This window comes from Cornus florida, unplaced genomic scaffold (assembly GCF_030987335.1).
Source record: "Cornus florida cultivar Cherokee Brave unplaced genomic scaffold, ASM3098733v1 CherokeeBrave_3.0.0_Hap2_Chr05, whole genome shotgun sequence".
Lineage (NCBI taxonomy): Eukaryota > Viridiplantae > Streptophyta > Magnoliopsida > Cornales > Cornaceae > Cornus > Cornus florida.
In genome coordinates, this window is record NW_026775575.1 from 95,414,325 (window position 1) to 95,486,413 (window position 72,089).

The 72,089-nt window shown below is 37.7% G+C and overlaps 1 protein-coding gene and 1 pseudogene across 1 annotated transcript; both read right to left on the minus strand.

The window, feature by feature from the left end:
• Positions 1-40,338: 40,338 nt before the first annotated feature.
• On the minus strand, positions 40,339-46,994 carry LOC132307757 (G-type lectin S-receptor-like serine/threonine-protein kinase At4g27290; annotated as a pseudogene).
• Positions 40,732-41,536, minus strand: LOC132309770 (receptor-like serine/threonine-protein kinase SD1-6). The gene is made up of 2 exons (XM_059808052.1): positions 41,363-41,536; positions 40,732-41,037 (listed from the first exon to the last, which is right to left on the minus strand). Exons 1-2 carry the CDS (start codon positions 41,534-41,536, stop codon positions 40,732-40,734), a joined length of 480 nt encoding a protein of 159 aa, XP_059664035.1.
• Positions 46,995-72,089: the final 25,095 nt, after the last annotated feature.

Here is a 72,089-nt window from a genome sequence, read left to right on the forward strand (position 1 = left end):
TACACAACGCGGAAGTATAGTAATCACAGATCCCTAAGACACTCGAACCTGGAATGCTCTGATACCAACTGTGACACCCCCAACATTTTCCACGCATAAGTTGATCAGGCTTATACACGAAAAATGAGGGATATCAAAAACAATTGGCAATATACAAGCATGGAATACAAAATGATGATAATAAAAGAATTTAGACAGGAAAGGAACACTAAATAATACAACATCCATCCATCCTTTATTTAATACAGTACTCCATTACAACTTGGAAATCCTATGTCAAGGATCCCTAAATATAAACCTAAGAGTTCAACGTCAAAAGTAAATAAAAACTGAAACTGAAGTAATACATAAAACTTCTACCCTGAACTGGATCATAAGAGTAGATGAGTTCGGATGGTGGTCCCACACTGCTAACCTCAACCTTGGAACGGGTACTGACCGTATCCTGCAATAACAACAATGGTGGGTCAACCCCACGAGCAAGTCCTCTCTACTATGACCCAAATCAGAGAATCAAATAAATTAATCATTATGAATCGGATGAGTACTATATTTGTATACATCCTAAGGGAACTATCCAACTTATAACATGACCTCAACCAGAATAGACGGTGATCACTTAGACTCACACTAGGTGGTTAAGTGTCGCCTTTCCCTACTCGGGAAATCAGCTATTATACATGGTGCACGATACTGACAACACAGACTATAACGAGCTACACAGTGATAACACCTCTCAATGTACTAATGAATATACTGAGCATATCAATTAGGCAACACATGCCAATAATATTAAACCACATACCCCGACAGCCACACATCTGTCTATCGCAACGAATGCATAAGGTATAAATGAGTCTAAACTTATTAGCCAGCTCACATGATTCTATATGGCAACACATACATTTAATATAAATGTGACATAATTTAAACAGTCCATTTATTTTCCGGAAATGCACACAGCATAATAATAATGATTTGTATATCATTAACAACATAAATAATCCTGTAATGTATAACGGACAATTTATTTGAATTAAAACCATGTAATCATTTAATTTTAACATTAATGATTAATACCGTTTAATAAAATAATAACACAATTAATAATTAACAATGTCATTAAATTAACTACATTCGTTTAATGGTGATCTGTATTGAAAACGATACAATTAATATTTAAAATATTAATCGGACATAATAATAACTAACGGGTAATAAAATAATAATTTAATGTCCCGTTAAACCCGTAAGTACCAACCATAGGCCCAAAAATGCAAGTTTAAGGTTCTGGAAATTACAAAACAGTCCCTAGGGGTATTTTGGACTTTTCCAGTAGCTGTAGGGGTCCCTCACGCGCCCCCACGCGCCTCCCAGAGCTTCCCACACGCGTCTCCACTATTCCCACACGCGCACTCGTTTGCACGCGCCCCCACGCGCGTCTGGAATCAGTCACGCGCGCGCACGCGCTACCACGCGCGCATTAATTGTTCCTGCTGACGTGGCGTGTGCTGGTTGGTCGGTTGTACCATTTCTATGTGGGCGCGCTACACTGGATTGATCTCAATGATCGTCCTTTAATCCAATGGTCCTTGAATTGGGCGCATCCTATTATTGTATACTATGCTACATAGAATCAATCTATTGGTCAAAAGCTAATCCAACGGCTGCTGATGTAAGTGCATGGGAACCCTTGTGCGCTGCCTCACACCGGATTACTCCGGTTGTCTTCCCCACTGCCGGTGACCGGAATCTGGCCGGAAAATTCGCCGAAAATTACAGAAAAATCCCGGAAAATTCCAGAAATTTCTAGAAAAATCCCTAAAGCCTTATATAATTATTTTCAGCCATTATTAATTTCATAGGATAATAAATAAATATATCCCATCCTATAATTAAAATTTCATTAATTTAATAAGATAAAAATTAATAATTTCTTAACCTCCTAACCTTGGCTCTATGCATAAAAATAAACTAAACAATTAATTTATTAATTCAAAGGGAAAAAATAGATAATAACTTGCCTTTTTGGATTTAAAATAAATCCGCCGGTTGTGCGTAGTCGGGAAAATTTTTCCTATACCGGTCCAAGCTCCTTTCTTTCTCTCTCTTCCTTTCCACACTTTTACAATGGCTCACTAGAATTTATAATTTGTTTCTAACTCCCTTCCTTTCCTTCTAAGGTAGGCTAGCTAATTTATATACAATTTATATAATATAAATATTACTAATATCTATTTTTGCATTTAATTAACCACATTCCCAACCATATGGCTTTAAGGCAAGCAAGCCAAGTCAAGCAAGATGTCCTAAGGTTCAACTATGGGAATGAAATCCTATCCTAAGATTTAATTTCTTCATCATTACATTGATTTAATACTATTATAATAATAATAATAATAATTATTATTATTATTATTATTCATAAACTATTATAATTAATATTATTATATTATTATTATTATTAATAAACTATTATAATTATTATTATTATTATTACATAAGAATACATTATATCATCATAATACTTTATAACATAAATATAATACTTTAATTAACTAATATTGCTTAATTAAACATAATCAACAAATAAAATTAATTATAATAATACATGCACAATTAAATGAATAAATTTACTATTTTAACATATACAATTAATTTACATGCACCATTAAATGAACTTAATATAACAATGTAGCATGCACAATAATAGGTAAAGAAATCCACACATAAATGAATTTAAATAAACTAAACTCTTTAATAAAATACGGGGTATTACATTTTCCCCCCTAATAACGGAATTTCGTCCCCAAAATTCACTACATACCTGTATTAAAGAGCTCTGGATACTTGGCACGGATAATATCTTCCCGTTCCCAAGTAGACTCTGTAGCACTATGATGACTCCATTGTACACGTACTAGTGGAATAGTCTTCGTGCGCAGTATCTGATTCCTACGATCGAGAATATAGTAAGGTTGTTCTAAATAGGTTGCATCGGGTTGCAACTCAATCTCACCCACATCAATGTTGATATCGATCTTCTTCCCGTAGAAATTTCCGCAGCATGGATACATGAAAGACATTATGTACCCTATGAAGATTATCTGGTAGAGCCAGACGATAAGCTACTACCCCAATCCGATCTATAATCATAAAAGGACCCACAAACCGAGGCAATAACTTACCCTTTGACCCAAACCGCATTACTCCCTTCATAGGAGAAACCTTAAGCAAAACCTGATCACCAACCTTAAACTCCAAAGCACGAGTTCGACGGTCAGCATAACTTTTCTGTCTGCTTTGAGCTGTACGCATCCGATCCCTAATGATAGCGATCTTTTCTGACGTGTCCTTAATAAATTCAGGACCCAGAAAGCTGTTCTCACCAACTCCATGCCAACAGATAGGAGACCTACATGGTCTACCATACAAAGCCTCAAATGGTGCCATACCAATAGTTTTCTGATAACTATTGTTATAAGCAAACTCTGAAAGCGGCAAATATTCCTCCCAATTGCCCTTAAAATCAAGAACACATGCCCGCAACATGTCTTCTAAAATCTGATTAACTCGCTCAGTCTGTCCATCTGTTTGAGGATGATAGGCAGTGCTAAGATAAAGTTCTGTACCCAAAGCCTGCTGAAAGCTCCTCCAAAATCCTGATACAAACTTCGGATCTCTATCTGATACGATAGACAATGGTACGCCATGAAGTTTCACCATTTCTGCAATATACAGCTTAGCATACTGTTCTGACGTAAAGTTTGAACGAACAGGCAGAAAATGAGCGGACTTGGTCAATCTATCAACAATGACCCAAATTGAGTTATGATTATGATGTGAAGTAGGTAATCCCTCTATAAAGTCCATAGAAATACTCTCCCATTTCCACTCTGGTATAGGAAGTGGCTGTAACGATCCTGGCGGTCTCTGATGATCAATCTTAATCATTTGACAGGTGCTACATTTAGAGACAAAGATAGATATATCTCTTTTCATGCCGGCCCACCAAAACTGGCGTTTCATGTCCTGATACATCTTGTCTCCCCCTGGATGTACAGAGAACTGAGAAGTGTGTGTCTCTCTCATCACAACATTTCTCAAATTATCAGCTGAAGGCACAATTAAACGTCCCTTGTACCTCAATCCTCCATCAGTCCCTATAGAATAAAAAGGAACATCTCCGGAGGCTAACTCCGAAACCCGATCAATACACTGTTGATCTGAGAGTTGCGCTTGAATGACCTGATGAATGATAGAAGGAGTTACTACCACACATGCCATAAGAGCGTCTGCTAACTCATCAACAGTCTTCAAAGCATCCCACTCTGTTGCAAACAAAGCTGAAAGGCTGACATAGGGTCGACGGCTGAGTGCGTCTGCTACAACATTCGCTTTCCCTGGATGATACTGAATGGAGAAGTGACAGTCTTTCACGAACTCCATCCATCTGCGCTGTCTCATATTCAGTTCCCTCTGTGTGAACAAATACTGTAGACTTTTATGATCGCTAAACAATCGAAAAGTCTCCCCCAAAAGATAATGCCTCCAAATACGCAAGGCAAAAACCACTGCTGCGAGCTCTAGATCGTGAGTCGGGTAATTAAGCTCATGAGGCTTAAGCTTCCTGGACCCATAAGAAACTGGTCGCTCTTCTTGCATCAACACACAACCCAAACCCTTCAGAGAAGCGTCGGTAAATACTAAATACTCGATTCCACTCTGAGGTGTGGCTAAGACAGGTGCAGAAGTTAACTTACTCTTCAATTTAGCAAAAGCAGTCTGACAAGAATCATCCCATACAAATGGTACATTCTTCTTAGTCAGATGAGTAAGTGGACCCGCAATTTTGGAAAACCCCTGGATGAACCTGCGATAATACCCCGCCAATCCCAGAAAACTGCGAATCTCTGTCGGTGAGGTAGGCTGTCCCCACTCCATAACGGCCGCAACCTTGGCTGGATCTACTGCTAACCCTTCTTCTGACACTACATGACCCAGAAATTTGACCTCTTTCTGCCAAAATTCACACTTCTCAAACTTCGCAAACAACTGATGTTCTCGAAGTGTCTGCAATACTGTGCGTAAATGTCTGGCATGGTCCTTCTCTGACTTAGAGTAAACCAGAATATCATCAATGAAAACAATGATAAACTGATCTAAGTATTCTTTGAATACTCTATTCATCAAGTCCATAAAGACAGCTGGAGCGTTCGTTAAACCGAAAGGCATAACACGAAACTCATAAGATCCGTACCTTGTGAGAAATGCTGTCTTTGGAACATCTTGTTCTCTGACTCGTAGCTGATGATAACCAGACCTCAAATCGATCTTTGAGAAGTAAGTAGCTCCCTTCAACTGATCAAACAGATCATCAATTCTAGGCAACGGATACTTGTTGCGAATAGTGACCTTGTTCAGTTCTCTGTAATCAATACAAAGACGAAGAGATCCATCCTTCTTCTTGACAAACAGTACTGGTGCTCCCCATGGTGAAGTACTCCTGCGAATAAATCCCTAGCTGAGCAACTGCTGAATTTGATCTTTCAACTCTCGCTTCTCCACTGGTGCCATTCTGTACGGCGCCTTAGCAATAGGCATAGTGCCTGGGGCTAAATCAATGACGAAGTCTATCTCTCGACTTGGTGGCACGCCTGGAATTTCCTGGAATACATCCTGGAATTCCTGTACTACCGGAATACTGTCAAGAGATACCGCAGTCACTTCCTGTGAGTCCTCCTCAAGAACGAATAAATAAGTGCTAGGCCCTCTATCAGGTTGTGGTACAACAAGAAGATACATCTCTTGTCCTGATATAGCAAATACAATAGACTTTTCGTAACAGTTAACCTGAGCATGGTACTGAGATAACCAGTCCATCCCAAGTATAACATCATACGAATGCATATCTAACACTAACAAATTTGCAAGAAATCGAAGCCGGCCCATATCTATAAGGATATCACCGCTACACTCTCGTAAAATTGCGCCAACTCCCAATGGTGTATAAATATTAAGAGGTTGGTCACATAACTGAGTCGACATACCAGATAAGATAACAAAAGATCTAGACACAAAAGAATGTGATGCACCAGTGTCAAACAGTATACGAGCAGTTCTACCATGTATAGAAAACATACCCTCAATAGACTGAGGAGCCTGCGCATTATGTGGCATGAAGTTATAAACTCTGCCATGATGCAACTGCTGTGGAGGTTTTCCTGGAGGAAATGGTGGTGCTGGAAGTGCCAGAAAATTCTAAACTTGCCCACGTGGCATCGGTGGGGCCGGTAGAGGTAACGGCTGATTAGGTCTCGGCTGCCCATACTGTCCCTGCTTAGCTTTGGGACACATCTTGGCTGGATGCCCAATCTCTCTACAGTGATAACAACATCCCGTAAAAGGACCTGCCTGCCTTCTCTGTTGATTTCCCGACCACTGTTCCTGTCCGGTCTGAGGTACCCCACCTTGTCTACCCTGATTAGGGACTCCATCCCTCTGCACATCTGGGTTTCCTTTGTTTTTCTTCCAAGGTTGATGTCCTTGAAATCTGCCTCGATCATTGGACTTGGTACCACTGCTGCTTCCTTTCTCCACTGTCTGGTAGTCTCGGTTAGCCCGCTTATCTCCCTTGGACTTCCGATAATCGCTCCTCATCTGGCAGTGCTGTAAAGCGGCATTAACCACCTGGATATAAGTAGTATATGCAGGACTACCTATAATCACCACTTTAATCGGCCATATCAAACCCTTCACAAAGCGGTCTCTCTTCTTTTCTTCCGTATTGACCTCCTCTAGTGCAAATAATGACAAATTAATGAACTTCTGTTCATACTCAGCCACAGTCATATCCTCTTGTTGCAGATCCAGAAATTCAGTCTTCATCGCTGATCTTACTGACATAGGAAAATACTTGTCATCAAAGCGAGTCTGAAATTCAGCATAAGTCAATCTGGTCCTTTCTTTGACAGTAGTAATAGACTCCCACCACTGCAATGCATTGCCTATCAGCATAAACGTAGCTAGCATCTGTTTCTGCACTTCGGTACAGATTACCATCCGAAGATGACGCTCACTCTCCTGTTTCCACTGATATGCTAACAAGACATCTGTGGACCCCGCAAATGTCGGTGGATTCCCTCTGATAAATGAGTGACGAGTTTTGTCCCATGACATTGGCTGCGCCACTGGTTCAGGAACAGGTACTATCAGAGGAGGTTGCTGGTTTCGTAGAGCAGATGCTACTCCTGCTGCTACAGCTCGTGCAATGATATCAGCAACTTGAGGGGAAAATTCCTGATTCTCATTTTGAGTTGGGGAAATACTGCGATGACGGTTCGCATTCCTTGTCCCACGCCGAGACATCCTTCTTTTGAATTCAGAAAAATCTAACGTCAGTACATTATAATGGACCGACTAAAAGAATACAAAGAACCCTAATACTTAGGCTCTAATTATCAGAATACACAACGCGGAAGTATAGTAATCACAGATCCCTAAGACACTCGAACCTGGAATGCTCTGATACCAACTGTGACACCCCCAACATTTTCCACGCATAAGTTGATCAGGCTTATACACGAAAAATGAGGGATATCAAAAACAATTGGCAATATACAAGCATGGAATACAAAATGATGATAATAAAAGAATTTAGACAGGAAAGGAACACTAAATAATACAACATCCATCCATCCTTTATTTAATACAGTACTCCATTACAACTTGGAAATCCTATGTCAAGGATCCCTAAATATAAACCTAAGAGTTCAACGTCAAAAGTAAATAAAAACTGAAACTGAAGTAATACATAAAACTTCTACCCTGAACTGGATCGTAAGAGTAGATGAGTTCGGATGGTGGTCCCACACTGCTAACCTCAACCTTGGAACGGGTACTGACCGTATCCTGAAATAACAACAATGGTGGGTCAACCCCACGAGCAAGTCCTCTCTACTATGACCCAAATCAGAGAATCAAATAAATTAATCATTATGAATCGGATGAGTACTATATTTGTATACATCCTAAGGGAACTATCCAACGTATAACATGACCTCAACCAGAATAGACGGTGATCACGTAGACTCACACTAGGTGGTTAAGTGTCGCTTTTCCCTACCCGGGAAATCAGCTATTATACATGGTGCACGATACTGACAACATAGACTATAACGAACTACACAGTGATAACACCTCTCAATGTACTAATGAATATACTGAGCATATCAATTAGGCAACACATGCCAATAATATTAAACCACATACCCCGACAGCCACACATCTGTCTATCGCAACGAATGCATAAGGTATAAATGAGTCTAAACTTATTAGCCAGCTCACATGCTTCTATAGGGCAACACATCCATTTAATATAAATGTGACATAATTTAAACAGTCCATTTATTTTCCAGAAATGCATACAACATAATAATAATGATTTGTATATCATTAACAACATAAATAATCCTGTAATGTATAACGGACAATTTATTTGAATTAAAACCATGTAATCATTTAATTTTAACATTAATGATTAATACCGTTTAATAAAATAATAACACAATTAATAATTAACAATGTCATTAAATTAACTACATTCGTTTAATGGTTATCTGTATTGAAAACGATACAATTAATATTTAAAATATTAATCGGACATAATAATAACTAACGGGTAATAAAATAATAATTTAATGTCCCGTTAAACCCGTAAGTACCAACTATAGGCCCAAAAATGCAAGTTTAAGGTTCTGGAAATTACAAAACAGTCCCTAGGGGTATTCTGGACTTTTCCAGTAGCTGTAGGGGTCCCTCACGCGCCCCCACGCGCCTCACAGAGCTTCCCACACGCGCCTCCACTATTCCCACACGCGCACGCGTTTGCACGCGCCCCCACGCGCGTCTGGAATCAGTCATGCGCGCGCACGCGCTGCCACGCGCGTATTAATGGTTCCTGCTGACGTGGCGTGTGCTGGTTGGTCGGTTGTACCGTTTCTATGTGGGCGCGCTACACTGGATTGATCTCAATGATCATCCTTTAATCCAATGGTCCTTGAATTGCGCACATCCTATTATTGTATACTATGCTGCATAGAATCAATCTAGTGGTCAAAAGCTAATCCAACGGCTGCTGATGTAAGTGCATGGGAACCCTTGTGCGCTGCCTCACACCGGATTACTTCGGTTGTCTTCCCCACTGCCGGTGACCGGAATCTGGCCGGAAAATTCGCTGAAAATTACAGAAAAATCCCGAAAAATTCCAGAAATTTCTAGAAAAATCCCTAAAGCCTTATATAATTATTTTCAGCCATTATTAATTTCATAGGATAATAAATAAATATATCCCATCCTATAATTAAAATTGCATTAATTTAATAAGATAAAAATTAATAATTTATTAACCTCCTAACCTTGGCTCTATGCATAAAAATAAACTAAACAATTAATTTATTAATTCAAAGGGGAAAAATAGATAATAACTTGCCTTTTTGGATTTAAAATAAATCCGCCGGTTGTGCGTAGTCGGGTAAATTTTTCCTAGACCGGTCCAAACTCCTTTCTTTCTCTCTCTTCCTTTCCACACTTTTACAATGGCTCACTAGAATTTATAATTTGTTTCTAACTCCCTTCCTTTCCTTCTAAGGTAGGCTAGCTAATTTATATACAATTTATATAATATAAATATTACAAATATCTATTTTTGCATTTAATTAACCACATTCCCAACCATATGGCTTTAAGGCAAGCAAGCCAAGTCAAGCAAGATGTCCTAAGGTTCAACTATGGGAATGAAATCCTATCCTAAGATTTAATTTCTTCATCATTACATTGATTTAATACTATTATTATTATAATAATAATAATTATTATTATTATTATTATTATTCATAAACTATTATAATTATTATTATTATATTATTATTATTATTCATAAACTATTATAATTATTATTATTATTATTACATAAGAATACATTATATCATCATAATACTTTATAACATAAATATAATACTTTAATTAACTAATATTGCTTAATTAAACATAATCAACAAATAAAATTAATTATAATAATACATGCACAATTAAATGAATAAATTTACTATTTTAACATATACAATTAATTTACATGCACCATTAAATGAACTTAATATAACAATGTAGCATGCACAATAATAGGTAAAGAAATCCACCCATAAATGAATTTAAATAAACTAAACTCTTTAATAAAATACGGGGTATTACAGTGATCCCAAGAGTATGGTTTTAATCCGGGCGATATCCAAGTTCCACATTATTTGATTTCACTCTTTAAATTTCAAGTTGCTATTCCTCGAAGATTTAAACTTTTCGTGTTAATTGGAATGCTCTAATCATGCCAATTGCATTTATAATGTAATTCTTGCTAACTTATATCCGAATATACTTCTTGTCATGTTAAATAGTATGTTCCAATCATGTAAAGTGCCTTGACAATGTGAAATTGTATTCTAGTAACTCCTTGTCGTGTTGTATGGATTATTCCAAACTTTGCCTAATTGCATTGATAATGTAATTCTTGTTAACTTGTATTCAAGCATCTTTCTTGTTATGTTCTTTGAATTATCCAAATCTTGATTCGTTTCATACGTGCTTAAGTATCATAATTCTTGTTGATTATTACTCTAGGGTAGCTTAGGATGCTTCCTGAGTCTCATTGTGACATAGACGTTAGGTGGCATGAGCCCCTCTGACATGTTTCACCTTAAGGTGATAAATTTGTGAAATGTTAGGTTGATGCATGCTCATCTCCTACGAGTAGCTTTATGTTGCTCACCCCTACGTTACTGGGGCATATTTCAGGTACATGACTTAAGACTTGAAGGTTTCATTGCCTTGGATGATTTGTAGTTTCTCATGACAAAACTAGTATTCTTTGATTCTATGTATGTAAAGTGTGCATAAGTATACTCTTTTCATTGTATTCAACATGTATAAGATGAGGTCGGAGGCCAATAACATGTATTATGTATTCTATGCACTTTACTTTCAAAGTTATTATGAAAACATTGAAAATTCACAAGTCTTTTCTTCATAACTCTTGCATTGGGTATGGGAATTCCACTCTTTCTTTTTCATAGGGATTCTATAATCATGTATGAGGTGTGGCCAAGGGCAAAACACCATTTAGTGTTCATTTTTTTGCATTTTAGTTCACATATTGCATTTTGGGCTAAAATAGTAGAATCCGAGCCTTTAAGGGTTCATTTTCAAATCGGGTGGTGCAAAGTGTGTTCCGGCACCTCCAATAGGTCTCATATATCTTGTATGAAGTGTGGCCAAGGGCCAAACGGTCATTTGAAACCATTTCCTAATTTTGGTTTCCATATTTTCCATTTCAAGTCAATTTTCGCCTTTTTGGCCGTTAGGGGGTCAGATTTTGCATCGGCGGTATTTGTAAGCCATGGACACCATTGTAGCGCGTCCAAATAAGTAAGTTATGTTTGCGTGCATGGTCGTTTCCGAGCAAACCCTCTTCTTTGGTGAAATGAGCCTCATATGGACTCATTTTGCATTATTGTTGCATAATTTGTTCTAGGGGCATTCTAGACCTTTCGCATCAGTTTTATTTTATTCTTTCGACATGGTCGCTTAGAAAACATGATTCTAGGGGGGTTTCTTTTTCATGTTTTTCTAGAAAATCTCTTCTTGATGCCGGAAATCGATCATAAAGTTCAGCTTTCTGTTTTTTTTAGCAGCTTTTTGGACCTCCATGACCAGATTTCATGGAGGGGCATTTCGGGCATTCTATATTGCATTTTTTTTTAATTCTCTCACGAGTCATGTAGAAAATTCAATTTTGAGGGGGGTTTCTTCTTTGTGTTTTTGCAAAAAAAATTATCTAGGCCTTCAAATTCAGCCTCTGTTCTGGATTTTTTTTGAAAAAAACCTCACAGCAGCTTTATGGGCTGCTGTTAGCCATGTGTGCACCCAACGCGTGCGCAGTGTGCATGGGCGCGCGCATGGGCGTGCGTATGGGGCTATCATGGCCCCTTGTTAAGCCGCCGCAACATCAATTCTTCTTTTGGGCTTTTATCCTTCGTCCGGACTCCGATTCAAGTGAATTTTTTTTTAACTTAATTAATTTTTCGTCGTCTTTCCAACGGTGTGCTCGGTTGCACCCGGATCTTCCTGGATAATTACTTGTTTAGCCTTTTAGCCTTAAGTGCTCGTTTTTCTTCGTCAGGCCGTTTCTCCTTCGTCCGGACTCCGAATCATGCAATTTTTGAGTCCATCCTGATTATTTTTTTGTTGTCTTTCCAGCGGTGTGCTCGGTGGCACTCGAATCCACATTTTTAGAAATGACTATTTTGCCCCTAGGGGCTTATTTGTCATATTTTTTTTATCTTTCGCTCCCGCATCAGTTCTCATTGAGTTTCACGACCTCATAGAAGGTCACTTTGACTTCTTAGAGTCTTTTTTCTTGCTTCCGCATCTGGATCTGTTATCGGGTCAATCTTCGATTCATCACAAGATACACTGGCCTAAAAACCAGGGTCATCACAGACACTGTGGAGTTTGCTAGTTATGTTAAAGAGTTGTTTGGGGCATTTCATTGAGTCCAGAATTTTTTGAAATTCAAGGGTTGTCATTTTGGCATTTTTTAGTTTTTCGGGCAGGATGGTTTTGTGTGGGACCCTCTACCGGAATTGTTGTGTACGGGGATTTTAGTTAGGTCCATTTGCATCGCATGCATTTTATTTAATGTGTTATATGTGGTGGTGATTTAGTATGTTGGTATATATATATATATATGTGTGTGTGTGTATTTGTGATTTAAATTAATATAGAAAACGAACAAAAATAAAGTATTTTAAATTATGTGGGGCCCACCCTCACTTGAGATATTTAGATGGCCAAGAGGCCATTTCTTGGCCTCAATTTCATACTTCTCTCTCTCTCCACGTTTTTCTCTGCTTCCCTTTTTTTTTTTTTTTTTTTTTCTTTTTTTAAATCATACAAAACTTAAGGCTTGATTTCTCTTAAATCTTTGGGAATTTTGTTGTGCCATTTTTGGCAAATTGAAGAGCACGACGAGATCTACATTTTGATCAAAGCCAACCTTCATTTGGCCATTATTTTGGGGATATCAAAATTCTAGGGCTTAAGGTGAATTTGGGGCTTTTCTTCAATTAGAGGTAGGGGTCTCTACTACATGGTTCTTCTTTTACTCTTGTGAATTTAATTCTTATAATTTGTTGAATTGCATATTTAATTAGTATGAGTTCTTGGAAATTATTTAAATGCCATGTATAAAATTGTGACAAGGTGTTGTTTGATATATTGTGTTTAAGCTAGCTTATGTGAAATGATATTTTGTGATTTATATGCTTAGTATGTTAGAAAAATGTGAAATGGAAACATGAGTTGTGTATCTTAGTGATTTAATTATAAAAGCATATGCAAACTCTTGTAGTTGAATTGATGAATGAAGCATGAAGCATTCATGCATCCATTGGGAAAGAAAAAGTGGGAAAAATATTTTAAAACAAATGAAATTGTTTTGGGAAAATATTTTTCAAAGGCGTTTGCGAAAACAGGACGCCTAGGAGGCGCCTAGTGGTCCGTGTTGTTAGTGTAGTCTAGAAGGGAGTATGGTTGAGCTAACTAGGCTAGATGCGACGCCTTAGAGGTGCCTTGTGGTCATGGATAGTTAGTCAACCCTCCATTCATGACGCCTTGGAGGTGTCTTGTGTCGGATTACACTAACGGTTTGAAAGTTGAAATGGAAATGTTTCAGATATGGGGAACGATATTTGCATGACATTACACTTCATTAGACTATATGGTGTGTATGTGTTTGGATGATAATTGTTATATACTTGTTGATGTAGTTGTTACTATGTATCCCCCCTATGTCATGATCCTGTTTTCTCTCTTACCTATTTTTTATGTGGATTCACGGGGTCATAAGAAGTGTGTCTTAGGCACCACTTTCTGAGCTTAGGCTCACTCCATTGTTATTTAACATTTTTCAGGGCTTGGTAAAGAAGTGGCGGATGACGGTCCGCCACAAGTCTAGTTCGAGGACTTAAAGTTTATTTTTGCTGCCTTTTGTGCACTTGTACCCATTCTTTTGTAGACCTTCATTTCGAGAATGTATTCATTTTGTAAAGCATGGTCGTGTGTTGTAAATATATTACTTAATGATAGTTGACTTAAACTTGAAACCATATCGGTATATTATAATGAATGGGAAGTGATAACATATGTTATACATGATATTGATGTCTTTAGCTGTATAATCTTATGCATTGTTGCTGTGAATTCGGGATTGAATGAATATCAGGTTTGGCTCACAAAGAGGTTAGGATTTCTGAACTTTTAAACTGCACTTAGCAGCATTCCAGGGCTCATCAGCTGGCTGACAAGGCATGTCAGCCGGCTGACAAACCATTTTGTAACACTCTAGAGAGTTGGAACTTGGGAAAACTTGTTTCGGCTGGCTGAACCTTTTCATCAACGGACTGACCCTCCTTCATTAGCCGGCCAAAACTCAATATCAGTTTGCCAATGAGCAATTATAGTAAAGTCCCGAGAGCTTACAATTTTGAGAATCGTTTCGGCCGACTGACCATCTCAGTCTGCTGGCCGAGTTTCAGTCGACCGACCCTCTTTCATCAGTCGGCTGACCCTTCTCCTTTGACCAGTGTTTTGATCCTCACTTGTTGGACTGTGATTCTGGGGTGCTTTAGGCCATGTAATGAATTAAATATTAATCATGAGCACGGGAAATGATCATTATTCTCTTGTAATCTCAGGTTCAGGTAAGGGACCCGGTTAACGGTTCATGATAAGCCCCGAATATTGCATATTTAAGCGCCCTTATTTACATTAGTAAATTCCATTAGTTGATCATATTGTATATATTAGCTTCATTTGCATATTTTTGTTTATTTTCAGGTTGGTTCCCCAAAGATAGTTAAAAGTGAGGTTTTGTTGAGTTCGTGAAGAATTAAAGCATGCCGTTGTCAGGGACCTTCATTTTGCCCAAGCTAGTGACCCATTGAACTCATGGTTTTCTCTGCAAAAAGTGCTAAGAAAGATGATCACGTCATAGGGCCGAGCCAAGTTCATCTCAAGGAGCAAATGTAGTGCTCAGAGGCATTGCGGGCGCCCGCCAATTAAGGCAGAAACTTTGCAAATTCGCGGGCCCCCGCCGTGCCTCGCGGGCCCCAGCCATGTGCCAGCGTCGCACCTCTATGAGACCATACGGGCGCCTGCTCTGCGTTGTGGGTGCCCGCCAACCTGCAGAGTGTAGGCCACCAACTCCATGATTTTGCTCAAGTTGTCCCCTTTGACCTAATATGTGGTTCTGTAATCTTCTAGGGATGGTGAGCCACGAAATTAGAGTGGTTGGGAGGATATCTTTGATATATAGAAGGCTTGTAAGGTTGGGAGAAGATATCTCACATTGTAAGGATATTTCTAGTGAGAGAAATATTTGTTCTTGAGAGCTTGGGTTGTGGGTGGTCTCTAGGTGCGAAAATGGAGAGGATGAGCATCTCAACTCCTTTATTCCTTGTTCCTATGGGTAACTAACTCCCTTTCTAGGGAGGTGATGAAGCCCTATCTTGTAAGCATGCTCTAATTTTGATTTTAATTTGGGGAATGAAATGTATATATGGTAGTTTTATAATATAGAGCACTAAACTTGATGTATTGGAGCTTAATTTCTATAAATGATTATGTTGAAGCTATTATCTCGTCTTAGATTATAATTTCTCATGATTGTATGGCTTGCATTTTCATAGTGACAATGGAAATGAGATTGTGAAATGGGTTTAATGGCATGTTGTTTGAGAAGGTTGTTAGTCCATAGCTTAGGGCCTCCTTTTGACGGATTAATCTAGATTCTTGACTCTATGTGCTATCACCATAGTTATTGAAGGGTTTAATAGTCCTTAGCTTAGTGAGCATGTCATAGCTACACTCTAATTTAGGTAGCCCAAGCATGTGAAACTTGGAGGGATTATGCTTAATTCTTGACTCTATGAATTTCTTGAAGATAATGTGGTAATCTTGAATTGCCACATATTATTGCCATGTATCTAGGTTGTTTCCCAAATTAATCATAAGCTAGTATGTTTATAGGGTTGGTGGTGGATTCACTTCCCTAGTTATCTCTACATATTTTTTCTCTCTTTTTAATTTCCTTCAATTTATTATTTATGCACAATTTAATTCCAAGTACTAAGTGACAAACCAAACAAAACTTTACACCTCCTTCATCAAACTAAAAGTGATTTTAAAGACCTTGGTTGCCATAAACTAGCAGTCTTTGTGGTTTGACCTACCCCTATGATAGCCCTATTTTACAATGATTTGTGCTATTACAAAGGGTTGATTATTATTTTAATTGGATCGACTTGACCAATTTTTGGTGCCGTTGCCGGGGATTGCAGACGGTTTTGTAACCGAGGTTCAAAGATTAACTTTGGTTTGATTGTGAATATTGTGTCTTGTGAATATTTTCTTGTTGGTTTTGGTGACATTGTGTTCTAAGTTTTCTTGTAAGATTTTAGGGACTCAAGCCTTGCCGAGGGAAAACTGAAAATATCATAAGTCTAAAGGACTTCTTGTAAGTTTTTCGAAGTTCTAGTTTCAAAATTGTCAATATCCTGCATGTGGCTAAATGAGAGATATTTGATTGTGGAGCCCTTATCGAGGCTATTTCTACTGTTTGATAAAGCATCGGTCCTTGTCGTGGCCATTTATTTTCTGTCTTGTTGATAATTGAAGAGAAAGGGAACATTGTATGTGGATGTTATGGTGAAGAAGTGTTGAGTATGTTGTTAATGTTTGGCCGTAGGTAATATCTTTACCAATTCTTGAATCTCCCATTGACATAAATTCGCTTGAAAGGACTCTTAGAAGAAACCTCAGGGAATCTGCAAATATAAGAGGAATTAAACTTGAATTTAATACAATGGCCGGTAATGAAGAGAATGTCGGGAATGAGGGAATTAATAATGATAGAGCCGAAATTCCAAATGTGGCACCTATGACTCTTAGGGACCATTTCATCCCTACCACTTATGCCTCTCTTTCTTGCATAGTGATGCCAAACATTGAGGCAACCCAATATGAGATCAAATCTAGCACAATTAAAATGCTTCCATCCTTTCATGGCTTTGAAAATGAAGACCCCTATAAGCATCTTGATGAGTTCCTTGAAATCTATTCTACCATCAAGCTGAGGGGCTTCCCTGAAAATGCTCTCCATAATTTATTGCAACATAATTCTCGTAGTGCTCCAACCTCAACCAATGCAAAGAACACCAATCTATGTTAACCAAAGACACTAAGGGAAGAATCTTCTCAAGTGGATGCCATAGCTCACAAATTCTATCAATTAATGGCACTACATCTCTCTCCTTCCTTGTCTCAAAATTCGGCAAGTGCGGTGTGTGCATCATGCTCTAGCCCATTCCAAATCTTGGAAGATTGCCCCACACCGGAGTAATTTCCTAGTAGCAATCAAAAGCAAGCAAATGCTATATTTTCCAGGCCCGGAAATAATCCTTACTCCAATACCTACAATCTGGGATGGAGAGATCATCTGAATTTTTTGTGGAGGCAACCCGCCCCACAAAATTCGAATTTTCAAAATCAAGGGTATCAAAATCAGCCCTCTTCTTAATTTCCAAATAGGCAATTTCAGGCCCTTCGAGTTACCATCCACCCTATAATCCAAATGTCTCTACTCCATCTCCTGTGTTTCCAACTGATGAAATTATCGCTGCAAATAAGTAAATGATTGAATCCCTTAACAAGGAAATGTTATAATCTAACAACCAACTGTTGACATCATTGCAACCCACTCTCCAAATGGTTCATACCCATACTCAGTCAATAGCTAAACTTGAGAATCAAGTGGGACAAATAGCTAATTAAATGAACCAATTTCTTCAAAGAGATAAGGGAAAACTTCCTGCTCAACCATTTGAGAATCCTAGAAGGTTTCATGTGATTGATGCAACCCCTCCTCCGAGTGGGCCTACTCATGAGCAAGTCTAAACAATCACCGCCCTTCGAAGTGGTCGAATTGTGGACAAATAGGTTGATGGAGGAAAAGAGGAAAAAGTTCTTCCTCCCAAAAATCTAAATCCTATCTCATCTAATCCAAATTTCACTCCTGAAAATCCAAAGTCTAGCACTAAAAATTCTAAGCTTGTCACCCCAAATGTGGAGACTTCTTATGAGCTTAAGGCTCCGTTTCCTTAATGTCTCCAAGAGTCGACACATTTTGGGAACAAAAGTTGTAAAATTTAGGACATGTGGGAGGTCTTTAGGCAAGTAAAGATCAACCTTCTGCTCTTGGATGCTATCAAGCAAATCCCTCCCTATGCAAAATTTCTCAAGGGTTTGTGTACTCAAAAACGCACTTCCAAGAATCATTTACCAAAGAAGGTAACACTAACTGAGAATGTAGGTGTGATCATTCAGCATAACACTCCTCCAAAGTACAAGGATCCGGGCGCCCCAACAATCTCGTGTGTCATAGGTGACAACAAAATAGAAAGGGCCCTCTTTGACTTATAAGCGAGCGTGAACTTGATTCCTTATTCAGTTTACTTACAACTTGGGTTGGGAGCTCTTAAGCCAACCTCCGTGGTCTTGTAGCTTGCCGACAGATCGGTCAAGCACCCACGGGGCATTCTTGAAGATGTCATAATCAAAGTGGACAAATTGTACTTCCTGGTAGATTTTGTGGTTCTTGACACGGAACCGGTTCATAATCCAAAGAAACATATTCCCGTGATCCTCGATAGGCCTTTCTTAGCTACGGCTAATGCTTCGATAAATTGCAGAACTAGGGTGATGGATATTGCCTTTGGAAATATGCAAGTCAAACTCCATATTTTCCATGCAACTCAATATCCTTCCGAAGAGGATGATTATTTTTTCATTGATGTGGTAGATGAAGTGGTCGAAGAATCTCTCCCCTTCCTTCTAAGCAAGGATCCTCTTGAAACTTGCATGTCTCACTTTGATTTTGCAAACTTTAATATCAATCAGTCCATCCAAGAAGTAAATTCTTTGCTCGACATTGGTGCTATTATGGACTTTCCTCCTTGGAAGGTGCCAAGAGAACCACTTCCTCAACTTTCAACTACTCCTCCGATCCCTTCCTTGAAATCTCCACCACAACTTGAGTTAAAGCTGCTCCTAATCCACCTCAAGTATGTATTTATTGGTGCAAATAAAACTCTTCCAATCATTATTGCGTCAGACCTTTTAATGGACCAAGAAAATAGCCTTTTAGCAGTACTACAAGAGCACAAAAAAGCTATTGGCTAGGCAGTGGCTGATTTAAAAGGAATCGACCTTTCTATTTGTATGCATTGTATTCATATGGAGGACGACGCAAGACCTTCTAGAGAGTTACAGCGCCGGTTGAATCCAAACATGAAGGAAGTGGTCATGAAAGAAGTGATCAAGCTACTAGATGCGGGAATCATCTATCCCATCTCTGATAGCAAGTGGGTTAGCCCTACTCAAGTTGTTTCTAAGAAATCCGGCCTCACCGTTGTTGAAAATTTAGCGGGAGAGCTCGTGCCACAATACACCACCACCGGGTGGCGTGTGTGCATTATACCAGAAACTCAACTCCACCACTAGGAAGGATCATTTTCCACTTCCATTTATTGATCAAATCCTAGAAAGGCTAGCCGGCCAAAGCAACTACTGTTTCTTTAATGGTTATTCCGGCTATAACCAAGTGGCAATTGATCCTCAAGATCAAGAGAAAAACACATTCACACGTCCCTTTGGAAAATTTTCTTATAGACACATGCCCTTTGGGCTATACAATGCATCGGTAACTTTCCAAAGGTGTAATACCCATAATTTTAAAAGGATAGTCTCGACATTTTAAGTTTTATTTTATTGCATTTTTATTTGTTTATGTGTTTGGTTGCCTGGTTATTTTAATTAATTGATTGTTTGTTTTAATTGAGTTATTTGTTTCATTGTTAATTTAATTGTATTTTTATTTTCTTTAATTGGATTAAATTAGTTTTAATTGTTTAAATGATTTATTAGTTTATTTAAATGATTTAATTGGATTAAATTAGAGTTATTAATTATAATGTGAAATTAGGGTTTTAGTCTTTTATGGATCGTATTGGCTGACTAGGGTTTAGTTGGGTTTCCGTCTCTAATTACATCTCTAACTATTAGTAGACTTAGGTTTTATATTTGCCTATATATATACTGTTATAAGTCTACAAAGGGAATTAGAGACATAGAGAGAAACAGAGAGGGAAATGTGAGAAAAACAAAGAGAGTTCAATTAGGGTTTTTGGCTGTGGATTAAAGGATGGACTTAGGAGGAGGAAAGGGTGAGCAGAAGGAGGTTGATAGTGAACAGACATCGTCGAAAAACTTAGGAAGACGGCGATGAGGTTTTGATTTAAAATCTCAGGCAAGTTTTATTCTGTTTCTTTCCCCTTGACCTGTGTTCTGTGCATGCCTAGATGATCTCTAGGGTTTTAATTAGACATTAAATAAATCTCGTATGTTTTTAAATCAGTCTTGTATGTTTTTAAATCAAGATTAAATAATCTATGTGCTGAAAAATTAATCTGTTTCTTCGTATCAACTGTTGTTTCATATGTGTTCTAAGTTTCTATTGATGATGCATACTGGAGTTTGGATGCCTTATGAAGAATTTTGGGACATGAATTGAACCCTAGGAATTGTATTAGATATCACAGAACCTTCTGTAATAGCGTCAAAAGTGAAGAAGACAAACCAGAAGAGGAAACGGAGGAAACAACTCTCTGTGTGAGAGAGAGCCAGCTCCATGGATTGAGGGAGCAGGCTCCCTAGACCATAGAGCCTGCTCCCAAGGTGTGGGAGCTGGCTCCCAATGGTTGAGAGCAGGCTCTCAACTTATGAGAGCATGCTCTCATGCCAAACTTGCTACAGGATGTGGTTTAAGGGTCTATTTTGGGTTTTTGAAGTTTTTGGACTATTTTGGGTGATTTGTAGGGACTCTAACCATTATATTATACTGTATTAAAACCCACATGGCAGAATTAATATTTTTATGCTAACGGATTTAACAGTAGGGAAGTTTAAACAATCTTGCGTACTTCTAACGGATAAAAAGGATTAAATTGTGTATTTTTGTTTTAACAATTTAATGGACTGTAGCATGGACTCTAAACATGCTATTAGCCTGTATTAGAACCCACATGGTAGAATTAATATTTTTATGCTAATGGATTTAACAGTAGGGAAGTTTAAACAATCTTGTACGCTGTTAACGGATATGAAGGATTAAATTGTGTAATTTTGTTTTAACAATTTAATAGACTATAGTATGATTCATAAATCTTGTTTGGATGCATAATAGGGTCATTTAATTATCAGACTTATTTTATGCTTACTCTAGATTTTAATTGTTGAGATATTAAACTCTGTTCTGCAATTACATGGATAAATATTTTGGATTCTAATTGCTGAACTATTAAACTTTGTTCTGTCAATTACATGGATTACTGTTGTGGATTTTAATTGCTGAACTATAATATTATGTTATGTAATTACATGGATGTTATGGATTGTATGCACCAGTATGGGATAGTGGCATACTAGGGATGGTTTAGCTCAAAACGCTAATTCCTACCTCTTCTGGATTTTAATTGGTGAATTGTTTTACTGGTTCTATCAATTATATGGATTTTGTAGATTATATGCACCGGTATGGGATAGTGGCATATTGGGTTTGAATTAGATCAAAATGCTAACTCCTACCTATTCTGGATTTAGGAAATGGATTTAATATTAGCATTTAAATCATAATTAAATGTCGTGTATTGGCAACGAACTATTGAGCGGCACTCATTGGTTTTGGATGAAATATATATATATATTTATGGTACCACGATATGAGCTTGAGTCTCAGGATTGTTGGTTAAGGAGTGTATAGGCATTAGGATGCATAGTTGGCTATGATGGTTGAGGTGTACCCTGTTAGGTCTAGGTTCTCATACCCACCTTTGGGTGCGTTTTTGCATGTTGCCTTCTATTCAGGTTGAGACCCCCATTGTAGTCCAGTGAGAGTCTTTTAGTGTGGATATATATATATATATGGACTAGATAGATATTGTTGAGATATCTAGGATGCATTTGCGTATCGGGTCTCTATTTGGATTATAGTTATGATAGAACTTGTTCGTAGGCCTGACCCACTATTATTTTTCAGGTATCGGACGATTCCAGTATTAGAGCTTGTTTGTGCTGAGCAGAGATGGTCACTCATTCTTCCGACTATGTAGGACTGTTATTCATATTTTGTTTTGGATTTTCTTTTTAGTTTCGTTTATCTTCAGTTGGGTTTTAAATAAGCGTCCACTAGATGGATTCCCAAGTTGTATTTGTATTGGATGTACCAGAATAGTTCTTATATATAAACTTTATTATGAGGTTTTCATTATTGGATTATCGTTTTAGTTTTCTTTCAGCAATTTTTATTTATTCCTAATTATCATAAATGTATTCTGTGTTCGATTATTGGCATTTGTTTTGATACCCTCAGGTATTCGGGCGTGGGCCTGGCCAACCCGCATTTGGAAATCCGGGGGTATCACAAAAGGTGCATGATGTCCATATTTTCCGATATGGTTGAAAAGTTTTTGGAAGTATTCATGGATGATTTTTCCGTTTTTGGATCTTCCTTTGACTCATGTCTCCAAAATCTATCATTTATGCTTCAAAGATGCAAGGAGACAAATCTTATTATAAGTTGGGAAAAGAGTCATTTTATGGTCCAAGAAGGCATTGTCTTAGGCCATACTATTTCAAAAAGGGGAATTGAGGTTGACAAGGCTAAAGTCGAATTAATCTCTAATCTTCCTCCTCTAAATTCTGTTCAACAAATCCGTTCCTTCCTTGGTCATGCCGGCTTTTATCTCCACTTTATCAAAGATTTTAGCAAAATATTCCGGCCCTTGTGCAATCTTTTTGCCAAGGATATTCCTTTCAATTTTGATGAAGTCTGTTTGGAAGCTTTTAAAAAGCTCTGTACTCTCCTCTCTTCAGCCCCAATTATGAAACTGCCTAACTAGTCTCTTCCATTTGAGATTATGTGTGATGCATCCGATTATGCATTGGGTGCCGTTTTGGGCCAGCCTGTGGACAAGCTTTTGCATGGTATTTATTATGCTAGCAAAACTCTATCTGATGCTCATTTGAATTATACCACCACTAAAAAAGAGTTGCTAGCTGTGGTGTATGCCTTTGATAAACTCTGTTCTTACCTTCTTGGATCCAAGGTCATTGTCTTTTCAGACCATGCCGCTCTTAGGCATTTGCTCACTAAAAAGAGACCAAACCCTGCCTAATTCAATGGATACTCTTACTCCAAGAGTTTGACATTGAAATCCAGGACAAAAAAGGGACAAACAATGTCGTCGTTGACCATCTCTCTTGTTTACTCATTAGGAAATCTTCTGAATTTGCTGCAGTTCGTGATTCATTTCAAAATGACCAACTGTTTTAGATTTCTCATTCAAATCTCCCATGGTTTGCGGATATTGTCAACTACCTTGCGGTAGGAAAAATTCCGTCTAGATGGTCAAAACAAGAGAAAGACCGATTCTTCTCCGAAGTAAAAAATTTCTTTTGGGAAGATCTGGAGTTATTCAATTATTGCCGGACCAAATCATCTAGCGATGCATTACCGAAACCGAATTCTTAAGTGTCCTAAATTTCTGCCACATTCTTGCATGTGGAGGACACTTCAGTGCCAAAAAAACTGTTGATAAAGTCCTTTAAAGTGGATTTTATTGGCCCTTTTTGTTTCGGGATACTTACAACTTCTGCAAGTCTTGTGAGCATTGCCAAAAGCTCAGATCTGTGTCAAGAAAAGACATGATGCCCCTAACCCCCATCTTAATCATAAATTTTTTTGATTTGTGGGGCATTGACTTCATGGGACCATTTCCATCCTCTTATGGCTATGAGTACATTCTCGTAGCGGTGGATTACGTGTCTAAATGGGTTAAGGCAAAGGCTACCAAAACCAATGATCATAAAGTTATGGTCAAGTTCATTCAATTGAACATCTTCAGTCGGTTTGGTATGCCTAGGGCCATCATCAGTGACAGAGGTTTTTATTTCTGTAACCGCTATCTCAAATCCATTCTTCTTAAATACTCTGTCACTCATAAGGTTGCCACACCTTACCACCCTCAAACGAGTGGTCAAGTGGAAGTATTTAATCGTGAGATCAAGCATATTCTGGAAAAAACGGTTCGACCGGACCGCAAAGATTGGTCATTGAGACTTAATGATACGTTTTGGGCCTACTGGACAGCATATAAGATGCCCATTGGCATGTCACCATATTGGCTTGTCTTTGGCAAAGCTTGTCATCTCCCAGTTGAATTAGAGCACCGTGCTTTTTGGGCCATAAAAAGGCTCAACTTTGATCTTACACAAGCCAGCTCTACCTACAAATTGCAACTCAATGAACTTGAGGAAATTCAAAATGATGCATATGAAAGTGCTAAAATCTATAAGGCAAAGACTAAAGCATTTCATGACAATCGTATTGTCAATAAGTCTTTTGCCCCAGGATAGAAAGTTTGGCTTTTCAATTCTAGGTTGCGACTTTTTCCCAGTAAACTCCGTTAGGATGGTCCATATGTTATCTCATCCGTCTTTCCTCATGATGCAATTGAACTTCATGATCCTACCGATGGATCTCTCTTTAAGGTTAATGGCTAACGGCTTAAGCCTTATGTTGATGGCATAGTCCCGTTCTGAAAAGTAGAGAAAGTCCTATTAACGGACCCAATTTACGTGAACTAATGCGACATCATGGTTCATTTAGCTATTGACATTAAATTTAGCACTCATGGGAAACAATTCTTTTAACTTCTAAGCTTCCCTCTTTCAAGTTGCCTTAGCCAAGAATTTTCCAGAAATTAGCTAAGTATAGCCAAAATGTGACCATTTCTGGAATTGTCTTGAAGTGCGTTCCAAAAGTCACATTCGGTTTTCTTTGTCATTTTAAAGTCTTGGTACCATTTTCGGAATTTTTCAAGGTCATTTCAGTAATTTTCTCAATAATCCAAAAATTCACGGGAATTTCAGACCCCCAAAAAGTAGCGCTTTCGTAAATGAGCTCCGAATCCTGTTCCGAGGGTTATACTAGGTGTCTAGGGTCCATTAGAACTTAAGTTTCTAATTAAGGAATTTTTTGACGTCGGCCCAGCCTCCGTTAGGCCAAAAATCACTTCAAGATGGAGGTTTCTGCCCAGGAGCCTTGCGGGCGCCCGCCAAAACAGGCAGATAGTTTGGAATTTTGTGAGGCCTTGTCGTGACCTGCGGGCCCCTGCCATGGGTCTTCACCTGTACTGTGGAGCGCCCTTGACATCTCACGGGTGCCCACTAGCCTTCGAGTTTTATAAAACCCAATGCACCCAAGGCCTAATTCAAATTCTTTTAAACTCCCTCCCCCTCATCAAACAGCTGACTCTCACCCTCTCTTTCCCAAACACTTCATTCTCCCTCTCAACACTTTAATTCTTACTTCTATCTCTTCCTCTCCTATATCCATCATCTTTCTACCCAACCCACTTCTCTCATTCTCATCACCAACCCTTTCAACCAAGCAAAGGGGATTTTGTTCTCCATTGTTGGGTAAGCTTCTATCTCTCCCTCTCTTCCAATTTGTGAATTAACAGAGGACGGGATTGATCGAGTTAAAGTGTAGTTTGTATTTGGGGCTTGTATTTCTTGATTGCAGGGTTAAAATTTTTGGGTTTTCTTCAATCTAATCACTTCCTTGCCTTTTGCAATTTTTTTTTACACGCTAGGTGTTCGATAAATTGCCTAAGCCAACTTTTGCTTTCAAATGGCGCCCAAAACCTCCTCCAAGCGCACTCGCTCCTCCGAGGGACCTTCCGAGGAACCTCCCACGCCAAATTGGGCTGAGTGGCCCATTGAAACCGAGGCCAAATTTGTCATCAAAGACGGCTTCGAAGAAAATCCGAAAACGGCGTGGGCAGTCCAAGAGTTGAGGGACCATGGCCTAAAATCTCTATTCAAACCACGCGTTAGCTTTTTCTATCCGCGCATCATTCGCTTGTTCTATTCTAACATGTTTTATACATGTGCGGAGCCGGACATCATTAAGACCACCATTGATGGCATATCTTTTGAATTCACCATTTAGGACCTTGCCACAGCCTTGGAGTGTCCATTGGTATCTCCGGTGAATGAACTGGACCAGCCTCTGTACGATGATCCTCCCGAGGAGCTGAGATTGGCATAAATTGTTGAAGAAATTTGCCACAACATGTATATCAGCAGTCGCAAATCAAGCATGAACAAGTCATTCCTCCCGTGCTGGCTGTGGTTCTTGGACTCCATCCTTGCCAAGAATATCCTTCTCGTTCCTAAGCATTCTGAGCGTAAAGGGCTCTTTCTGCACACCCTTTATGCCGCTGAGAAGGGACATTGGTTTTGCGTCCCACAGCTTATCTGCACCAGCTTCTCAAGGTCTACAATGATCTTTTTGTGACGCAGTCAAATAATGCCCTCACTTGGGCACTTCCTTTTCCATACTTGGTCACCAAGCTAGTTAAGATTAAGAAGTTCAAGGTCCCCCAAAAAGAAGAGGACACTAAGGTCTTTCTTTTTGACCTTGGTGCATGGAAGTCAAGCACTGTTTAGCTTAAGACTTCCCGTTAAGCGCGCATTGGTGGTGTGTTTGATTGGGGAGGTCCCGCTATTCCTGTTGCTCCTGCACCTGTTGCGCCGCCTCCACATGTTGTGTCCCATGTCGATTTCGACTCTTTCAGCACCCGTCTTGATGCTATTCAGCTGTGAGTTGAAACCATGGATGGTACCCTTACGGACTTCCGTAAGGAGACTCGAGAGGGGCAGCAGATGCTACAGACCATGCTGCAGTCTTTGATTGACCGCCCGTCAAGCGGCACCGGTGGCTCATCCTCCACACCGATGATGGAGTGATTTAATGCTTTTTGTATCTATTTTACTTTTTAGTCGTACTACTTAGATTTATTTTGGGCCGCGTTTAGCATTTACTTTCAGCTCCTAGTTTGAACTTTTAACTGTAACCCTTTTTGATATTCTGCATAACTACTCGGTTTTTAGTTAAATAAGATTGTAGTTGTTTATTTTTCTCTCTGTCTGGATTTATATGATGCTTGTTGTGCATAGATGTGTTTTGATAGGTTTTTAGAATCAAGTTTGGGGGTGTGCCTTTGGAATTCATAATGTGGTATATTTTTACACCGCCACTGATTTTTCCTCCACTTGGTAATATTGTTCTTGTTACCCTATTTATTTTTCATTAATCATTCTTTGTCTTCTCACATTGAGGACAATGTGACATTCAAGTTTGGGGGTACATTATTGCATTTTTGGTATTATATTTTTGACTGCATGCGCTAAATTGTTCATATAAATTAATAAAATCATTTATTGGAAAGTGATGATCATGTAATGTTAGAACTTGTTGGAGATTAAAGCATGTGTTTAATACTTTGTATATAGAGGCAAATGATAATTTTGAAAATAAAAAAAAATCTGAAATGATCATGTTGATTCAAATTGGTTTGTATAAATGCTTCAATTAGATTTTCGTCGGATTTCATACTCTTTTATGCTTCACACTTCACAGATGCACACCGGAAACTCAATTATGAGGCATATAACCCGATTTACCTTGACCATGACTCAGTTGATTTGAATTAATAACTCTAATGAATGGATATCTTTGGCATTAATCTAAAAAAAAAAAAAATGAAAATGAATAAGGATAATGGCTAGTTTAAGTTCATACCCTTGCTAACTCGAGTTATTAAGCCCTTGGAGTGTCCTTACACTTAGCACCCTAAAGCCATCCGATTTGGGAGTTGCTGGCCTAACACTTGCTACATGGGTTAGTTAGAAAGCTTAAGGGACTTAGGTATTGCACGGTCATTCACGAAACAAAAATAAATAAATATGGTTCGTTGGAGTTCGTAGCCTTGCCAACTTAAGTTATTAAGCCCTTGGAGTGTCTTTACACTTAGCACCCTAAAACCATCCGGTTTGGGAGTTGCTGGCCTAACACTTGCTACATGGGTTAGTTAGAAAGCTTAAGGGACTTCGGCATTGCACGACCATAATATGTATATATATATATAATAAAAAAAATAAAAAAGCAATAAAAATGTGTATTTTGAATAAATCATGCCTTAGAGACCTCACTTAAAAGGGAAATTCAATGATTTTAAGACTTGTGTTTTGAAATTGGAAAAAGAAGGTAAAAGCCACATATTGGGAATCCGATTCACTTTCATTGGAGTTAGAGTTGATTTCTATTAAAGAGATGACAATTAAAGTATTTATATAGACTATGATGTTGATGCATGAGAATTGAAATATGTTTAGCCATTTTGTTATATCAAGGCTTCATATACGCAAGGTAGTCTGCAAAATGATTCCATCTCCAATATTTTGTCTGTTCTAAGTTGCAATTGAGCTGTGTGTATATTATCTTGTACCATAGTTGATGTATGTTGATAGCATTGCAAATGTTGTCATTTTTGTTAAGATCTTTATTTTTGGTTTTGCTTTGGGACTAACAAAATATAAGTTTGGGGGTGTGATAAGCGCCGAATATTGCATATTCAAGCACCCTTATTTGCATTAGTAAAGTCCATTAGTTGATCATATTGTATATATTAGCTTCATTTGCATGTTTTTGTTTACTTTCAGGTTGGTTCCTCAAAGAGAGTTAAAAGTGAGGCTTTGTTGAGTTCGTGAAGAATCAAAGCATGCCGTTGCCAGGGACCTTCATTTTACCTAAGCCAGTGACCCATTGAACTCCTGGTTTTCTCTGCAAAAAGTGCTAAGAAAGATGATCGCGTCATAGGGCTGAGCTAAGTTCATCTCAAGGAGCAAATACAGTACTCAGAAGCATTGCGGGCGCCCGCCAATTAAGGCAGAAACTTTGCAAATTCGCGGGGTCCCGTCGTGCCTCGCAGGCCCCCGTCATGTGCCAACGTCGCACCTCCATGACATCATGTAGGCGCCCGCCAACAGGCAGAGTGCAGGCCACCAACTCCATGATTTTGCTCAAGTTGTCCTCTTTGACCCAATGTGTGGTTCTGCAATCTTCTAGGGATGGTGAGCCACAAAATTAGAGTGGTTGAGAGGATATCTTTGATATATAGAAGGCTTGTAAGGTTGGGAGAAGATATCTCGCATTGTAAGGATATTTCTAGTGAGAGAAATATTTGTTCTTGCGAGCTTAGGTTATGGGTGGTCTCTAGGTGCAAAAATAGAGAGGATGAGCATCTCAACTCCTTCATTCCTTGTTCCTATGGGTAACTAACTCCCTTTCTAGGGAGGTGATGAAGCCCTATCTTGTAAGCATGCTCTAATTTTGATTTTAATTTGGGGAATGAAATGTATATATGGTAGTTTTATAATCTAGAGCACTAAACTTGATGTATTGGAGCTTAATATCTATAAATGATTATGTTGAAGCTATTATCTTGTCTTAGATTATAATTTCTCATGATTGTATGACTTGTATTTTCATAGTGACAATGGAAATGAGATTGTGAAATGAGTTTAATGGCATGTTATTTGAGAAGCTTATTAGTCCATAGCTTAGGGCCTCCCTTTTACGGATTAATCTTGATTCTTGACTCCATGTGCTATCACCATAGTTATTGAGGGGTTTGATAGTCCCTAGCTTAGTGAGCATGTCATAGCTACATTCTAATTTGGGTAGCCCAAGCATGTGGAACTTTGAGGGATTATGTTTAATTCTTGATTTTATGAATTTCTTGAAGATAATGTGGTAATCTTGAATTGCCACATATCATTGCCATGTATCTAGGTTGTTTCCCAAATTAATCATAAGCTAGTATATTTATAGGGTTGCTGGTGGATTTACTTTCTTAGTCCTCTCTACATATTTTTCCTCTCTTTTTAATTTCCTTCAATTTATTGTTTATGCATAATTTAATTCCAAGTACCAAGTGACAAACCAAATAAAACTCTACACCTCCTTCATCAAACTAAAAGTGATTTTAAAGACCTTGATTGCCATAAACTAGCAGTCCTTGTGGTTCGACTTATCCCTACGATAGACCTATTTTACAATGATTTGTGCTATTGCAAAGGGTTGATTATTATTGTAATCGGATCGACCCGACCAGTTTGGACCCATGGGTTCAGGTCGTTACAAAATTGGTATCAGAGCAATGGTTCGAAAACCATTAGGATGATGGGTAGAGGCTTACCTAGGATTGCATGGGGAAATTGAGTTACATGTTTAACTGTTTATATGTTAAGTGTTTAAAATGTTTTAAAAGCACGCTTACTTGTTTATTTGATTTTCTTGTTGTGTGATTACGTGCCAAGTGTTTAAAGTTGATGTCTATCATTAGCATGATCATGCTCATCATTATTGGGTTTTTCTAGTATGGAACATGTTTAAGTATCGTCATTTCATGTCTAGTTATTCATGTGAGGATTCTGTTCTTGTGTGTATTTTAGTGTCATCGTTTTTGATCCGTTCTCTCATTTTATAGCGTCATGTCACCATTTAAAAGATCCCGGGGAAAGTTATAGCTCCAATCCCATGGAAAGGGATTAGGAGCAAGTTAAAAAAGATATCTTGTTGCATGATTTGGTCCCACCAAGAGGGGGACAAGTGAGGGGGACCGTTAATCCACCTTTTCAGATACATGAGGAACAGTTGAAGTTGGCCGTTCAGGCAGCTCTTTTTTATGCATTTCGACCGGCAGGAGCATCATCGTCTCAGGTTGTGCCACCACCGGTACCACCACTGCCGCCTCTAAAGATAAATGAGTCAGATGATACTCTCTACCATATTGCAAAGTTTGTGAAATTGATGCTAACTCTGTTTGAGGGCGGTCTGGATCTACTTGTTGTGGATAGTTTCATAGATAGAGTGGCAAAGCATCTCAATGCCATGAATCTGGCAATGGACAAGTTTTAGATCACTTTGGCAATGTATAACTTTGTTGGGGATGCTAAAATTTGGTGGAAGACCATTTATCACACCCACAATTTGGACACAATGACATATGACACATTCAAGAGTTTGTACTATGAAAAGTATTTTTCGGCACCCAAGCGGAGAGAGCTAAAGAAGGAGTTTGATGGGTTGAAGTAAGGGAATATGACAGTCACTGAATATGAGAATAAGTTCATATCACTTTTGAGGTTTGCACCTAGGATTGCCAATGATGAGGAAGGAAAAATAGAGAAGTTTGTTGATGGCCTTGATCTTACCATCAGGACGATTGTAGCTGCCTCAGAACCGACAGAGTATGCAAAGGTAGTGCGAAGAGCCTTAGTGGTTGAGGCTGAGAGCAAGAACGGCAAGGCTATCAGGGAGTCCTACAAGAACAGTAGAGGTATGCGTGCTTTCTCCATGGGTCAATCAAATAAGAAACAGAAGCATGAGCAGTCAGGATTTAAGAAACAGCAATCAGCCAGATCTGCACCCACAGCTTCAGTGTTTATGGGGTCTTCTAGACTGAATGTTCCTTGTTTCAGATGTGGACAACTAGGACACTACAAGTCCCAGTGCACTTAGGCTCAGGTAGCTAAGGTGATTTGTTTCAACTGTGGGCAGTCATGGCACCACAAGTCCTAGTGTACTCAGATTCAAGTGGCGTCAGGCGGATGTTTTGGGTGTGGCTAGCAGGGCTATAAGGTGAGAGATTATCTCTAGCAAGGTAGTGGTTCTGGCAGGGGTAGGGGTTCACAGCAAAGGCAGACTCAGTCCGCCATAGTTCAGTTACGGTTTCGACCACCACCACCACCTCAGCCATCTCAGGTAGCTATGACAGCTCAGAGCTCTCGATTAGGCAGAGAGACTTCTTCGAGTATTCCCACTCAGCAGTCTAGTTATCAGACAAGTGGTTTTCAGGGGTAGAGGACCCAGGGTTGTGTGTTTGCGCTCACTCCAGCCTAGCCCTCATCTAGTCCTTCAGTTGTTATGGGTATATTTCTTGTGGCTAGAGTATTATTTGACTACGGTGCTTCTTAATCATTCATTGCTTCATCATTTACACGGGCATTGGGATTGGAGGTCAGTCAGTTAGACAGACTGCTTTGTGTTAACACGCCTATTGGGGGTTCAGTCACTCTTAGTAGAGTTTGTCGGGCTTGTTCCATTACCATTGTCAGACGGGTACTGGAGTTTGATCTCATCATTCTCGAGATGATAGGATTTGATGTCATTCTTGGGATAGACTAGTTGTCATCCTTCAGGGTTATTATCAACTGTTTCAGGGGTAGGGTGTCAGTGTGTACCCTGGATAGGGATTGCTTCTGTTTTTGGGGGGATCAGTGTGATTCACTCACTCCCTCATTCTACGACATTAGAGGTCAGGATTAGCAGACGTTCTTCTTGGCTAGTCTTTTCACCGATGACGATGTTAAGTTTGGTGGGGCTGATTATCCAGTAGTTGTGCGTGATTTTCTGGATATATTTTCGGAGGACTTGATTGAGTTGCCTCCACACCGAGAGGTGGAGTTTGCTATGGATTTGATGCCTAGTACCACGCCAAACTCTATGGTACCGTATCGTATAGTACTGATTGAATTAGAAGAATTGAAGAAGTAACTTGATGATTTGAGGGTGAAAGGCTCCATTCAACCGAGTGTGTCACCGTGAAGTGCACCGGTCTTGTTCGCTAAGAAGAAGGATGGTTCTTTAAGGTTGTGCATTGATTATCAGAAATTGAATCATGTCACCATCACGAACAAGTATCCTTTGCCAAGGATAGATAATTTGTTTGACCAGTTGAAGAGAGCCAATTGTTTTTCAAAGATTGACTTGCGGTCAGGTTATTACCAGTTGCAAGTTAGGGATGAGGATATCACAAAGATCGTTTTCCGTACGTAGTATGGACATTATGAGTTTCTCGTCATGCCCTTTGGTCTAACTAATGAGCCAACGACATTTATGGACCTAATGAACCGTGTCTTCCACGATTACTTGGACCAGTTTCTAGTAGTTTTCGTGAATGACATACTTGTGTACTCACGGACTCGGGAGGAGCACGAGGTCCGTTTGAGTATTGTGTTACAGATCCTACAGGAGCATCGCTTGTATGCCAAATATAAGAAGTGTGAGTTTTGGCTAAAGTTTTTGGGACATGTTGTCTCGAAAGGTGGAGTGTCAGTTGATCCTTCAAAGATAGAGGCAGTTCTAAATTAGGAGCAACCCAAGAATGTCTTTGAGATCTAGAGTTTCCTTGGCTTAATTGGTTATTATTGGAGATTCGTGAAAGATTTTTCCCGTTTGGCAGCTCCTATGACCAGATTGACCCAGAAATGGATTAAGTTTGCATAGAATGAGGCCTGTGAGTCTTCCTTTCAAAAGTTGAAGACAAGGTTGACTACGGTCCCAATGTTAGTGATACATGAGCGTGGCTTAGGTTATGTGATTTATTGTGATGCTTCACGCGATGGTTTGGGTTGTGTGCTGATGTAAGATGGTAGAGTAGTGGCTTATGGGTTTCGTTAGTTGAAGACTCATGCGCATAACTATCTTACTCATGATTTGGAGCTAGCGACAGTTATGTTTTCTTTGAAGTGTTGGAGACACTATTTGTATGGTGAAAGATTCGAAGTGTTCTCAGATCACAAGAGTCTCAAGTACCTTTTCTCCCAAAAGGACTTGAACAACAGACAAAAAGAGATGGGTTGAGTTCTTAGAAGATTACAATTTTGACTTGCAGTATCATCCGGACAAGGCAATTATGGAAGCAGATCCCTTAAGTCGAAAATCTTGTGCGACTTTGGCCGGTTTGGCTATTCGAAAATGGAAGATTTGGCAGAGATGGGGTTGCAATGTTTTGATGATGATGTTTGCAATGAGTTGACATTCTTGTTTAGTCTTGTAGTTCAGCCTACTCTTGTCGAACGAGTGATTGAGTCACAAAGATAGGATCCTAATTTGGATACTATTCATGTTTTGATCTCGAGTGGTGAGATCGTGAAGGATTGGACCTTACATGTAGATGGAGGTCTACGGTTCAAGGGGTTGTTGGTTGTTTCCACAATTTATCGTGAGGACGTTCTAAAGGAGTTTCACACTTCCTACTTTGCAGTTCATCCAGGTGGTACCAAAATGTATCATAATTTGAGACGTTAGTATTGGTGGAATGGAATGAAGAAAGACGTTGCACAGTTTATGGCTAAATGCCTTACATGTCAATAAGTGAAGGCTGAGCATCAGAGACTAGCCGATTTATTATAACCATTGCCTGTAGCGCAGTGGAAATAGAAGCAGATTGCTATAAATTTTGTGACAGGTTTTCTAAGGACACGAAAGGGAAATGAGGCTATATGCGTGATTGACCAAAACGACTCACTTCTTGTCTATACGTTTGGTGTTTTATAAATGAAGGAGATTGTGAGGTTGCATTAAGTTCTAGTAACCATCGTTTCGGACAGGGATGCCAAGTTCACTTTGAAATTCTGGGAAGGACTTCAAGCTACATTTGGCTCAGCATTGAACCTGAGTATGGCATTCCATCAAGAGACCGACGGCCAGTCAGAGTGTACCATCCAGATTTTAGAGGATATGCTTCGGGCATGTGTGTTTAACTTAGATGGTAGTTGGGAAGATCATCTATCGCTTATTGAGTTTGTCGAGGAGTTGTATGGCCGACCTTGTAGGTCTCTTGTTTGTTGGACTGAGGTAGGCGAGACAGCCACCTTAGGACCCAACATTGTACTTGAGACTATAGAGAAGATTAAATTGATTAGACAAAGGTTGCTCACAGCTTATAGCCGACAGAAAAGTTATGCGGATAGACAGAGACGACCACTATCCTTTGAGGTGGGAGATCACGTCTTTCGATGGGTTTCTCTGTAGAAGGGATTGATGAGGTTTGGGAAGGGTGGCAAGTTATCACCTTGATTCATTGGACCATTTGAGATCTTGGACTGCGTAGAAGAGGTTGCCTACAGGCTTGTATTGCCACCACAGTTGGATAGGGTTTATAATGTTTTTCATGTGTTGATGTTACGGAAGTATGAACCAGATCCGTCTTAAATTTTGGATTGGGTTGATGTGGACATTAATGAGGATGTATCCTATAAAGAGAGACCAGTTCAAATCCTTGACACACGTCAAAAAGTATTAAGGGACAAAATGATTCCATTAGTGAAGGTTCTTTGGAGACATCACAGAGTTGAGGAGGCTACTTGGGAGCTCGAGCAAGAGGTTTGCTCCAAGTACCTAGAGTTATTTTCTTCCCCAGGTATGGCTTGATTTTGGGGATGAAATCCTTTTAAGTTGGGGATATTGTAATATTTCTGAATTTCGTCATTTTCCATTTTATTGACATTTTTCGTCCACGTAAGGGTATTTTGTCTTTTTCTCGTTTTACCTGCTGAACATTGTGGAGTGTGCTGGTTGTTCGAGAGTTGTTTGGAGAATTTCATTGAGTCTAGAACTCTTTAAAATGCATGGGTTGTCATTTTGGCATTTTTCAATTTTTCGGGCTGGACGATTCTATGTGGGACCCGCTACCAAAATTATAGTGTACGGGGATTTTAGTTGGGTCCATTTGCATCACATGCATTTTATTTAATGTGTTATATGTGGTGGTGATTTAGTATGTTGGTATATATATATGTGTGTGTATTTGTGATTTTAATTGATATTGGAAATGAAAAATAAAAAATAAAGTATTTTAAATTGTATGGGGCCCACCCCCACTTGAGATATTTAGATGGCCAAGAGGCCATTTCTTGGCCTCCATTTCATTCTTCTATCTCTCTCCACATTTTTCTCTCCTTCCCTCATTCTTTTTATTATTATTATCCTACAAAGCTTAAGGCTTGATTTCTCTTAAATCTTTGGGAATTTTGTTGTGCTGTTTACGGCAAATTGAAGAGCACGACGAGATCCACGTTTTGATCGGAGCCAACCTTCATTTGGCCACTATTTTGGGGATCTCAAAATTCTAGGGTTTGAGGTGAATTTGGGGCTTTTCTTCAATTAGAGGTAGGGGTCTCTAATACATGGTTCTTCTTTTACTCTTGTGAATTTAATTCTTATAATTTGTCGAATTGCATATTTCATTAGTATTAGTTCTTGGAAATTATTTAAATTCCATGTTTAAAATTGTGACAAGGTGTTATTTGATATATTGTGTTTAAGCATGCTTATGTGAAATGATATTTTGTGATTTATATGCTTAGTATGGTAGAAAAATGTGAAATGGAAACAAGAGTTGTGTACCTTAGTGATTTAATTATAAAAGCATATGCAAACTCTTGTAGTTGAATTGATGAATGAAGCATGAAGCATTCATGCATCAATTGGGAAAGAAAAAGGGGAAAAAATGTTTTAAAACAAATGAAATTGTTTTGGGAAAATATTTTTCAAAGGCGTTTGCAAAAACCGGACGCCTAGGAAACGCCTAGTGGTCCGTGTTGTTAGTGTAGTCTAGAAGGGAGTTTGGTTGAGCTAACTAAGCCGAATACGATGCCTTTGAGGTGCCTAGTGGTCGTGGATAGTTAGTCAACCCTCCATTCGTGATGCCTTGGAGGTGCCTTGGGTCGGATAACACTAACGGTTTGAAAGTTGAAACGAAAATGTTTCGAATATGGGTAGTAACATTTGCATGACATTGCGCTTCATTAGACTATATGGTGTGTATGTGTTTAGATGATAATTGTTATATACTTGTTGTTATAGTTGTTGCCATGTATCCCCGTATATTATGATCCCATTTTCTCTATTACCTATTTTTTATGTGGATTCATAGGGTCATAAGAAGTGTGTCTTAGGCACCACCTATTGAGCTTTGGCTCACCCTGTTGTTATTTAACATTTTTTAGGGCTTGGGAAGGAAGTGGCGGATGACGGTCCACCACAAGTCTAGTTCGAGGACTTAAAGTTTATTTTTGCTGTCTTTTGTGCACTTGTATCCATTCTTTTGTAGACCCTCATTTTGAGAATATATTCATTTTGTAAAGCATGGCCGTGTGCTGTAAATGTAATACTTAATGATAGTTGATGTAAACTTGAAACCATATCGCTATATTATAATGAATGAGAAGTGATAACATATGTTGTACATGATATTGATGTCTTTAGCTGTATAATATTATGCATTGTTCTATGAATTTGGGATTGAATGAACATCAAGTTTGTCTCACTAAGAGGTTAGGATTTCTGGACTTTCAAACTGCACTTAGCAACATTCCAGGGCTCATCAGCCGACTGACAAGGCATATCAGCCGGCTGACAAACCATTTTGTAGCACTCTAGAGAGTTGGAACTTGCAAAAACTTGTTCGGCCGGCTGAACCTCTTTATCATCTAACCGACCCTCTTATATCAGCCGGCCGAACCACAATATTAGTCGGCTGATAGACCACTGTAGCAAAGTCTCGAGATCTTGCAACTTTGAGAATCATTTCAGCTGACTGACCATCTCAGTCAGCCGGCCGACCATACAGTTTCAGCCGACCGACCCTTCTTCTTCAACCGGTTTACCGTTCCCCTTTGACCCGTGTTTTGATCCTCACTTGTTGAACTGTGATTCCGGGGTTCTTTAGGCCATGTAATGAATGGAAATTAATCATGAGCATAGGAAATGATCATTGTTCTCTTGTGATCTCGGGTTCGGGTAAGGGACCCGGTTAACGGTTCGGATCCACGGGTTTGGGTCGTTACATACGCCTTAACTACAAAATTAATGAAAAATGCTCCCATCAACCCTAAATATGCATGTGAGGGTCCGTCATCTACCACATTATCGTCGTAACCTAAAAAATGATAATGGAAGTGGTGAGCACGGAGGCTCAGTAGGAGATGCCTAAGGTGCCGACTTTGGACTCCCTTGAGTCACACATCACACAATGGGGATTTAAAGAAACCGGGATTATACTTTGGGGAAATTTTATAGCATTCAAATCACAAATCATTCTCATCAATAACACATATACCGCTTATCACAATATTGCATAAAAATGTAATGCAATGCACAACCGTCCTTGAACTTGGTCTCTACCGACCTAACTTGCATTTAAAAACTGCTAACTAACTTTACCGAGGTGAGATTGAGTTACTATCCCTGGTTCTAAATTCGGCAACCATCTGGGGCCTAGTAATTAACTTTTCACGTCTAAAACCGGCACACGCCCTCTCTAGGTCAAATTAGTACTAGACTCGCAAAATCCGGTTTAATTTATAAAAACACCATTTCATACCCTTTCTCATCCCACTTTCTGCCATACTATGCATATGTTCTAATTACATCAATTTAACTTCATTTCCATTCATGTGACAACAACGGAATAAACATAACATTCTCTTAGAATTAGGCACAAACATAACATTTTCATAAATCAATTACAAACATGGCATCCTCCAAAAATAAACACATAGCATGGCCTAGAAATCAACCACAAGCATGTTCATCATAAAATTTTACATCAATTTAATCATGTTATCTTCACACATTAACCATCTTTACATGGAAGTAACACAATAGTCTTAATTAGCATGAAATACACTATTTTCATCACACATAACATGCTTAAAACACATCATCATATAACCATCAACTTATTCACTTATTTGTCATTCAAGAATGAGATTAAAGTGAAAGTATGGAAGATTACTCAAAGAAAGGAAAAGTATAAAGCATTAGGAAACCCCTACCTCAATGGAGCCAGCCAAACAAGCCCTTAACCCTAGCCAATTTTAGAAACTCCCCTAACCCATGCAACATTGGTGTCAAAATGAAGCCATTGTCATGCTCTTCAACTTTTCCTGCTATGGCTTCATCAAAATCTCACCCTAACCTTCTCAAATCCAACCTTGAAGCTTGGAAGACATTGTAGGCATATATGTGTATAGATATAGATAGAGAAGGAGAAGAGTTAGAGAGAGATAAAGAGCAAAGCGACCAAAATGGGAAGGAAATGAGGAGAAGGTTTTGTTTTCCAAATGGGTGAATGGTCCTCCTTAAGCCACTTGTCAAGCTTTGGTGGTTACTAACTTTTTGTCAAGTTACTTCCTTGCCCTCATCCTTCCTTTGCAATACCCATCAAGTCCCTAAAATAACTACCTTAATGTATACATACATATACTTATATGCATGTGAAATGCCAACAACGCCCCTCACTTAAAATGAGAAAATCGGAAGAAGTTTCTGAGCCCGAAAGTCTTCTCTCACCCGCTGATGAATCTGAATCAATGGTACTTCCACAAAGAAATCAGGTTTTTTTGCATTCAGGCAATCCTTCACAAAAGCTTTTTTCAATGTTTAAGTTCATAAGGATTGGAGAGAGATGGCTGTGTACCTTCCAAACATACAAGAGGAAGTAGAGTACTGACACCTTTGTTGGAGTACGAATATCAGCTCTTTTTTATATGTAATTAGTACAAATAAAGCTACTTGAATGAGCAGCGCGCATAAATTGCTACATAATGATTAATGAACTTGATGAGACGTCTCCCTCAAATGGGATGTGAGGAATTTGACTCCACGTGAACATTTGTGTGTTTGTGTGAGAGTATTTACCTAATATATAAATAATAATTATAAAAAATAAAAATAAAAACCTGGAATTTCGGGAGAAGCTTCTTCATTATTGAATAGTTGTCCTCATAGTACTCCTCCCAACCTTAAGAGAATATTGTTATGGAAAGTGAGGCCTAAGCTATGGCAAGAGCAGTCACTGATGGGAAGTGCTAAGTCAGTCTGAAGGATATTAGGAGTCACCATGTCACGGGCCTATTAAGTCACCAAGCGATTCACATTATGGTAATGCTCTAATATTTCCAATAATATGATTAACTTGGTGAATTAGAACTACTGAGTCACTGGTGAGAAATTAAATCTCCATACGTTTCACATTATGATCATGCTCTGATTTTTGCAATCAAATAATTAACTTGGCATTTAATATCACTGACCAAACAATATGACTGCAAAAAGGGAAGTTATTTTTATCACAAATCATAAATTTTTTATTTATTTTTAACAAACACAAATCATAATTATCGTTGAAGCTGAGCATCTGTATCTCAAAAATCTAGCATGAAAATCTTTTAAACGTTACTTATGAAGCTGCTTATGTCCATATACTTAAAAGAAATGCATAGTGTGTGTGTGTGTGTGTGTATGCCTTCACTGGCACAGTGTTGTATAGTCTCTTGGGATGAGGAGTGATGTGATTTTCACATCCTTCTGTACATAATCCAAGCAAGATTCAAGGACATTCATTTGAGCTAGTGATTGGATTCTCACAATTAAATTGAAATCTCCAGTCAATTTATCAAACAAAAATGTCTTCGAGTGAAAAAAAAGAGAAAAAATTTACAATTAAATTACAAATGTGCCATGTACTACTGTTGTTGTGAATTAGTCTAATCTAATTTTCTTTTAACCGTCGACTATATATAGAGATAAAACTACACTCTTCCTGCATTCACTTTTTTAGCATTCAACGACTTTGTCCACCAATAGTGGACATGACACACAAATTGCTTGTAAAATCAGTGTCAAAGAAGACCTCAATCAATAAGTGCATGTCATCAGTTTTGGACATGAAATATACAATCTCTTTTTTTCCTCTTGATATGCATCAACTCTATCACTACAACTGTATGCACTAGGAGCAACTTCTATCTAGCTTCCATTACTATTATTGTCAAGGAATTTCCAGTATGAGTTCTCTCACCTCTTGATGTCTCTGCATCCATGGAACTTCTTTCGACAAAGAAACCAGGCTGTTTGGGTTCAGGCAATGCCACCCCCTCATTACCCAGCATGAAAACTACTGATGACATGGTTGGTCTGTCTTTTGGCAATTTCTGAACACACAATAGACCCACTTGAATACATCTTAGTACTTGAGATTCAATGTATGAATTTTCCAAACATGAATCCACTAATTCCAGGGCTCTATGATCATTCCACAGCAACCAAGCCTATAACAATCACAATCCTCAAATTTAGTATTTCACATAAGAAGTTAGAGAGAAATAAAACAAAACAAGATACATTTCACCGTACATGTCCCAAAAGCGAATGATAATGATTGGGATGATGAAATTTCCAGTTCCTTTTGCCACTCACTATCTCGAGTAAAAGTACGCCTAAGCTAAAGACATCAGATTTTTCTGAAAATTTTCCATCAATGGCATATTCCGATGACATGTAACCACCGCATAAAATTATCAAATTTAACCATTTGAAAATGATAAACAAGTACTATCTGGAATTTGTTTACAAAACTTACTATGTTCCGATTACTCGCTTTGTTGTGGCTTCAATTTCATCTCTCCCAAAACTTCTGGCTGTCCCAAAGTCAGAAATCCTGGGACTTAGTTCATCATCTAGTAAAATGTTGCTGGCTTTGAGATCCCTATGAATGATTCTTAATCTCGAGTCCTGGTGAAGGTAGAGAAGTCCCCTTGATACACCCATAGCAATTTCAAATCGCTTTTGCCATGGAAGTTCTAGTTTTCTATTCTGATCTGCATGACATTTCCATTCTGCATAAATGGATAAAATGCACTATGAAATTGGTCTACAAAGATAAATGGTCAAGAGAACTAGACCAAATTCGGCATGTACTTGTATAGTAGCATCCTCTCTTTTCCTTCAATGCAACAACCCAACAGCCTAACAAGATTCCAGTGTCGAAGTTTGGAAATCAACATGACTTCATTTTTGAACTCTTGTAGACCTTGTCCAGAATTATTCGAAAGCCTCTTGATTGCTATTTCTTGTCCCGTTGTTAGCTTACCCTATAAGTTTTTTAATAGCAATGTAAAAATCATGTGGTACAAATTTTTTATTAAATATCAAACAGAAGATTACTTTTTAACCTTATAAACTGGACCAAAACCACCCTCTCCGATCATATTTGTGGAACAGAAGTTCTGAGTTGCATTTGCAATAGTGTCCAGATCAAAAAATGGTAACTCAATGTCTTCATTCTTAGTTTCGATACCTGCAAGATCAAAAACGTTATACATGCAACTAGTTAACTTTCATCATTCAAGTAACTGTCTGGCATCGTTAGCTAGTTGTTTATTTGTTACAAGACTTTCCTGATAATCATTGACGTTATTAGCACCACAATCTTCTCCCGGTCTTACAAGAGAATCTTCACCTAAAGTTTTTTCCTTTTCTAATTGTAGTACATACTGTATCTTTCTATCATACTCTAGCAGATTTTAGGAGATTTAATCTCCCTTTCTACTTGGAGGGCTCTTCTACCATAATAATTAAAATTGAAATATCTGTTGGACCAATAGAAGGTCACATGTGGGGGCGTGTCAATAGATGTTTTCAAGACACACAACTACACACCCTTCATGACAAATAATTTCTCTGTTTCTTTATACTCATCCTGAAAAAATCATGCAAGCGTAAGGTAAAGTATTCTGATTAAGCCACATACGAAAGAAAAAAAAAAAAAGCTTTGGTTGGATGACTTTATCAATAGTGTATAGCATTCAGATTATAACAACCTGCCCTTTTTGGCCCCCGGGGGCGTAGCAGTGATGGTAGGAGCTCGGCGTTTGCACTTCACAGGCCAGTGTTCGAACCTCCCAAGCCTCCTATGTTCTGGACTCATCCTGTGTGTGGCTATGGGGCTGTGCTACATTACCCCCAGTTTGGCGCCATGGGATGGGGTCTCTAAGGGGCCTTATTTCAGGGAGTTCTGGGTCAATTAAAAAAAAAAAAAAAATCCTGCCCTTTTTGTAGAGCTAAAGTGGCTCAATTAAAGTGACTAGGTAGAGACCTAGATAGAGTGGCAAAGGAAATAAATTTGAAAATCTTGACATTTGATGCCGACAAGACACGAGAAAGACATAAAATAGGAACTTGGAGTCTAACTAAAAATGGGGTAAGAACTTGTAGTCTTCTAGATATCTTACCTTCTCTCTTCAGCTTCCTCCTCCTTAAGAAATATAAGAGAAAGAACAGGCCTAGGAGTACCACTGCAGCAAGTAATATAGGAATGATTATAATCTTCAATCGTCCCTTTACATGGGAGCTGCTATGTGTTTCTGCACAGTCAAAATTTACCACAATGTAAAGCAACCAGTCGTATATTTTAAGGCAGGAAAACTAAGAAATAAAGCAGCAGTAAATAAAGGGAGTTGCTATGTGTTTCTGCACAGTCAAAATTTACCACAATGTAAACCCATCCACTCGTATATTTTAAGGCAGGAAAACTAAGAAATAAAGCAGTAGTAAAAGAAGACACTTTCAGTTGAAAAGATAACAACTTTCTTTTATATTTCCAAACAGAATGTAAAAGCTACTCATCTACATGCTTGGGAATATATATCATACCTAACTCAGAGGAGGCCATTCTTATGTAAATATCTTGTCCAATTTCTCCGAGGTCCCTAATATCAATCAAGTCATCAAACCAGAGCATGCAGCCACTTCCTCCTACTGTTACGTCTGTATTTGCATAAGCCATACAAGAACAGTTTTTTGCGCATACCGTCTCACACTCCTTGAGGGTCATGCTCATATTAAACCAGGAATACCGTGGGTCAGGCAATTTAACACCGGAATACTTGAGAAATCCATTTGATGATCCATTGTGGCAATCTAAGGGTGTTCTTCGAACACACCCACCAGACCAATCTGCTGTGTCCCAATCTTTTGGGTATCTTGGCATAAATTTATCAAGACACCTACACATCGGGGAGTTACCAATGTTGCAGCTACCATGGGCCTGACATAGCCCAAAAGAATCACAGTTATCTGCTGATGTATTCACGTAAACTACCCATTCCTGTGTTTTATAATTCCATGTCAAGCGCTGTATTATTCCATTCTGATTCAAAACCCGCTGTGAGAAAACTGAGCTATTAATAAGATCATATTCATAATACACTTCCTGCTGATCAAAAACAGAATGGTATGTGTAGATGCTGTTTGGTAGTAAACCCATCGCGCCACTAGAGCGGATACCATTCCATGGTCCAGAACGGTATTGCTCAACTGAACCTTTTAGGAGGAAAAATTGTGGAAATCCACGAAGATCAATTCCATGAGAATACTCACCTTTAGAAGGGTCATCACTGGACTTCCATGACCATATACGCCGATCAATTCCGGTTACTAGGTTCTTTCCAAACTTCATGCCTGGCAACTGTGTGTCACATGGATAATCAAAACTCTGCCATAGGAAATTCTCATCATTTGCATCTTTGACAACAAGATTACCCGAATCCAAAAGCTATGCAACTGGGTTCACTGTGTTGTTATTTGATGATGAATTTGAAGACGACTAGAAGATGCTGTTCGTACTATTGACAAGCACGAGAATTCCTCCACTAGCAAGCTTTAAGACACCTCCTCCTAAAGTGTCGGTAAGTGGAGTATCTCTGTTGGCAACCCATACCACAGTCCCATCAGATATTTTCTTGTACCATATTCCCAAGTATCGATTCCTGGAAGTAGTACCTGAGGGGCTGAAAAATCCCAGTTCAAATGTTCTATTTGCAGAGACCATGGTTTGCCCATCAGCAAGAGATTGAGTTATACTTATGGTGTCTAATTCAACTGCATAAGAGATTATTTTTAACATGGTAAAAATATAATACAAGAAAAGATTTATAGCAAAGCCATAATTCTTCGATGATGTACTCATGTTTCACATATGAGGTGTGTATTTCTTTGTTTCTTAGTTCAGAAACCCATAAGATAGATGGGTTGGCAGATGGCAAACAAGAGAAAAGTCAAATCAGAAAGTCCTCAAAGTCTTCCGTTCCTGCTTTTTACGCTACTAAAATTTAAATATATAAATGTGCAATTAATTTAGTCATGTAAATTTGGTCGGTTCAATAATCAACCTAGTCATTTCAGTATTAACAATTGAGCTAGGCCTCCTTTTGTGACTCATAATTGGCATTTCAATTGGTGGTCCCGCACCCATTTGATTAAACTTTGGTTAATTCTCTCCACATAGTTAGGGATGGCAACGGGTGGATTTGGGCAAGTATACCCTCCCCTGCTTTTGCAACCATTTAAAAACTTCGTCTCCGTCTCAGTCTCCGTCTCCGTCCAAAACCGCAAAAACGGGAGACTTTCCATCCTATTCTCGTCCCCATTTAACATTTTTAACCCTGGTACCTGTCTCGCCCCATTTAATACCATAATTTATTTATTATTGAAATAGATTTGTTTGTTTGTTTGTTTTTTTTTTTTTCATTTATTACTTTAATATTATTATATAGATAAAATAATAATGCTCACGTGGTTACAACATTTGATACAAATTATGCGGCCATTCATTATCCCTACCTTAGAGTCCTCTATTATATATATATATATATATTGCAGCAACCCTAAACTGATACCTTTTTTAAAAAAAATTTTGGCATGACCTCCCCTAAAAAGGGGACTACAACCACCTGCTCAAAAAAAAAAAAAAAAAAAAAATGCAATGGCCTTTCCTGGCCTTTCAAAACACCTCAAACATGTCCCAACACATAATACAATTAATATACTCCAACATCCCATCCATCCGTTCATTATACCTCAACATGGCTCATCACATGGTGGAACATCTACATACTGTTTAATCCAAATCATCATAATTACAGTCCCAAAATATTGTTACAATAACAAGAGTTCACAAATCTCTATACCAAATAAAACAAACTAAGATTTTACAAAAATATGGGACTTAATATAAAAATAGCAAAAAGAAGTCCAAAACATTTAATCCACATAGTTCCGTGGTTATCATATAAGCAAGTTTTTCATACAACATATTTAACACACATTCTCACATGTTCATATATCTCAATCAAGTCAATTTAAATTATAATTAACATAATTAAGTATTCTAAGACACAAATCAAGTAGATCAACTCACTAAAGTACAAGATTTCATGGATTAAGGACCCCTACCTCAAGATTGGACAAATCCTTGAAATGGGTTCCAAATTTTGAAATCCAAGGAGGGCGCCAAAGCTGAAATTTCTGGTACTAGTGCGTAGAACTCATCGTGCTCTTCATTTTGCCTAAACGGCACTTAAATCCGGCAAGAATTGAGAGAGAAATCTTGTCTCAAAGATTGAAACTCAAAAAAGAGAAAAAAGAAAACTCTAGAAGGGGAGAGTGAGGTTCCAGCGGGAGTAAAAAGAGAAGAGGCTTAAAACATGCATGTGGGTCCCACAATTTTTTAATTTCTTTTTCCTTTTTCTTTTACTTCAATTTCTACACCACACATATATAATGCAATACATAAAATACCACTTAATCCACATAAATTAAAATGCATAAAATGCAATGGACCTAAGTAAAAACATGTACACAAGACGTGAAAAGACTGAAATATCCTTGCATCAAGGAATTACCGGAAAAATTAAAAATGTAGAAAATTGGAAACGTCACACATATAGACACAAAGATGAAAGCATATATAGACACATGGAAAGGAGAGAGTGAAGCAGATAGGAATCATATGGATATGCTGGGATATATATATATATATATATATATATATATAGTACATCTATATGTATAAATATGTAATAGATTAGAATTATATAACATTTACACCCAACTAATTAATAGATCTATCATCTGTAAAACTCCATAAGCAAATTAAAATCAAACATTAATAGTGAAAAGAATAAGATCAAAATTCAGTTATCCATGAAAGATGAAGAAAAAAATCTCATTAATAGAGGCTGGAGAGAGGGAAAGAGAGAACTCAAATACCATGAAACAAGAAGAAAAAAAATTCAGTAATATCGAAGAGGGAAAAGGAAATAATTGATCCGTAAGCAATATGAGAACTAGGGTTTCACTTTTAATTTCTTAGCAGCATAATGCTCTTTAGAAGAATGAAGAGTGAAGACCAACGTTTGAGAGACTGAGGAACATAGTGATGAGAGGAATTGTGTGAATGAGAGTTAAGAAACTTAGGGTTTCTAATGGAAAATATATATACTAATAAAATAAGGGTCTTTAAGTAATTTGCCTATTAATTCATTGCATGTGGTAGGTGATAGATAGTTTTTGTAGACATTCTTGACCTTGAATTTTATTACACCAATTGATGTAACAAAATCCAAGGTCAAGAATGTGTAACAAAATTCAAGGTCAAGAATGTCCACATAAACTATCTATCACCTACCACATGCAATGAATTTATCTCTTACCAAATAAATAAAATAAACCATCTATCCACTGTTTATTTCCCTCGCGGGTAGGATTATCTAGAAGAGTCAGCAATGGAAAGACGCATCTAGAAGAAGGCGTATATGACTAAGGCTGGTGACCTTCATTTCAGTATATTATCATTTATTTTTTGTGAATATTTTATAGAAACGAAATGTAATAAATTTTATACACAAGGCAAGAATAGGATAAAATAAGATGCAATAGGATGAGTAGTATGCAATGGAATTAGCAAGATGCACAAAGAACAACAATGGTGCTATATGTAAAATCAGTGATAGGACAGAGCAAAGACGATATAAGAGAAAAGTAAAGAATCGTATCAGTTCCCCGCGAGACCGACTTCCATGATACTGTAAGTTTTATTTGTGATTTTACATTGTTTTAGTATTTTTATTTATTTCAGGACTTTAATTATAATATCAGACTAGTGATTTGGGGCTTTAAAAGATAATATCCGAGAGGTTAGAAGACTACATTCATCCTAAACACATGCTCTTGATCTCACCGTTCGAATTTGGCCGGATCGATCTCAAAATGTCATGATCAATCCAATTTCTCCATGATTGATAGTAGGTTCCAACACTTCGAAAAATTTGAAAATCTTAACATTTGATGCCGGCAAGACATGAGAAAGGCATAAAGTACGTAGAAACTTGGAATCTAACAAAAAAAAAATGGGGTTGGATTTGCCTATGTAAGAATTTGTAGTTGTTGGATAGTGCTGTATACCTACCCATTTATACTCAATCACTTTTCTATTCAGATTTAATGTGGGAAAAGTCTCCCTTTGTAACAAATAAATACGATTATATAGCTTCTCGTGGTTAATTCTATTCATGAAAATTTCACTAGTTATATATATATATATGGTTATTAACATTTTCACTAGTTATATATATATATATATATATATATATATATATATATATATATATGAGAGTTTGAGGTGGAAAGTTATTGGTTATTAACATTTTCCCGTCTTCTATAGTGAAAAGTGTGTGATGTTTAATCCGTGAATTTGATTCATTTGGAGTTCCAAACATTACGAGCGTTAAATATCCTATTCAGATGGCGTAAGCCACAAATTGAGCATCTATAGACACACTCTATGGCTAATTCTTTGATGGTTTAATCATGTTTCATACGATGCAGTGTGTGTGTTTTTCATTCAATATTAATTCAGAAACCCATAGAAAAGCAAAATCAGAAAGTTGTCAAAGTTTGCTCCTCTCTCACTTTTTTACCCAGTTAATTATACATCCCCAGAGCAGGTGGTGGTGCGTCAGCATGTGAAATGTGCAATTAATTTAGTCTATTAAATTTGCTTAGTTCAACTTCTAATTCTCAATTAATCATTTTACTATCAATAATAATCAGGGTCAAAGTAAGCCAGCCAGCCAGGCCTAGGCCGCCCTGTTCATTTAGTCATTTCACTAGCTATGACCTATGAAGCACGGACACTCCTCCCAGGGGCCCGTACCCATGTCGGATACTTTTCGGACACCGACACCCGTGTCCGAGGCTCGGACACGTGTCCGACACTTCTGTAAAGTGTCCAAATATTATTTTTTATTGGACACGCGTGTCAGAGGCTCGGGCACACGGTCCGACACTTCTGTGAGATAAAATTTATTTTCTCTCACTCCTCTCAGTCTCTCCTCTTCTTCAATTATCTCTTTTCATGAACAAAATATATATATATATATATATATATATATATATATATATATATATTTAAGTTACATGAACAAAACTTTGTGAAAGACTGAAAGTATATATGTTTATTCATATACATATTTAGTTCATTGTAGTTATGTCTCTTCTGCACATCTTCGTTTGGAATTTGGATCAACTTTATTTTTCATTTATTTTCTGTTTTGTCTTGTCCATATTTTTCTTATAATAGAGATGAAATTATTGAAATTGATTCTGTTATTTGTTGTTATTTTATTTATCTGTACAAGATTCTAGTAATTATATTTTGAATATATAATTATATATATATATATATATATATATAATTTTATAGGCGTATCCCCACCGTGTCCGTGTCCTATTTTTTTGAAATTTGCCGTGTCGCCGTATCCGTGTCGTATCATACCTGTATCTAGTATCCGTGTCCGTGCTTCATGGGCTATGACTAATTTAATTGCAGAAATTATTAAATAATGAATTATTGGCCACTGATGGTTCAAACCAAACAAAATTAATGTTTATATATTTTTGTAATATATGTGTGGATTCACTTTTCTTCATCGGAATTAGATTGGGCCGCGAAGCTTTACTGATCCATAACCATTTCATATTTGGCCTTTCAATTTGTAATCTCACACACTCACACTCATTCGGCTCTTGTCGTGCGCTACTTTACCTCACCTTCTCACGTGTTACTAGTCTATTTTATTTAATTTTGAAATATCCAAAGTAGTGGTTAATTTGAAAAGTCAAACAAAGCAAATGTTATACTATTTTCATAATTATCTTTTACTTTTGGTATTATATAACTGGTGAGTAGGTTAGGGTAGGTCATTCCAATTACAAATGTATAAATAATTAATAATTACAAATTTTAGAAAGTGATAAATAAGAAAATTAGAGGGTGTGACTTAATTTATACTAAAAAAAATTATTGTCTTTATTTATCACTTTTCTAATTTTGTAATTATGAATTATTTGTACATTTGTGATTGGACCACATTAGCGGTCAATAGAAATGATCTACTGTACATTTATAATTGGACTACATCAACAATCAGTTGAGATGACCTGCTCACCAGTAGGGATGGCAACGGGACGGAATTGGGGCGGAGTTGGCTAAACCCTACTCCGCCCTGTTAGAAAATCCATTATACCAACTTCGCCCCTACTCCGCGACGGGTTTGTAATTGATATACGTACCATCCCCGCCCCTACTCCGACAGACAAAGTACTGACTCTGCCCTACGTACTTCATTTAATTACAGGAGTAGAAAGGTTATGCTATTTTTAATAAATAAAAAAATATATATAAAAAAATATTAAAAAAAAAACTAGCCCAATGTGCTCAAATTGGGCTGATAAATAAGCTGGTCCGACTTTTAATTTACTAAGTAGTGAATATTAATATATTAACTGACACTTGTAGGAAAGTAACAATCGTCTTAAAATTTATATATATATATATATATATATATATATATATATATATATATATATATATAAATTTATATATATATAATATAATATAATATAATATAATATAATATAATTTTTAGACGTACATATATAATCAGGGCGAGGGCGGGGGCAGGCCGGGTTTATCATTAAATCCGCCTCCGCCCCAAACCCGTTTTGGGTTTTTAATTATTTTACCATATCCACCCAAACTCATTTAGGGAGTTACCAAATTCAGCTCATTAGGGACGAGGCGGGGCAGTAACCCGCCAGGTTGAATGAAATTGTCATCCCTTCAGCCACCAATGAGTAGACAAGTCTTATCCAAAATATAATATCAAAAATGAAAAACTAATACCAGACTGTAGGAGTAATACTTAAATACTCCACCAAAGGTTATAGGCTATTAACATTTCCCATATCTCCTAGAGTGGAAAGTGTGCAGGGATTTAATCTATGAGTTTGGTCCAATTGAGATCCTACAGTTCGGTTTGTTTTTTACTCCATTAATTCATTTAGAGTTTAAAAAATACGTAAACTATAAAGTCCGTTTGATTCACAAATTTGAGTTTCCAAAAAACCAATTTAACCAAATTAGTTCCCTACTTATACAATATATACAAATATTATATACTATATATATAATACTTAAAGTTTTAACACAAATTGATTGAAGTATACTCTTTGTTATTATTTGTTGTCCAAAAATGGTCTAAGTGTATCATATAATATAGTATTATTATTTAAATATTATGTAAAATATAATGTGTGTATATATATATATATAATTATTATTGTAAAACAATAGTAATATATATATATATATATATATATATAATTTTCTAATAAAATATAGTTAGATATATATATAATAAAATGAAACTATATAGAAGAACCTGTTAATCGGTCGAATCTAGAATTGAATTCTATCTCCTTAAGGCAAATTCACCCGCTATAGTGTTGACAGACTCAGTGGCCTTTTATCTCCTAGGATACAACAACCTTTCTTTCTTCGGTAGTAGCACTGCAAACCGGAGAAATGGGCGAACTGATTCAGTGGAGTACTCTCTGAACCAGACTCGAATTGACACAGTAACACTATATATATGTATGTAGCAAAAGAGAGAAAGAATAAGAATTCAGAAATCTGTAAGATAATTTTGAATTGGTGTGATTTGCCAAGTAATCCAGGAGGTATTTATAGGCTACAAAGTGCCTTTTCGCAATGGACGTGATGGTTCAGTGGCATTGGTTCGCAACAGGTGCAATGGTTCACACCAGTTGCAACCACTAGTTCAGAATAAACACAAACATTCATCAAGCCCACTAGATTAACTCCAGCCCAAAAAACCAAGACCCAATTCGTGAAGCCCACTAGAGTAATTCCAGCCCAAAATAAAATTAAACCAAACACAATGCCTTATCCAAAAATTAATTAGATTTTACAATTCAGCCTAAGCCCAAGCCCGGACCGGGTCAGGTCGAGCGGGTGTGGTAAATGGTTTGGACCTAAGCTTGCCTAGGTCCTCACCCTCTTAAAAACTTGGGTGCCCTTAGGCCCAATGTAATGACCCGAACCCGGAGGTCTGAACTGTTAGCCGGGTCCTAACTTGAACCCGAGGTCAACTACGTCAAACTCTTCATGGCATGCATCAAAACATCATCCTTAGGACAATCATTTTGCATCCACAATAGTTCAAATGAATTTCCAGTAGCTTGGAGTAAAAAAAAAACAGGAGAGGAAGAACATTTAGCCCAAACAGAAGCACTTCAGTAGAATGAAGTGGAGCTTCGGTCTGCCGAAGCAGATCCTCCAGAATCGGTCGACCGAAATAACCCTTCGGTCGACCGAAAGGTGAGATCCCGAGAGTTAAAAAAGGCTCGGTTGACCGAAAGGTGAGATCCCAAGAGTTGAAAAAGGTTTGATCAAACGATACACCATTTCGGTTAACCGAAATGGCTTCCTCGAGCCTTGGAGCTGAAACTAAGGTGCTGCACTTTGAAGGAGGAAGGAAACTAGAATGGGGACCCTGCAATTACTCCAAACTTGTTCTATACAATAAAAAATGTGCTACTTAATGGTCAGAGGCTAGATTACCAACACGTGTTCATATAAAACATCATTGGAATTAATTACATGAGTTTCAAACTTAAACTTTACGTCATGAACAATTTACATCAAAATGAGTTTGCAATATTGAGTTACATTATTATTTACAAACCAAATGAACTTAATACACTTCATGGCAAGAGCTTTACAAAACGATTTCAGGTTCTACAAAATATCTCAAAAAATTTCCATTCAAGTTCCCTCAAGACTGTGGTGGATTTTCATCTACCAATTCCTTGCTATAACCTGAAAAATGTTAAGTATGTAGGGTGAGCAATTTGCTCAGCAGGTGGCACTTAAGACATGTCTCTTGTGTCCCCGTGAATCCAAATAATGAATAGGACAATGGGAAGCGGGATCATACCATGTCGGGAAAATACAACATCATAACCAATCTCAACATAAACAATACGATGCAATGTAGTGCAATGCATGCCGATGTCGCTCTCCATTTTCAACATTCAAATCCATCACTTTTCAAATCGTTAATGTAACCCCCTTCGGTACCCCTTCAACGCCGAGAGAAGGATTGACTACTGTCCCTGACCGTTGGTACCTCCGTATAGCTCAACCATGCTAGGGCAGTCTCCCTAGTTCCCTCTAGGTTTCATTAACCTACCGGCCCTTTGGTGACTCCGCGGCAACCGGGTTTTCATAAAACTATTTCATTAAAACACTTCCCCGAAATTCCCTATTTTCATTTCAAAACAATTTCTCCCATTTCTTGCCTAATGCCAATGCATAGATATATCAATGCTATGTATATATATTTATCATCCCACAACTAGTGCAATTTTAATCAATAAGGCATGGTTTACAAGAATTACTAAAAAGATCATAACATGCTTTTATACAACAAAGATCTAGCATGATAAACACTTAAAACATAACACTTAAGCATGCTCTTCACATAGGTCATTCAATATACATGATCACCATTAACATATATACACAACAACCAATAATTTGCTAGATTCTACATAAATTAATCATGCTAGCAGCAATTCAAAAGGAGATAACTCACTAAAGCACAAGAACTTCATGGATTAAGAACCTCTACCTTGATTTGGTGCAAAACCCTCAAATGGGTCAAGAATTTCGAATTCCCTATGGAGGCCCAAAACTGGAATTGTTGGTATGGATTTGAAGATCTCGTCGTGGGCTTCGATTTGCCGCAAACAACTTCTAAAAACTCCTAGTATTGAGAGAGAAATCTAACTTCAAAGTTTGGAAGCAAAAAGAAAAATAAAAAGTGAAGCCAAGGAAGGGAGAGAGAGGACCAGCGGGAGTGAGAGAGAGAGTTGAGAAATGAGATAAAAAATGATCTCTAACCCCTTCTTGTGATAGTAGTGGGTCCTACCCTTTTTAATTTCTTTTCTCTTTTTCTTTTATCCTCATTTTACACCACATAAATATATATACACAGATTTAATTCACAATCCTCTAAATCACATTAAATAAAATAAACATGATGCAATTGGACCCAACAAAATTTTCCGCAAGCAACAATTCCGGTAGCGGGTCCCACACGGGACCGTTCGGCCTGAAAAACTGAAAAAATGCGAAAATGGTCACCCTTACATTTCAAAGAGTCCTGGACTCAATGAAATGCCCCAAACAATTTTAAGACACAACCGGTACACTCCAAAATGTCCGGTACGAAAAATGTGAAAAGACAAAAATACCCTTGCAGTGACAAAATTTCTGAAAAAAAAAATGGTGAAAATCGGAAACATCACAATCTACCCTCCTTAAAGAGATTTCATCCTCGAAATCTACCCTCCTTAAAGAAGAAGGCTCACAGCCACAAACTTTCTAAGAATACCTCACAAAACCCTAAGACTATGAACCTACTGGCATTACTGCCTTTGACATTGGTCATCACAAGGCAATCATACGTCACAGCCACCAAAACCCGATACGGATAGCCATAACTCATCTCATCATAACGTAAAACCAACTAGACCTAGTGTTTGGCTCAAAACGGACATCAGTCCACTCTACACTGCCATGAAAGGCTCCAAAGCCCAAAGGAAAAACAGTCACTAATCCACCAATTAAGACAACATCCAACCACAACTTATCCTCTAAAGAACACACCAAACCGCAACCAAGGAATCCCGTCCACCTCTCAATCAATCTCAACTCCAATCTACATATCCCTGACAACCAAACACTTGTTATCTAGTACATAGCCACACCACCCCAAAACCGTACCAACGACTACTAATCACACTATACGACAATCACTACACTTATCAATCTCAAGATGACCAACAATAATTCTCCCAACAATTGCATAAACATTTGCACCAAATTAGTAAGGTGCACTATCCTATACCTAAGGCACGAATCCTCGAATCAAGATTTTCAATAATCAATGATAGTACCACTAACCCCTTTTATCAGACACTTGATCTTACCTCACACCTTGTTATCCATGGCAACCACCTAAATTCACACAATCCCATAGACACAATCCACAATTATGTGCTCTCACTGTTTCTGATAGACTAAAACAATCATTGACCCTTGACCTGACATCGTGCTAAAGATGGACTAACTCAGGAGAAATGTTTGGCCAGGCCATTCTCATCATTGATCCGATCTCAACACAGACGTCGTTCCTGTCCTTAGGTCTAAACCTCAAACACAAACCCACACAGTCCACAAAACAATCACAAGATCCACTCTCTAATCTATTCATTACTCTACATAACCTCAACAACCATACAGTCATATACCTATTCTCAGAATCCCAATCATGTCTTAATACTGATCATAACAAGCTAAAGCAACACAACACCAACATTACAATCATCAACCCGCACTAATGATCTCTAATTTCCTTATAACACCCGTACTAGATAGACAACTCTATAACATCATTCAACTCAATTCTGACTTCGTCAAAACACTCAATACGATCATTTCATGCCAATGAAATCACACATTCTCTCTCTAGCTACTTAGCACCTAAACGATACCAACACTTGTCCTCAAGACACTGCTCAATTCAGACATCAATAAAATCATCTGAATACACAACTCATATCATATCACCTAATCATCCTCAAACTACCAGTCACGACACATCCCCTAGCCATCACCCATAATACCAAACATCAGAAATGCAACTCCTATTCAATAACCTGTGCCTGGCATTCCACCAGTCAGAACCATTCTCAGAACAAGCACTGCAAAAACCAAAGACTCCACCTCCCACCATGGGAGTGAGCCAACCTATACTACCAAACCTTACTAGTGAACTCTATCAATATAACAAACCACTCCTGAACCTGTCCACCCACGGACGTGCATAACTCCAAAATGGAAAATAAGACTCACAACAAATGACGTCCTTGCCAGACTAAAGCAAACGGAAAGGGTAATAAACCCCGCTCTCACAAGAGACTAACAACTCACACCTGAGTGTACCCGACCACCTGTTAAACGCTATTCATCAATCTTCCAACCATGGACACCCAATCTCACCTGAGATGAAAAGAATTCCTTATACACAAGAAGAAGAACCAACTTAGGAATACATACGGAACCATGAACACCAATCTAAGTGACCTCGCCACTAACGGACCGTCCTATACAATCAACACAAAAACCCTACACACACTTCCCCGCAACACTATGCTAATCGAAACCAATCAGATCCATACCACCCATTCCACCTTCACCCTTCTGGATGACACTACCTCGAATACTATACACACAAGACTCATAACCTCAATCACAACAGTCCACTGACTCCTCAAAAGAAAAAGTGCCTATTCGGCAACACCGCTCTCGCTAACTCTAATGACCATACCGTTCACAATTGCCGTAACTGACATATAATCCATCACCTACCCGACAACACCCAACAAATAAGTTATAGTCCCCAAACCACATTCGGGTTACACCTTAAACCATTCTACTCCTTAACATTAATCATCACTCTATAACACCTTCACTGCCACTCATTTAAGACAACGATTCAAACTTATCATCTCATCAAACCATCGTGCCATCACCAAGCAATTCTACTTTCAATATCCTTAAGATAACACCATTGTAACAATAGAATGAGCATCACTCTCAGTACTCACCACAACGACCTCTATTTCTCGCATGAAAAAAACATTCACACAACAATGCCATGCTGACAAACCATAAAAACAAAAATGAGCACAAAAATCCAAAATGCTCAACACCTAACTGTCTCCTTAAAACCATCAACGATGCAATCGATCACCACTTTCTTCCTGAATACTGAAGTCACCCCAAAACTAACTCATTCTCCAATACAGGACCCTCAAATACTAATATTCCCCTAATCATCCTTCCCAAAATAACTGCACAACTCCAATCCCTTGGAAACAACGAACCTCCACTACCAACCGCTCCTTCAAAAGTGACGCCACCTCGACATGAAAACACACATCACTCATGATACCCAACACCATAGTCAATAACCCGCAACAAGAAAATAAAAATCCTACGTGGCAACGCTAGATGAATAATCCCTAAGGGGGATAACAAACACCAGGCCAAACGGTCAAGCATACAAGCTACACTCAATGGCAATTACAAAACAATGGTCTCTCATTGATATCTAACTGAACACTCAAGTCATACCTACAACTGACCTATCTGACCAAACGAAAAGGGTAAACAACTCTTACACCCCCAACACTGTCATTTCCTAACCAATCGCTACAATTACCGTCCAACACAATGGAATGTCCACATTAATTTCATCTGAGTTGTGTACCCGTAGCTCGCCCAGTGTGGTAGCCTTCTGGTGCCACCTGTACACGCTCACACACACCAGCCCATAGGGCTACAAAATAAAGAAATCAAATAGAACAGGCCAGCAAGCCCAAGAGGTCATTCTTCATCCTGGCTCAACACAATCTGTGACCAACACTCTATGGTCACCAAACAACATCACACTTAGCTTCTGCCTTCCTCACTGGAAATCATAACAAAAGGTGTAACCTACTCATCTCGTCACCAATTCAAGATCAACCTCAACTTTTTACTCCCGAAACGGCAATCCAAGAGACAAATTTGCAATCTTAATAATAATAAACTTCTAAATAAAAATCCAATAGAACCTTGTTCAACCCGCACAATACCTAAACCTCACTAGTCATACACTACATGCTACCTCACGTCCTTTAACATCCAATTGACTTTGCTTACATAGAAAAATCCCATAACTCACACACCATACCCTACGAATCCATTATCCAAAGAGCCCACTCACTACACCAAGGAAACACGACACAAACTCTTGCCCGTGCAAGAAAATGAAAACCTCCATCTCGGAAGATGCCTAAGATCAAACCCTTCCACCGTTACTAGTCTCTAGGGAAAGACTCCTAATGAAACAATGTTTCCAGGTTAAACTGGATTCAAAAGGTCATGTTATTCACATCACCCATGCTTATAATGCTAACACCTTTCCCGTCGTAAAGGATAACTCGTAGAGCTAATACAACATAAGAACGTGCCTGTTAAACAATTACACACTAAAAATATAACACCTACTCATGGATCACTTAAATTAGTGCTACACACATATAACATATAAGCATGTGATCACGTAAGCAAATTTACACGTAGACAATTAAACAGATAAGCAAGTAAACAGCTAAGCATGCTTCTCAAACATTTAAACACTTTAATATGTGGCACATATGCAAGTAAACGATTTAGCATGCTTCTTCAAATATCTAAACACGTAACAAATAATCTCATACGCAATACAAACAACTTCCCATGCAATCCTACATAGGCCTCTACACGTTGTCCTAAGGTTTTCGAACCATCGCTTTGATACCATTCTGTAACGACCCGAACCCGGAGGTCTGAACCGTTAGCCGGGTCCTAACTCGAACCCGAGGTCAACTACGTCAAATTCTTCATGGCATGCATCAAAACATCATCCTTAGGACTATCACTTTACATCCACAATAGTTTAAATGAATTTCCAATAGCTCGGAGTAAAAAAAAAAAAACAGGAGAGGAAGAACATTTGGCAAAAACAGAAGCACTTCGGTCAACGGAAGTGGAGCTTTGGTCGACCGAAGCAGATCCTCCAGAATCGATCGACCGAAATAACCCTTCGGTAGACCGAAAGGTGAGATCCGGAGAGTTGAAAAAGGTTTGGTCGACCGATACACCATTTCAGTTGACCGAAATGGCTTCCTCGAGCCTTAGAGCTGAAACTAAGGTGCTGCACTTTGAAGGAGGAAGGAAACTGGAATGGGGACCCTGCAATTACTCCAAACTTGTTCTATGCAATCAAAAATGTGCTAATTAAAGGTCATAGGCTAGATTACCAACACTTGTTCATATAAAACATCATTGGAATTAATTATATGAGTTTCAAACTTAAACTTTACGTCATGAACAATTTACATCAAAATGAGTTTGCAATATCGAGTTACATTATTATTTACAAACCAAATGAACTTAATACACTTTATGGCAAGAGCTTTACAAAATGAATTCAGGTTTTACAAAATATCTCCAAAAATGTCCATTCAAGTTCCCTCAAAACTGTGGTGGATATTCATCCGCCAATTCCTTGCTATAACCTGAAAAATGTTAAATATGTAGAGTGAGCAATTTGTTCAGCAGGTGGCACTTAAGACATGTCTCTTGTATCCCTGTGAATCCAAACAATGAATATGACAATGGGAAGTAGGATCATTCCATGTCGGGAAAATACAACATCATATCCAATCTCAACATAAACAATACGGTGCAATGTAGTGCAATGCATGCCGATGTCACTCTCCATTTTTAACATTCAAATCCATCACTTTCAAATCGTTAATTTAACCCCCTTTGGTACCTCCTCAACTTCGAGAGAAGGATTAGCTACTGTCTCTGACCGTTGGTACCTCCGCAGCATTATTATGGGGCCTAGATAGCTCAACCACGCTAGGGCAGTCTCCCTAGTTCCTTCTAGGTTACATTAACCTACCGGCCCTTTGGTGACTCCACGGAGACTGGGTTTTCATAAAACTATTTCATCAAAACACTTTCTCAAAATTCTCCATTTTTATTTCAAAACAATTTCTCCCATTGCTTAACCAATGCCAATGCATATATGTATCAATGCTATGTACATATATTTATTATCCCACAACTAGTGCAATTTTAATCAACAAGGCATGGTTTACAAGAATTACTAAAAAGATCATAACATGCCTTTATACAACAAAGATCTAGCATGATAAACACTTAAAACACAACACTTCAGCATGCTCTTCACATAGGTCATTCAATATACATGATCACCATTAACATATATACACAACAACCAATAATTTGTTAGATTCTAGATAAATTAATCATGCTAGCAGCAATTCAAAAGGAGATAACTCACTAAAGCACAAGAACTTCATGGATTAAGAACCCCTACCTTGATTTGGTGCAAAACCCTTAAATGGGTGAAGAATTTTGAATTCCCTATGGAAGCCCAAAGTTGGAATTGTTGGTATGGATTTGAAGATCTCGTTGTGGGCTTCGATTTGCCGCAAACGTCTTCTAAAAACTCCTAGTATTGAGAGAGAAATCTAACTTCAAAGTTTGGAAGCAAAAAGAAAAAGAAAAAGTGAAGCCGAGAAAGGGAGAGAGAGGACCAGCGGGAGTGAGAGAGAGAGTTGAGAAATGAGATAAAAAATGATCTCTAACCCCTTTTTGTGATAGTAGTGGGTCCGACCCTTTTTAATTTCTTTTCTCTTTTTCTTTTATCCTCATTTTACACCACATAAATATATATACATATATTTAATTCACAATCCTCTAAATCACATTAAATAAAATAAACATGATGTAATTAGACCCAACAAAATTTCTCACAAGCAACAATTCCGGTAGCGGGTCCCACACGGGACCGTCTGGCCTGAAAAAGTGAAAAAATGCGAAAATGGTCACCCTTACATTTCAAAGAGTCCTGGACTCAATGAAATGCCTCAAAAAATTTTAGGACACAACCGGTACACTCCATAATGTCCGGTACGAAAAATGTGAAAAGACAAAAATACCCTTACAGCGACAAAATTTTCGAAAAAAAGAAAATGGCGAAAATCGGAAACATCACACCCAAACCCAAATTTCAAACTTAGGATATATAAACTCCAATTGGTTTCATTTTATTTTCAATGTGGGATAACCATTTTTCACATTTTGCATACATAGTTAAGCTTATCAAACACCTTACTTTGAAGATAATTTCTAATTTACCTGGAAACGGATTTAAGAAAGTAAATATACCACATTCATTGTCTTACAGAGAGAAATGTGTTCAACTATAGATCTGGAAGAAATTCTTAGTGAGACCTACTCAAAATTTTGCCCAAAGTTTATGTTTTATATGCTCTGTTTCCAATAATCCCCCACATAAATGGAAATTGGCGTCAATTGCAAATGATGAAAATGCAAACACTAGAGAGAGTACTATTGGAAAGTTACTGCATCAGGATAGGTAGCTTTTGTACTAGAACCTTCCCTAGTGTATTACTATCGGATTTACTGGCTAACCAGTGAATATGATGTCTTGAACTGTTCAGCCGTTGATGTAAACCAAGATAATAGCAAACACATAGTTCCTTCTTGTACAAAGTCGGTTATCACGGTTGTGTTCATATGGCCCTGAACAACTCCTAGTATTTCCTGAGTGCTTCAAAAAACTTCACCTTTGAAGTTCTAATAGAAGTGGTCCCATTTCACACTTATATAAGTGATCTCTTATTAAAAGTATCCTACCATACCCTACTTGAATCTTCAAGATATAAAAGTTATTAAAAGAGTAGCTTATCCTAATCCTCGCTGTAGGTAGAATTATCTCATTATAGAAATGGGTTGAAGATTAAATCTTTGTAGTGCTTCTGGTGAGTCATTCAGAATTTCTGTTGCCCCTTTGAACCTAGATCTTGGGATCTCCAGTCAACTAGGTTGGGTTTCTATTAAGATGACTCATTAGCTTTCGGCTTTAATTCCATTCCTCTCAATGAACTTTAACGGTATTCTGTCTTCGACATATATGTCAAACCTTTTGGACAAATCTCTTATTAAACCTTTTGTAAACGGATCTGCTAAATCGTCTTTAGACTTGATATAATCTATTACGATTATTCCACTTGAGAATAACTATTTAACGATATTATGTCAAGACTTACCGTTATACATATTACTTTGTGCCATTCTAATTGCTGATTAACTATCACAATGTATACATATAGCATGCACATGTTTAGGCCAATTTGGAATATCTTCTAAAATATTACGAAGCCACTCAGCTTCTTCATCAGCTTTATCCAAAGCAATAAATTCAGATCCATAGTAGGTCTGGTAGTACAAGTTTGTTTTGAAGATTTCCAAGATATGACACCTCCTCCAATAGTAAAGACATAGCCACTTATGGATTTAGAATCCTTTATATCTGATATCCAATTAGTATCACTATATCCTTCAAGTACTGCTGGATACCTAGAATAGTGCGATCCATAACTCATGGTATATCTCAAATACCTTAGAACCTTGTTTTTTGCAGTCCAATGGTTCTTTCCTGGATTACTAGTATAGCTACTCAATTTATTAACTGAGCATGCTATGTCTGGTCGTGTACAATTCATCTAGTACATTAAACTTCCTATCATGCGAGAATATTCAAGTTGTGATATGCTAGGACCAGTATTTTTTGATAAATGAAGATTTACATCAACAAGAGTCTTCACAAGACTACTATCTTCTTTATTAAAATTTTCTAGTATTTTCTCAATATAGTGAGATTGAGATACTACTAGACCATCAGATATTTTAGAAATCTTTATTCCTAGTATGACATCAGCTATGCCTAAATCTTTCATATCAACATTATTGGTCAACATCTTTTTAGTCGTTTTTATTATATCATCATTACTACCTATTATTAGCATATCATCTACATATAGGCATACAATAACATGCCTATTTTGAGTGTTTTTCACATAAACACATTTATCATACTCATTAATTTTAAAACCATTTGACAACATTAGTTTGTCAAATTTTCATGCCATTGTTTAGGTTCTTGTTTTAATCCATATAAGGATTTTACAAGTTTGAACACCTTCTTTTCTTTCCATGTAACTATAAAACCTTCAAGTTATTCTATATAAATTTCTTCCTTTAATTCACCATTCAAGAACACAGTCTTAACATTCCTTTGATGTATTTCTAAATTTTGCAACGCTGCAATAGCAAGTAATAATCTAATGGATGTTATTCTTTTTACTAGTGAATATGTATCAAAATAATCTAAGCCTTCCTTTTACCTGTATGCCTTAGCAACAAGCCTGGCTTTATATTTATCAATTGAACCATTAAGCTTCATCTTCCTCTTAAAAATCTACCTATACCCTAAAGGTTTAGTATCAGGAGGAAAATCCACTAGCTCCTAAGTATGATTTTACATGATAGATTCAATTTCTCTCTTTACATAAAGGAGCTTTAGGGAAGTGGCGGATGACGTTCCTCCATAGGTTTGAATGGGTTAGTGGACTGTTTTATTATCTTTTATATTTGTGATTTCATTTGTTGTGTATAATTTTTGGGATGGTACGTACATTATGTATTGACCTTAGAACTTACTATAGTGCTCTTTGACGACCTCGAGTTCGGGTAAGAACCCGGTTGACGATTTAAATTCTCGGGTTCGGGTAGTTACAAATTTGGTATCAGAGTAATGGTTCGAAAACTAGTAGGACGACAGGTAGAGGCCTACCTAGGGTTGTGTGGAAGGTGGATTACATTGTTTACGTGCTTATGTGTTAAAGTATTTGTTATCTGAGAAGCATGCTTACTTGCTTAATTGTTTATGTGTTTACGATTTTAAAAGGCATGCTTATTTGCTAAGTGTTCACATGCTTAAATGTTTAATTGCTAAAATGTGTGTTATATGGCTATGACGATGAAATGTATAAATAATTGAAAACATATTAATTATAATATAATGACAAGTGTGATTTAGGTGGTAACAGCAAGTGGTAGGCACGGTGTGTGCAGTTTTATTTTAAATGATAATGTCGCAAGTAGTGAGTACGGTAGGTGCAAACATGTCTCGTATGGTATTGTGATGGTTATTAGGCATGGTTATGCAAGTATATATATATATTCTTTTTAAATGAAAGATGGGGTGTTTAAAATAAATAAATAAATAAATTTAAATGATGGGACATGATTGTGTCATGGTATGGGATACGGTTATTATATATATATATATATATATATATATATATATATATATGTATACATGTATAGGAGTATGCGGTTAAGCATGGATGGTTGTGTGGGTTTTGACCTGAGTAGGTGAGGAGCTCGGTTGCTCCATAGTTGTTTGGGGTGCTGGTTCTTATTGAACGAATGGCGTGGACTTCTAGCTCATGGATTGAGCTATTTAGTGTGTAGTCATCCTGATTTTTCTTGTTACATTTTGTGCGATGCTTAAGGCACGACTTTAGAACGGGTTCATATTTCATGGCATTGTGTTTTTGTTATGTGTGAGTTTCATGCATCGGTGGATAGGTTCCTGTGACCGTAGAGGTTAGGTGTGTAAGTGAGGGTTTTGAGGGAGAAAGGTATGACCTTAGGAGGTTAGTGTTTGTGACTTGGGTCATAGTTTGGTGCAGAGGTTTTTTTCGAACCGGTTGTGGTAGGTGTGACAGAAGTTATTTGAGTCATGAATGCAGTCTATGGGTTGTAGATGTGTGTTGCGGGTGTTCTGGTGCAGTCTAAGAAAGTGTGTTGATTACGGTTGGTTGAAAGGTGATTTTTCCATTTCAAAAATTGCAGGAGTGCGTTGCGGGTAATTGGCTCTCAGTGAGTTGATTGCATAGCTCAATTAATGAGTGGGTTTTTGGGTTGGCACGACTGTTTAGAGAGTCTCAAGGTAGTGTATAGTGGTTAGTTTTAGTTATGTAGAGCAGGATTGCACTATAAGGCAAGTTATATGAGGTCATTGAAGAAGTGATTGATGGTAAGTATTGTGCTACCAAATGAACTTTGTTTAGGAAGTTGTAAGCTCTGGACTGGAGTTGAACTTTACGTTGCGTATTGGGTATAAGGAGGTAGTACTTGCTGTTTAAGGATTCAAAGAGATAGACTAATGATTAAAATGATTAAAATGATGGTGATCCCGTAGGTTTAGTTGGTAACCTGATTTGACTTTTGTCAGGATCAAGAGTGTTTTGAGGAATAGTGAAGAGGAGAGGTAATGATGTTGAACCAATGGAGTGAAGTTGTCTTAATTAGGTACACAAATTATCTTGGAAAGAATGGTTAGAGTAGTCGATTAAGTGTTGGTGACTGATTGTGTTGTAGATGGTTTGAGGAGACATTTGGATATTAAGCATTCTGGTTTTTGCGCTCATTTTTCCTTTGGGATTTGTCAGAATGGTATTGCCGTATAGAGATTCTTTTCTAGTGGCAAATAGTGGCTATTGTGGGAAGTATTGAGAGTAATACTTATTCTTTTGTTATGATGGTGTCATAGGAAGAATTGTTTGGTAGTGACTTGGTGATCTGGTGAGGTGAGAGGTTTGAGTTGTCGTTCGAGGATGATGGTAGTAAAGGCGTTATGGCGAGATGTTTAGTATTGATGAGCAGAATGGTTTGAGGTATGATCAGAGGGTGGATTGGAGAGTATGAGTTGTTGTTGTATGTTGTCGGGTAGGTGATGGGATTGTGTGCCAATTGAAGCGATTGTGGTTGGTTTAGTCTTTAGATCCAGAGAGGATGATGTTGCCAGATAGGCACTTTTTTCTTTTGAAGAGTCAGTGGGTTGTTGTGACTGAGGTCATGAGTCGGGTGTGCACGGTGATCGAGGCAGTATCATCTGGGAAGATAGTGATGGAATGGGTAGTAAAGTGTCATTTTATAGCATAGGGGTTGTCATTTGGGCGTAACGGGATGCGGTGTCCGAGGGGTTGTGATTGTTTCTAGTATTGGTATGTTATAAGCATTGATGTTCTGGCCTGATGGTTGTGTTGTGAGTTATATCTTAGTACTCGATGAATGGTTTTGGTTAGCATGGGTATTGCGGGGTATCGTATGTAAGGTTTCTGTGTTGATAGTGTATAATGGTTCGTTAGTGGCGAGGTCGCCTAGAATTAAGTTTGTAGTTCCATACGGGTATCCATTTGGTTCTTCTCCTTGTGTGTAAGAAGTTTAGTTCATCTCAGGTGAGATTGGGTGTCCATGGTTAGACAGTTGGTGTGTAGCAGTTGACAAGGTGTTTGGTGCTTTCAGGTGCGAGTCGTCAGTCTCTTGTGAGAGCGGGGTTTGTTACCCTTTCCATTTGTTCTAGTCCTGGGAAGGACGTCATTTGTCGTTAGACTTGTACTCAATCTAGGAGTTGTGCACGTCCGTGGGCGGACGGATTTGTGAGCGGTTTGTTACGCTGTTAGAGTTCATCAATTAAGGTCCTAATTGAAGGGGTTGACTCACTTCTACGGAGGGAGGTGATGTTTCGTTTTTGTAGTGTTTGTTTTAAGAGTGGTTTTGACTGGTAAGATGTGAGGTACGGGTTGCTGAATAGAGGTTGTGTTTATAATGTTTTGTACTAGCGGTGATGACTAGGAAATGTGTCATGAATCGTAGCTTGAGGATAATTAGGTGATGTGATGTGACTCATGTATTTGGATGTTTTTAGAGGAGATTGATATGACTCATGTGACTCAGGACAAGTGTTGGTATTGTTTGAATGTTTTGCAGCTAAAGCGTGATTATGGGATTCCGTTGAAGAACTATAGGAATGATTGACTTTGGTTTTGAGGTTTCAGGCATGAGATAGTCACATTGTGTGTTTTGACGAGGTAGGAATTGAATCGAGTAATGTTATGAGTTGATTATCTAGTGTGGATGTTATGAGGAAATTAGGGATCTTTAGTGCTGGTCGATGATAGTGATGTTTGGTGTCGTGTTGCTTTTAACTTGTTATGATTGTGTGATCGAGGAATGATTGTCGTGTTGCTTTTAGCATGTTGATATGTGGCTGTATAGTTGTTGAGGTTATGTAGAGCGATGGATGGATAGTGAGTGGATCTTATGGTTGTCTTGTGGACTATATGAGATTATGTTTAAGGTTTAGACCTGAAGATAGGAACGATATCTATACTAAGACTGGATCGATGATGAGGATGGCCTGACCAACCATTTCTCCTTAATCAGTCCCTTTTTAGCACGATGTCCGGTCAAAGGTCAATGATTGTTTTGATTTGTCAGGGACAGTGAAAGCATGATATTGTATGTTGTATTGGCATAACAGTGTGGATTTAGATGATTTGTCTCAGGTGACGAGGTGTGTTGGGTAGGACTAAGTATCTAATAAAGGGTTTGCGGTACGATCATTGATTATTGAAAATCTTGTTTTGAGGATTTATGTCCTGGGTACAGGATAATACGTTTTATTGATTTGGTGACTCATGTTTATATAGTCGTTGGGAGATATGCTACTTAGTCATCTTGAAGTTGTTTAGTATGATGATTGTCAAATGGAGCGGTTGGTAGTCGCTCGTACCGATATGTGACAGTGCAGTTGTGTGTTAAGTGGTGAGTGCTTGGTTTGATAGGGACGCATAGATTGAGTTTGAGCTTGATTGTGTAATGAACGGGGTTCCTTGTTTGGGATTTTGTGTGTCCTTTAAAAGATGGGTTGAGATAGGATATTGTCATGTTCAGGGGTCTTGACCATTTTTCTTTCGGGCTCCGAAGTATTGTGTAGTAGAGTAGAGAGGATCAGTGTTGGTTTTAAGTCAAGTGTTGAATCCAGCGGGTTTTCTGTATGATGTGGTGAGTGATGAGTACCCTCATAGCGTGGTAAGCATTGGGTTTTTCTGACGACAGTGTGTGCTTACCTATTGGCATCAGGTGTCAAAAGCAAAAAGATTGTTGAGTTCTTAGTCTCGGGGTTTGGTGAGGTGTTCCCGGAAGGTGTGTGGCTGTAGGTTTCCTTCTTTAAGAAGGGTAGATTGTAATGTTTGTAATTTATTTACATATGTATATATGTGTGGTGAAAAAGAAATTTAGAAAAGTAAAAAATGTAGGGGGACCCACCATTACTGCACTTAAGGCAATGAGACCACATTTTTGGTCTCATTTTTCTTTTTCCCCGGCTAGCTCTCTCTCTCACCTCTTTCCTCGCATTTTTTTTTTCCTTAATCAAACTTCAAACCAACCACTTGGAATTTTTGGGTGCCGTTTGCGGCAAATCGGAGAGCATTGTGAGATTTACACGTTGATATAAGCAATTTCTCATTTGGTGCACTCCAGGGATTTTGAATTTTTGGACCCATTTGGGGGTTTTTGCATCTAAGTGAGGTAGGGGTGCTCTAATTCATGTTTTCTTTGATCTTTTGTGAATTTCCCCTCTAATTTGATTCTAAGCATGATCAATTTTAACAATTTGGTCTATATTGTTGTGGTTGTATGTAATTAAGTTGATGGATGTATTATATGCGTTAATTAAACTTATAATCATGATCATATATTTGGTGGTGAAGATACATGCTTAGTATTGACATTTTAGATGCTTCCATGATTTTTAATTGTTAAGAAAAGTGATGTTGAAATCATAAAAATAAATGTTAGGATTTCCCTTAATAATGTGTCATGATGTAGATGGAATGTATGGAATTTATTGTAATTTTTTCTTGAGAAATTGCCATAATGCTATATATATATGATGTGTATCTTTATGTATGTTATGTGTAAATAATATATGTGTGTATAATTTGTTGATTGGTTATGGAAAGCATGCTTTTGTGATTATGTCCTTATTTAATTTGTGTAATTGTAGAAATTTTGTTGACTTAAAGTATGCTATAAATTCATGAGAAAATTCTTCTTGAGTATGAAATGTTATTAAGGTTTGATGATGTGAAGATTATGGTAATTTGTGAAGCATGAAACATTCATGCATCCATTGGGAGAGAAAAAGGGGAAACGTATTTTTTAAAAAAACCAATAAAATTGTTTTAGGGAAACGTTTTTGAAAGTGTTTGTGAAAATTGGATACCTAAGAGGCGCCTAGTGGTCCGTGGTGTTAGTGTGGTTTAGAAGGGAATATGGTTGAGCTAACTAGGCCAGATGTGATGCCTTGGAAGTCCTTGTGGTCGTGAATGTTAGTCAACCCTCCATTCATAATGCCTTGGAGGTGCCTTGGATCGGATTACACTAACGGTTTGGAAGTTGAAACGGTATTGTTTCGGAAATGGGGAGTGACATTGCATGGCATGGCATTGCATTGGCATACATTGTATATTTGGTGGTTAGACGACTTGCATACATATTTGTTGATTATTATGCTTACTTTGCTTATTTTTCCCGAGATATGATGCCGTTCTCTTGTATCCTATTCATTGTATGGATTCACGGGGTCGTAAGAGGTGTGTCTTAGACGCTTCCTACTAAGCTTTATGCTCACCCTATCATTTTAACATTTTTCCGGTTATGGAAAGGAAGTGGCGGATGACGTTCCTCCATAGGTTTGAATAGGTTAGTGGACTATTTTATTATCTTTTATATTTGTGATTTCATTTGTTTTGTATAAGTTTTAGGATGGCACGTACATTATGTATCAACCTTAGAACTTACCATAGTGCCCTTAGACGACCTCGGGTTTGGGTAAGGACCCGGTTAGTGATTCGAACCCTTGGGTTCGGGTCGTTACAGTAATAATCTAATGGATGTTATTCTTGTTACTGGTGAATATGTATCATAATAATCTAAGCCTTCCTTTTACCTATATGCCTTAGCAACAAGCCTAGCTTTATATTTATCAATTGAACCATTAAGTTTCATCTTCCTCTTGAAAATCTACTTATACGCTAAAGGTTTAGTATCAGGAGGAAAGTCCACTAGCTCCCAAGTATAATTTTACATGATGGATTCAATTTCACTATTAATAGTCTCTTTCCATAAAGGAGCTTCAGGAGAAGACATAGCTTCCTTATAGCTTTGTGGCTCATTCTCCAATATATATGTTAGAAAATCATAACCAAATGACTTAGACATTCTAGCTCTCTTACTATGTATAAATTCATCCTTATTTTCATCATCGATAGGTCTATATCCTTTTGTATATTGCTATTAACAATATCATGATTTCATTTAAGAAGATTTTTCTTTTATACATTTTTACAAGGAAATTTATCCTCAAAGAAACAAACATTTCCAGACTCAATAATAGTATTGACATGAATGTCATGAATGTCTAATTTATGCACAAGAAAATGATATGCACTACTATTATGTGTATAGCCTATGAAAATACCATAAAAGGTTTTAGGTCCTATCTTAACTTTCTTAAGAGTAAGAATCGCAACCTTAGCTAGACACCCCCACTGTTTTAAGAATTTATAGAAAAGTTTTTGACCTTTCAATAATTCATAAGGTGTTGCATTTGTTTTCTTTTGAGGTATTTTATTGCGGACATAATTTATAGAAAGCAAAGCTCCCCCCTACAAATTCTGGGTTAGACTAGAACTTATCAACATAGCATTCATCATTTCTTTTGTGGTACAATTTGTGCATTCAGTATCACCATTCTATTAAGGCGAATAAGGAGTGGTAGTTTAGTGAATAATACCATGTTCTGAACAAATGTCATCAAATGGTGCTTTGTATTCACCACCTCTATCACTTCTTAATACCTTTATCTTTTTGCCAAGTTGATTCTCAACCTCATTTTTGTAATGTTTAAACATTTCCAAGGTTTTATTTTTGCTTCTTAGAAAATATACATAACAATATCTTGTGCAATCATCAATAAAAATAATAAAATACTTGTTTCCACTTCTGGTTGGCACAGATTTAATATCACAGATATCACTGTTCATTAATGCTAGAGTTTCAGTACTTCTCTCTATGGAGTGAAATGAGGTTCTAGTTAATTTTCTTATACATATGTTTGACACTTTTGATTTAAATCAATATTAACTTTAGGTATAGAATTCATATGAATTAATCTACAAATCATATCACAATTAACATGTTTTAACCTATTATGCCACATATCTGATGACTCAATTATATAAGTAGAAGCATTAGCTTTATTATTAGTAATAACTTTGGGTACAACAGTCATTACGTTGAATTTAAATAATCCATCACTTAGGTACCCTTTACCCACATACACCCTATTCTTAGTAAGCACAAACTTATCAGAAACAAAGACCAGTTTGAACCCATTCTTGCTTAGGAGTGAACCAGAGACCAAGTTCTTCCTGATATCTGGTACATATAGCACATTATTTAGAGTAAGTTCTTTCTTCGAGGTCATGAACAGCTTAATCTTTCCTTGTCCTTCAACCTTGGCAGTGGAAGGGTTCCCCATGTAGAGTTGTTCTCCATGATCTATAACATCATATGTAGTGAACATCCTCTTTTATGAGCAAACATGATGAGTAGCTCCTGTGTCCACCCACCATTCTCTATTGTTGCTCACAAGGTTGGTTTCAGAAACCACAGCTAAAAGATTTAGCTCTAACACATCAGCTGTCAATTTATCTTCCTCGGTAATGTGCACTTTAGTGGTCTTCCTCTTGGAGTTATCTTTTGCTTTGCGACTACGACAGTCTTTAGCTCGGTGTTCTTACTTGCCACATATGTAGCACTTCCCGTTGAACCTCTTATAGTTTCCTTTGCTAGGACTTTGTCCAGAGTGCTTCCTCTTCTTATTTTTCTGCCCAGCTTTGAAACCATTGAAGAATTCCTGAATTTCTTTTCAGATATGTGGTTATCTTCTTCAATCATTAGCCTGACAATTAGGTCTTAGAGCCCTATTTCCTTACGCTTATGATTCAAGTAATTTTTAAAATCTTTCCAAATAGGCGGCAATTTTTCAATGATTGAAGCCACTTGAAAAGATTCACTCAAAGCCATCTTTTCAGCATGTATCTCATGTAGGATCAGCTGGTGCTCCTGCATTTAGCTCATAACAGTCTTGGAGTCCACCATTTTGAAGTCTAGAAATCTTCCAAGCACGAATTTCTTCAAACTAGCATCCTTTGTCTTATACTTCTTGTCTAGTGATTCCCAAAACTCTTTAGCAATATTGATCAAACTATACACATTATATAACGTATTGTCTAATCCATTGAGGATGCAGTTCTTGTGTAGGAAATCTCCTTGCTTCCATGCATCAACAGCTCCTGCTTTTGTAATGTCAGTCTCACCCTCTTTTAGCACTTGGCAGTCTTAGTTAGGAACTTACTCAAATTCAGAGTTGTAAGGTAAAACATCATTTTATGTTGCCCCACCTTTTAAACTATGCCACATTAGGCACAATTGTACTCATACTTGTCATTCATCTGTTATATATGAAATATACAGACCATAATTCAATTTACCAAAATATGATATACCAACAATAATATTTAAAAAACAATACTATAGTAAGGAGAATCTGTCTTAAGATTATTGTCCAAAAATGGATTAAGTGTACCATATACTATAGTATTACTATTTAAATATTATGTAAAATATAATATG

What these genes read in the sequence shown, in the direction of transcription:
- LOC132309770 (XM_059808052.1), bottom strand. Translation starts at nt 41,536, where the DNA reads ATGGGTGTATCAAGGGGACTTCTCTACCTTCACCAGGACTCGAGATTA. An exon ending in TTGAAGCCACAACAAAGCGA is followed by an intron (nt 41,038 to 41,362) that starts GTAATCGGAACA and finishes TGATTGTTATAG; the next exon opens with GCTTGGTTGCTGTGGAATGA.